Here is a 67,622-nt window from a genome sequence, read left to right on the forward strand (position 1 = left end):
CTTGCTATTCTGGGAAGGCAGGAGTGAAGAGGTGGCCTCTTGCTCTTCCTGCCTGCCCCAGAGGCCCTCAGCCAAGCCGGCCTCCCCTGAGGGCCCACCTGGACGGCTCGGCACGTGAAATGGGATTTGGTGTTCTTGGTTCTGTGACAGAGAAGGCCAAGTCCTCCTGGGCAGAAAAGAGCTGGCTGGCTGGAGTGCCTTTCTCCAGGAGAGTATCTGCCATACTCCCACGAACACCAGACAGGACCTTTTGGTATTCCAAAAAACCGGGGGCTGGGTCACTCTTTAACCTGAGATGCGACACCTTGGGGTGTATGCAAGCTGACCAACTCATTGTTCTGTGTGCAGCAGCTATGAGGAGGGCAGGCGGCCCCAGGGACCCATGCAGAGGTGCAACAGGCTGCCTCTTTTGTGGGCTCTTGCAACCTGGTCAGCCTGGACCACAGCCAGGGAATGAGGAGATGGCCTCCTGGTTTTCAACTCCTCCACCAGAAGCCAAGGGGCTTGCCAACTTTAGGTGATGGAGTGAGTTGCTGGGGTGTTAATGTGCTGGGGCAGGAAGAAATAAACTCTGCGCTTGCAGTTGGGTAGGGGTCCAGGTAGTGGGGCGTAGTGGTTTGAGTGTCAGCCCAGACCTGGGAGGCCAGTGTTCACAAAAAACCCCTCAGCCATGAGGGGTGGTTGTGAGGATAAAATGGGAAGGAAGCAAACGATGCAGGCCACCTTGAATTTCTAAAAAGTAAAAAGCTGGGGTAAAGGTAAAGGTAAAGGTAAAGGTAAAGGTAAAGGTAAAGGTAAAGGGACCCCTGACCATTAGGTCCAGTCGCAGATGACTCTGGGGTTGTGGCGCTCATCTTGCTTTATTGGCCAAGGGAGCCGGCGTACAGCTTCCGGGTCATGTGGCCATCATGATTAAGCTGCTTCTGGCGAACCAGAGCAGCGCACGGAAATGCCGTTTACCTTTCCGCTGGGAAGGTATTTACTTGCACTTTGACGTGCTTTCAAACTGCTAGGTTGGCAGGAGCAGGGACCGAGCAACGGGAGCTCACCCCGTCGCGGGGATTTGAACCGCCGACCTTCTGATCGGCAAGTCCTGGGCTCTGTGGTTTAACCCACAGCGCCACCTGCGTCCCAAAAAAGCTGGGGTATGAATGCAATAAAAACACAGCCTGTTCCTGTTTCTTTCCTGGGCAGCTCAGCTGGCAAGGAGAGCTACCCGTTGGTGGACGTGGTCTCTCACCTGAGACAAGTCCATTTCACAGAATTTCCGAGTCGGAAAGGGTCCCACGGGTCATCTGGTCCAACCCCCTGCAATGAAGGAATTTGTCCCAGCATCCTCTTTCCAGGCAGGCCAGGTGCCCCTGTGACGCTCCTAAGGCACAAAGGCATGAGCCCTCCCCATGTCTGACCCCTGCAGTTGGGACTCGGAGGGTATACTGCGCCTGCACAAAGAGGCTCCACAGCTATCGTGCCCAATAGCAGTTGCTAAAGGTCCCGTCTGCATCCACAACTTATTCTGGCTCCTGGTCCGTTTGGTTCTGGTCGGAGCTTTGGAAAGCAGTTCCTCCTTCTGGCCAGCTCAGCGTGGCGGGTAGCCCTCTGGCCCAGCCGGCTGCAGAAGCACAGCCTTCCCGCAAAGTCCCTCGCGCACCCCCCCAGCTGGTACGATGTAGACCTTTCCGTCGGCTGCCCGCTTGGGGCTGAAGTCTGTCAGCTGCCCGTTGCTGGCCTCCACCTGGGAGTAGTGCCAAAGCTGGTAGCGGCCGCTCTTGCCCTGCTTGGACAGCAAATACGTCTCTGCTGCGGGAGAGTCCAGCGAGAGGGTCGAGGCCACGGCTGGGCTGGCATGGAAGAGGCCCCGGATCTCCTCGTCCTCCTGGCAGGCGGCCAGCTGGATGCTGTCCTCCAGACCCAGCAGAGCTCCTGGGTAGAAGGAGGGGAAAGAGAGAGGTCAATGAAGGTGACCTGGGTGTGATTGCTGGACAGCCCTGGTCCTGAACTGGCAGCCTTTGGCTTGCAGGGAACCAACTTGGGTTTGTTTTGAACTCAAAGTATGGCCAAGGGGTGCCGAAATCCCAAGGGAGCAGAAAAGACTATTTATGCATGTGACCACAGCTGCTTGGATGCTATTGGCCCAGAGATGGAAAGAAGTCCGTATCAGAAAAGAATGGCAGATTAAGTTGATGGATTATGCCAAAATGGCAAAAATCACCGGAAGAATCAGAAATCAGGAAGACCAAAATTTTAATAAGGAGATTTATAATTTATCTTAAAAACCATTATAAACAGCTAAAATCGTTAGTAGGATTGGTTTAGCACTTGTAGTTTAATGTTGAATTTTGGACATAATGGAGATGTAAAGGATCTGGATTATCATAAAAGACCCACAAAGTCCAGGAGATTCTTTGGAATCTTGTTTTTATGTTGTATGTTGGATAATTGAGTGTAAAGCTTCAATCTGAAAAACCAAATAAATTAGGTAGTAATATTGTGGTTATGGTTTGATAGCTAGATGACAGCGCACAGCAGAAGGAGAGAAACAACAACTCCATGGAAAAAGGGGTGGGAAGTCAACAACAAAAAGAGAAAAGACGTATTTGTGTTTTGACTGTATACGAAAAAACTGTTGAAAATTATAAGTGCAAAAAAAGAAGCCTGTGCTTTAAGCATTTGCTTCAAAGCTAGGGCAGAATAAGTGTCCCGAGCAGGGGATGGTTTGAGAGGTTGCAGGAGAAAGTTGTTGGTGCAGATTGGGGAGTGATATGCCCTGGAACTGAGCTTTGAGCAACTGAGTGCAAGAAGCAGGGGCCTGGGAAGAGCCCAAGGCCCACAGCACCAGCCTGGGCACTGCTGCCCCCTCCTGGGCAGTGCCCTGCCTTGCCAGCAGAGCCACCTCTCTCCACTGGAGCCTCGGAGGAGAGGGAGCAGCCAGGCACCGGCCGGCTCCCTGCGAGGAGAGCTGCAGTGAACTGGGGAACATACCTGAGGCAATGGCCCAGTGAGCCTTGTAGCCGTTCCGGAGGCAGGGCTCGTGGTTGGAGTCTTCGTCGTAGCTGTGCTGGGTGTTAAGGTCCGGGTGAAGAGAGTCTTGCTCACATGGGAAGAGCAGAGGGCAAGGAGGGCCGCTTGGGGCACCTGTCTCACCTGAGAAGCCTGGAAGAGGGCCTGGCAGGAGGGCAGCCCCGGGGGCAAGGCAGACCCAGCCTTGGACCAGCTCATTTGAGCTTGTTTTCTTGCTACTACACTCTAGTGTCCAGATCAGGGGTCAGCAAACTTTTTCAGCAGGGGGCTGGTCTACTGTCCCTCAGACCTTGTGGGGGGCCGGACTATATTTTTTGGGGGGGAAATGAACGAATTCCTATGCCCCACAAATAACCCAGAGATGCATTTTAAATAAAAGCGCACATTCTACTCATGTAAAAACACCAGGCGAGCCCCACAAATAACCCAGAGGTGCATTTTACACATTCTACTCATGTAAAAACACGCCAATTCCCGGACCGTCCATGGGCTGGATTTAGAAGGTGATGGAGCTGGATCCGGCCCCCAGGCCTTAGTTTAGCTACCCATGGTCCAGATCAAGTCATGGGAAGTCACAGTTCTGCTCTCTTCTGCCTTGTCCAGATCCCACCTGGAGTCCTGTGTCCAGTTCTGGACACCAGTTTAAGGAGTTGACCGACAAGCGGGAAAGTGGGGAGAGGAGGGCAACTGAGATTATTTAAGGATCTGGAAGCCAAGCATTATGAGGGGCGCTTGAAGGAGCTGGGTATGTTTAGCCTAGAGAAGAGGAGATTGAGAGGAGATATGAGAGCCATCTTCAGATATCTCAAGGGCTGTCACATGCAGGAGGGAGCAAGCTCGTTTTCTCCTGCTCTGGAGTTAGGTCTTGAACCAATGGCTTCAAGTTACAAGAAAGGAGATTCCAACTAAACATCAGGAAGAGTTTTCTGACAGTAAGAGCTGTTTGGATGGATGGCGGCTAACAGATTGAGGTTGAATCCTGACCAGACAGAAGTACTGTTCTTGGAGGACAGGGGGCGGGCTGGTGTGGAGGACTCCCTGGTCCTGAATAGGGTAACTGTGCCCCTGAAGGACCGGGTGTGCAGCCTGGGAGTCATTCTGGACTCACAGCTGTCCATGGAGGCGCAGGTCAGTTCTGTGTCCAGGGCAGCTGTCTACCAGCTCCATCTGGTATGCAGGCTAAGACCCTACCTGCCCGCGAACTGTCTTGCTAGAGTGGTGCAGGCTCTACTTATCTCCCGCTTGGACTACTGCAATGCACTCTACGTGGGGCTACCTTTGAAGGTGACCCAGAAACTACAACTAATCCAGAACGCGGCAGCTAGACTGGCGACTGGGAGCGGCCGCTGAGACCACATAACACCGGTCTTGAAAGACCTACATTGGCTCCCAGTACGTTTCCAAGCACAGTTCAAAGTGTTGGTATTGATATTTAAAGCCCTAAACGGCCTCGGTCCTGTATACCTGAAGGAGCTTCTCCACCCCCCATCGTTCTGCCCAGACGCTGAGGTCCAACTCCGAGGGCCTTCTGGCGGTTCCCTCATTGTGAGAAGCAAAGCTACAGGGAACCAGGCAGAGGGCGTTCTTGGTAGTGGCGCCCGCCCTGTGGAACACCCTCCCATCAGATATCAAAGAGATAAACAACTACCTGACATTCAGAAGACATCTGAAGGCTCAGGGACGTTTTTAATGTGTGACATCTTAGTGTATTTTTGGTCTTTGTGGAAGCAGCCCAGAGTGGCTGGGGAAACCAAGCCAGATGGGTGGGGTACAAATAATAAACTATTATTATTTGTCTGGAACGGTCTCACTTGAAGGGGGAGGACTTTTCTTCATCAGAGGTTATTAAGCGGTGATCAGAAAGGCAAATGTCAGGGATGATTGTACTGCATTGCTGAGGGTTGGGCTAGATGACCCTGGGGGTCCCTTCCAACCCTACCAGAAGAAAGCAAACATGAGAAGCACCCATCCCAGCTCCCCATATCCCTCCCCTTTCCCACCAGGAAGGATACGGTATCAACACAGGGAAGCCTTGGCTAAGGTGACGAAGGATCCTTTGGTAGTTTTCTCCCCCCAGGCCTCCAGAGAGCAGCTCCGCCTGGCAGGGGAACACCTCCTCAGCTAGCTTGGACATATTGGCAGCTGGAGCAAGAAGACCAAAACGGCAAGGGAAGAGTTGGGGGGCTGGGGTTCTTCCAGAGCAGCATCCAGGCAGGCCCCCCCCCCCCGCCACCACCCTGCCACTCAGTCTCTGCCAGGATCATGCAGGGAGATGACACGGATCACAAGCCAAAATTTGGGCAGCGGTGTCTGCCGTTCCCCTTCTTGGCGACCCACCTGAGAACATTTCCCCCTGGGCTGTGTAGCCTCTCTCCAAAGCCACCTGAACAATTGTCTCCAGGGAAACAGCCTTGGGGGGAGAAAGCAGCGCCCCAGCCATCCACAAGGCCACCAGGCCACACCTGGAGAAGGAGGAGGAGGAGGAGAAGGAAGAAAATCAGAGAGGTTGGACCGCTGTACTAAAATCTGAGCCCTCCTTTTTTTTAAAAAAAGCCTTTTGCAATTTAAAAAAAGCTTTTTGCAATTTTGCAATATAGGGGATTATATGGCGTATTTGGCTGGCACTGTAATATGCTTCTATGTTGGGGATTCCCCATCCTCCTTCTGAGGTGGGGAAGTGCAGGCATTTGGGGCTTATTCTTGGGTTTTTTTGTGTGTGAGAAGATAAAGGAGTGTAGTTTTCTCTGCCATCTGCGGAGTTGGGTTTGGGGAATCCAGATTGGGAGGGTTTGGAATAGGTAGGTTAGTTTTGGGAGGGTGACCATTTTGATCATGGTTATTTTGCCTGGGAGGGTGAAATTCATGTTGTCCCATCTTTTTAGGTCTTTGTTTATTTGCTGTCTTGTAGTTGTGGAAGTATAACTTATTGAGGCTTCTGGCTATTTGTACCCCTAGGTATCTGAACTTGGTGTGGCAAAGTTTTATCTTGGTGACATTAGTGAATTCTTTTGGAGTGTGAGGAGGGGTGTTGAAGCACATAGCTTCTGGCTTTGCAAAATTTACCTGCAGGCCCGACACCATTGTACAGTGGTGCCTCGCAAGATGAAATTAATTCGTTCCGCGAGTCTCTTCATCTTGCGGTTTTTTCGTCTTGCGAAGCACGCCTATTAGCAGCTTAGCGGCTATTAGCGGCTTAGAAAAAGGGGGGGGGAGGGAAAAAACTCGCAAGACGTTTTCGTCTTGCGAAGCAAGCCCATAGGGAAATTTGTCTTGCGAAGCACCTCAAAAGACGGAAAACTCTTTCATCTAGCGAGTTTTTCGTCTTGCGAGGCATTCGTCTTGCGGGGCACCACTGTACTTAAGAACATATGAAGAGGCCGCTGGATCAGGCCAAGGGGGCTCCATCTAGTCCAGCAACCTCTTCTCACACTGGTCAGCCACATGCCCCTTGTGGGGAGGCCACAAGCAGGAGCTCAGAACAAGAGCAGACCCCTCTCCTCCTGCAATTTCCAGCAACTAGTATTCAGAAGAGCTGCTGCCTCCGACAGTGGAGGGCAGAGCAGAGCCAGCTTGGCTAGGAGCCATCGATAGCCATGAATTTTCCCAATTCTCTTTTAAAGCCATCCTAGTTGGGGGCCCTCACTGATTCCTGTGGGAGGCAGTTCCAAAGTTTAACTGTGTGTTGCATGAAGATATACTTCCTTTCACCTGACCTGAATCTTCCAACGCTCAACTTCATCGGAGGCCCACAAATTCCAGTGGGATGAGAGAGGGAGAAAAACCATTTCTCTATCCACTTTCTGCATGCCTGCATTTCATAAACTTCTCTCGTGTTGCCTCCTGCTGGACATTTTCCTAAACTGAAATGTTTATTGCACTTCCTTCTTGTTTTCCTAGCCTTGCCCGTGAAGGTGAGAAGGGGAAGGAGCAAAGCAGTGCTAGAACGCCCCATCCTCTTGGCATCTGTGACCCTCAGGGTCCCTTAAAGGTAAAGGTAAAGGGACCCCTGACCATTAGGTCCAGTTGTGGCCGACTCTGGGGTTGCGACGCTCATCTCGCTTTATTGACTGAGGGAGCCGGCATACAGCTTCCTGGTCATGTGGCCAGCATGACTAAGCCGCTTCTGGCGAACTAGAGCAGCGTATGGAAAGGCTGTTTACCTTCCCGCCAGAGTGGTACCTATTTATCTACTTGCACTGTGACGTGCTTTCAAACTGCTAGGTTGGCAGGAGCAGGGACCGAGCAATGGGAGCTCACCCTGTCGCAGGGTTTCGAACCGCCGACCATCTGGTCGGCAAGTCCTAGGCTCTGTGGTTTAACCCACAGGGTCCCTTACAACTCTATAATTCTACAGTTCTAAGAACTGGCTCAGTTAGCACTGCCCCCTGGGTGGACCAGGCAAGGACTTGGACGCCTGTACTAGTTTTTGACCCTGGCAGGAATGTATATTCCCCAGGGGTATCATCTCTCGTGCGGCCATTTAGAATGTGTAAACTTAGCTGCTTCAAAAATTTGAAAAGACAGGCACTGGCGTAGTTTGAATATTGGTCCTTAGATATCCTTGGGTCTGCAAGGTTTCTGAGCTAGACGTCTTGGGAAACCTGATTTTGCACCTGTATTTGGTTGCTAAACTGGAGTCATCTGGCCCTAGCCTTGCATTTAGATCACCCACCAGCAGGACCTTTGCCCCCGGGACTTGGACGCTTGCTTTCACACAAAGAAAACTGTACTTTCAGTGCAGCGATGAAATATACACAACCCTGAAACATCCCATCTAAAAGCAGAGGGCTGGAACCCAGGTTCAAGCCCCTTCTCCAGTCTGAGAAGCTACAGAGCCCTCTAATTCACAGGGCTATTATGGGGATAAAACACTGTGTTGTGCTCCTTGGAGGAGGGGTAAACTATTAACACAATTCCGGAGTGCATGAAAAGGTATGGAGTGGTTGTGCAGCATAGTTCAAACTCCCACCTTCTCAGCAGGTTGCTACTTCACCTTTTCCTTTTGCAGTAAAGAATAAATCCCATACTCACTGGGGGCCTTCTTGGATTAAGGAAGACACGGGGTGGTTGAAAAGGAGCCACTTCAAATGCATGCTGAAGCTGGAAGAGAGAGAGGGGGGAAAAATAGAAAGAGTCCCTTAAGAGCCACTTAGAGGGCCAGCCCAACATTAGCAGCACTTTCGCCCCCTGCATAATTAACAAGGCTCTTCTCCCCAAACACTTAATAGGAGCAATTTAGGGAAGCTGCCTCTTGGGGGTGGGGGGTGCTCCGTGGCTTACAGGAAATGGAAATGGCAGCAGTGCGAAACTGGAGCCCTAATGAGACAAAATGGACCACGTTAAAAGGCAAGCATCCTCTTTCCAAGCGGAGAGAACTTTTTGGAAGTAGAACATTTCAGTGGCACGTTGCAAATGAAACCATCATGGATGTAAGCCCCTAATCAAGCATTAAGAGAAATTGACTCGGGAAATGGTGCAAGGTGCCCCCCCCCCGGAATGTTTTCAGCAGCATTTGCATTGACACAGAGCTTCTCTTTTGTCCAAGCTGCTCACGCCAAATATAGATGCCGCAAGTTCAGGCTGATGGTTGCGAAGCCAATCTGCCGTTTTTAAAGCAAAATAGTCATAAAAGTCTGAGCAATGAAGCTTGTAGACATCGTAGACATCACAGCATCTCAATAGTGCCAGGGTTATTAAGTCTACTGGCAATCTTTGCCAAGTGGATTCAGTCTGAAGAAGCTTGACTAGATTATGCGTCATTCTACAATTCCATGATTCTAGAAATCACACAATCCTAAGCTTTTAAGAAAGCATATGGTGCAGTTTGCATTTCCGTATTTTAAATGAAACCAAGGAATGTAGACAGACTGCCTCTGGACCCGGAGGTCCCCAGCTCTCCAGCTGTTTTGGGACTACAATTCCCATGATCCCTGACCACTCGTCCTGTTAGCTAGGGATGACGGGAGTTGTTGTCCCAAAGCATCTGGAGGGCTGAGTTTGGGGGTGCTTGCATATGAACATAAGAAGAGCCTGGCTGCTGGATCAGGCCAGCATCCTGTTCTGACAGTGGCCAACCAGATGACTCTTTGGGGAAGCCCCCAAGCAGGGCCGGTGCACCAGCCCTGCAGTTTCAGAAGCATTGCTGCCTCTAAAGAGCCATCCGCAGACAGCCCTCTCCTCTTCCACGCATGTGTCTTATCTCACGTGAAACCACTGGCATCCAAGGCATTTTCACCAGGACCTATTGCATGGGCAGCAAGACTCTGATGATGGTGATAACGATAATGATAATAATACAGTCATACCTCGGGTTACAGACGCTTCAGGTTGCGTTTTTTTGGGTTGCGGACCACTGAAACCTGGAAGTACTGGAACAGGTTACTTCCCGGTTTCGGCAGTCGTGCATGCGCAGAAGCACTAAATCATGCTTTGTGCCTGCGCAGCAGTGCAACACAACTTTTGTGGCAATCATGCAGGGCCCCCGAACATTTGACGGTCTATTGACCCTGTGCCACCACTTGTAATTGCTTTCTTCGCTGCCACCAACCCGTTTCTCACGGGTACACACGGAGTCCAGTCAGTTGTTAACATTAACAAATAATCAAGTTTATTTTTATAGGCATGAATAAGCTTATAGTCACAGTTAATTTTTCTTGGCAGTTTCTTAATCTTAGTTCCTTAACCGTCCTTTTCGTTCCTAACAACTTCAAACTGATTATCCCAACTGACTCCACCTAACAATTCCTCTCACCACACAACTCGACCAACCCACAGACTATTCCTCCCTCCTCCTCCTTCAACCGAATCGCAACCCGCGTGTACGCAGATGCGGGTTGGGAATGTGCATCCTCCACGGATCACGTTCGAAACCCGAGCGTCCACTGTACCCACTCCTCTGACTGTGTGACTGAGAGGCAGGGACCCCCACCCACCCACGACCCCCCACAACTGTACCCCACTCCTCTGACTGTGTGGCAGCTGCCCCTCTCCTTCCTCTGAGACAAGGAGGGAGAACAGCACTCTAGGCAGCACTGCAGAGACATGAAAAGCGCCCCTCCTGACCCCCACTGAGAGGCAGGGACCCCCACCCATGACCCCCCACAACTGTACCCCACTCCTCTGACTGTGGCAGCTGCCCATCTCCTTCCTCCGAGACAAGGGGAGAGAGCAGCACTCTGGCGCCCCTCCTGACCCCCACTGAGAGGCAGGGACCCCCACCCACCCATGACCCCCCACAACTGTACCCCACTCCTCTGACTGTGTGGCAGCTGCCCCTCTCCTTCCTGAGACAAGGAGGGAGAACAGCACTCTAGGCAGCACCGCAGAGACGTGGAAAGCGCCCCTCCTGACCCCCACTGAGAGGCAGGGACCCCCACCCACCCACGACCCCCCCCAACCGTACCCCACTCCTCTGACTGTGTGGCAGCTGCCCCTCTCCTTCCTCCGAGACAAGGGGAGAGAGCAGCACTCTGGCGCCCCTCCTGACCCCCACTGAGAGGCAGGGACCCCCACTGAGAGGCAGGGACCCCCACCCACCCACGATCCCCCCAACTGTACCCCACTCCTCTGACTGTGTGGCAGCTGCCCCTCTCCTTCCTCCGAGACAAGGGGAGAGAGCAGCACTCTGGCGCCCCTCCTGACCCCCACTGAGAGGCAGGGACCCCCACCCACCCACGACCCCCCCCAACTGTACCCCACTCCTCTGACTGTGTGGCAGCTGCCCCTCTCCTTCCTCCGAGACAAGGGGAGAGAGCAGCACTCTGGCGCCCCTCCTGACCCCCACTGAGAGGCAGGGACCCCCACCCACCCACGATCCCCCCAACTGTACCCCACTCCTCTGACTGTATGGTAGATGCCCCTCTCCTTCCTCCGAGACAAGGGGAGAGAGCAGCACTCTGGCGCCCCTCCTGACCCCCACTGAGAGGCAGGGACCCCCACCCACCCACGACCCCCCCCCAACTGTACCCCACTCCTCTGACTGTGTGGCAGCTGCCCCTCTCCTTCCTCCGAGACAAGGGGAGAGAGCAGCACTCTGGCGCCCCTCCTGACCCCCACTGAGAGGCAGGGACCCCCACCCACCCACGACCCCCCCCAACTGTACCCCACTCCTCTGACTGTGTGGCAGCTGCCCCTCTCCTTCCTCCGAGACAAGGGGAGAGAGCAGCACTCTGGCGCCCCTCCTGACCCCCACTGAGAGGCAGGGACCCCCACCCAGCCACGACCCCCCCCCAACTGTACCCCACTCCTCTGACTGTGTGGCAGCTGCCCCTCTCCTTCCTCCGAGACAAGGGGAGAGAGCAGCACTCTGGCGCCCCTCCTGACCCCCACTGAGAGGCAGGGACCCCCACCCACCCACGATCCCCCCAACTGTACCCCACTCCTCTGACTGTATGGTAGATGCCCCTCTCCTTCCTCCGAGACAAGGGGAGAGAGCAGCACTCTGGCGCCCCTCCTGACCCCCACTGAGAGGCAGGGACCCCCACCCACCCACGACCCCCCCCCAACTGTACCCCACTCCTCTGACTGTGTGGCAGCTGCCCCTCTCCTTCCTCCGAGACAAGGGGAGAGAGCAGCACTCTGGCGCCCCTCCTGACCCCCACTGAGAGGCAGGGACCCCCACCCACCCACGACCCCCCCCAACTGTACCCCACTCCTCTGACTGTGTGGCAGCTGCCCCTCTCCTTCCTCCGAGACAAGGGGAGAGAGCAGCACTCTGGCGCCCCTCCTGACCCCCACTGAGAGGCAGGGACCCCCACCCAGCCACGACCCCCCCCCAACTGTACCCCACTCCTCTGACTGTGTGGCAGCTGCCCCTCTCCTTCCTCCGAGACAAGGGGAGAGAGCAGCACTCTGGCGCCCCTCCTGACCCCCACTGAGAGGCAGGGACCCCCACCCACCCACGATCCCCCCAACTGTACCCCACTCCTCTGACTGTATGGTAGATGCCCCTCTCCTTCCTCCGAGACAAGGGGAGAGAGCAGCACTCTGGCGCCCCTCCTGACCCCCACTGAGAGGCAGGGACCCCCCCACGACCCCCCCCAGGCGCTCCCCACCTGGCCCTGCGGCGCCTCAGGAGCTCCCGAACACCGTCCTGGTCCCCAGGGTCCACTTGCTCCAGCGCGGCCTTGAGGAGCTGAGCCCCACATAGCCTGGGGGGCGGCGGAGGAGGGGGCGGCGGGGGTGGGGGAGGGGGCAAGGGTGCTGCTGCAGCCGCCTGGGGGGCTCTGGACATGCTTCTGCTTAGCAGGGGCCTGGGAGGCCTTTTGCATCGGGAGGGTCCATGGGTGACCCCAAGGAAAGAGGGGTCACAGGTCAAAGGTCACGCCGGTCTCTGGAGTTGAGATCTGGGCATGAGGCAATGGGAGGGTCGCTCTGCGTGACGCTTATTCTCACCGCCGCATCTTCTCTCGCCCGGCTCGCGTGCTATTACGTCATCAACAGGCGACAACGCAGCCAGCCGCCGCCTCTCCGCCCCACAAATGCCCGCTTTTTCCTTCAACAAATCAGCGAACAAGGACTCCGGGACCGGGGTGACTGGCAGGCGGTTTGGCCCTATCGGCGGACGCTGAAGGAGCGCCCAATCAGAACTTCTGTTTGGAAATGGGCGGGGGCAGAAGCGAGACCGCCGCGTCGTTAGGGGGCGGGGAAGAGGGAGAAGACGGAGCCCCCAGGCAACCTCTGATTGGGCAGCGCGGAGCCCAAGAGAATAAACGCAGTTACGCGGTATGCTGATTGGGGAGTCCGAACTGGGAGGCGTGGCTTGGTTCCGCGCGCCGTGAAAGGAGGAGGCGTCTTTCTTTCTCCTCGTCGGCTGCCGCCTGCGCTGGGCCTGCGTCGAATCGGTGAGGCATCGGGCGTCGGGGGGGCCATCGGGGCGGGAGGCGACGCGGAGCCGGGAATGGCGGGCCGGGCCTTCCTGGCAGCAGCGCGGTTTTTGTCCCGCGGTCCATTTTTCGATGCCGGCAGCGGGCGGAGGCGCCGCAACATCCGGGCATTTCCCCCTGCTTCTCGGCCCCCGACATCCGGGCATCCGCCGTTGCTCCGCTTGCCTTAACATCCGGGGCTTTCGGCCTGTGCCTGATCCAGCAGCCAGGCTCTTCTTGGGTCAATGTGGAACCTCCAGGTCCAGCGGCAGTCTATCTGGATTGCCAGGTTCTTTGGAGCATTTGGCCCCTGGGAGAAGTGGAGGCTGGGCTACATCATCAACATTTTATTTGTATGCCGCCTTTCCACAGTTAAAACAATGCTCAAGGCGGCTTACAATATGAAAAGATTTACATAACTACAAATATAGCAAAATAGTCATAAAATTTTTTAATTATGGTGCTAGAGGAGAGTCCCATGGACATCAAGAAGATCCAACCTCTCCATTCTGAAGGAAATCAGCCCTGAGTGCTCCCTGGAAGGACAGATCCTGAAGCTGAGGCTCCAAGACTTTGGCCACCTCATGAGAAGAGAAGACTCCCTGGAAAAGACCCTGATGCTGGGAAAGATGGAGGGCGCAAGGAGAAGGGGACGACAGAGGACGAGATGGTGGGACAGTGTTCTCGAAGCTACCAGCATGAGTTTGACCAAACTGCGGGAGGCAGTGGAAGACAGGAGTGGCTGGCGTGCTCTGGTCCAGGGGGTCACGAAGAGGCGGACACGACTAAACAACAACAGTACTGTCCATGTAGCCAGGCTGTGGCTCTCCAGCAGTCATAAAATCACAGGAATGTCGAGCTGGAAGGGATCCCAAGGATCATCTAGCCCAACCCCTTGCAGTGCAGGAATCTCGGCTGGTCTTCTTCCCCGGCCTGGCTAAGAGACGCCAGCAGAGATTGAACCCACCACCTTCTGTGGATCCCAAAGTGGGCTGCGGCCAACCCCATCCACCCCGGGGTGGAATGAGACTCCCTGGGGGCGGGGGGGTTTCTCTGTTTTTTAAAAAAATTAATTTGCATACATCCAAAGATCACAGGGCAGTTCACGTCATAAAGAACCAAACAATACGAGAACACAAAATACGTAAAAACCCAAGTAGCTGAACCAAATAGTTTTAACTGGATTTTGAATACATGCGCAATGAATCATCACCGTTTTGTTTTGGATTTTATGGCGCTCTTATCTTCCTAAGAAGGCCATGCAAATCGCTGTTCTGAACAATGCTTTCCATAGGGTCAGGAAGGGCTCACAGGGGGTGAGTATGGAACCGAGGGGGTTTGGATGGGCCCCCCCCAAAAAGTCTGGGAACCACTGGCCTAATTGAAGATGCAAAAAGCCAAAAGGGACTGGTATAGGCATCCTGCACAAAGCCTGGAGGCCACCACTGAAGGGGCCCTGCCTCTTTATTCCTGCTTTTCCAGGGGGTGGACTAAATGACTCTAGGGGACCCTTCTTCACTCGCAGCCCCCACCCCAGGCAGGCCACGGCGCTCCTACTTTCGTCCCCACCCCACCTCACAACTAAATGACAACAATAAAAGTCATAAAAAGAAAATACATTAAAAGCTACATAACCAAACTGAACAATTTCCACATTAAAATAAAGACACAAAGTTAATATCGGTAATATCAGTTAATATCAGTAACAACGGCAAAAACTTCCAACGAAACTTCTCCCACATTACCCCAATCCTTGCTGGGCAGCAGCCACAAAAGCAATCCTTATGAGGCCTGTCAGGCCTTACCTTGGGACAGGTGGAGAGAGGCAGGAACAGGGCCCTCAGGCACTCAGCAGGGGAGTCCTCCCTGGGCAGCTTGGCCCCCCATGGCATGATCCACATGATGTTGTTCTTAGGCTCTTATCTCCCTCTTTCCTGTTTATTGGAGCCACGCAGGAGGGAAAAGGGCCAAATTTCCCTATAACTTCTGCCTCATCTGGGAGCCAGTGTGGTGTAGTGTTTAAGAGCGGTGGACTCGTAATCTGGTGAACCGGGTTTGCTTCCCCGCTCCTCTACATGCAGCTGCTGGGTGACCATGGGCCAGTCACACTTCTCGGAAGTCTCTCAGCCCCACTCACCTCACAGAGTGTTTGTTGTGGGGGAGGAAGAGAAAGGAGATTGTGAGCTGCTTTGAGACTCCTTCGGGTAGTGATAAAGTGGGATATCAAATCCAAATTATTATTCTTCATCTGGAATAGAAAGCTGTTTTGCCTTGCTCAGGAGGGTCTGCATTAATGCTTTCTGAGAAAGTTCCAGCTTTTGGGGGTGGGGGCAGACTTGGCAGCAGCTGTGTCTACTTTTGCAGAAGTATCTCCGTTGTTCAGAAAGGTGTCCCATTTCTTCCTGTTCTGACAAGTTTTGTTTTGCCCCTCCAGAGTCTGCTGTTGACGGTGTGGTCGCGATGGCTGTCCCCGAAACGCGGCCCAATCACACCATCTACATTAACAATCTCAACGAGAAAATCAAGAAAGATGGTGAGAGGCTGTTTATTCCTCCTTTGTTTTTGTTTTTTAAATAAATTTTTATTAAGATTTTAAAGGTTACAAAAAGAAAAAAAGACAATCAAAAAAGAAAAAGAAAAAAAACACGTCTTCGAAAAACAGAAAAAAGAAAAACATAAAAAAACAAATCAAACCTTTAAGTCACTTATTTACATTCACTTATTTCCTTGACTTCCTCACACCTCCCATTTTTGTATTTCAATTCAATTAAATATTCCAGCAAATCCTTCCAACTTATTCCTCCTTTGTTTCTTAGTGGCTCACATCTCACATACTGTCCCAATTTCCTGAATTTTGCACAAAGAAGGTTGAGGTGCTTTGGCTCCCAACTTCCCTCTGTAGTACTGGGAGTATTTTGAGTGTTGTGAGTGCCCATCACGGTATGTAAATTGGCAGGGTGCAGGTTCCAGTTGTTTGTTTTGGCCATTTTTAATTGCAATTCTGCTTGGACCTTTTGACCACTGCAGCACCTCGGGTGCAGTTGTGCTATCTTAGAAGAATTAGCTGTGGGATCCCAGAGCGAGTAATCTTCATAAAAAGGGGAGGGGTAGGGAAGGAAGGGGAATAAAAGATCAGGCTAAGTTCAAGTTGAAAGCCAGGTGGAATAGCTCTGTCTTACAGGCCCTGCGGAAGAAGGTTAAATCCTGCAGGGCCCTGGTCTCATGGGACAGAGCATTCCACCAGGTCGGAGCCATCACTGAAAAGGCCCTGGCCCTGGTGGGGAGATAATCTGACTTCCTTAGGGCCTGGGACCTCTAAACTATGGTTATTCGTGGACCTTAAGGTCCTCTGCAGGCCTACCAGGAGAGGCTGTCCTGTATGGTGTCTGCATTGTGTGTTTTCCTCCCTGGCCAACCAAGCGCTCCTCTTTCTACTCCCAGAGGATCCAGTATGCCAAATCTGACTCTGACATCATTGTCAAGATGAAGGGCATGTTTGTGGAGCGGGACCGCAAGCGAGAGAATGTACAGTGGAGCCTCGGGTCACGTTGCCTCCGGCTTACGTCACCCTTGGCTTGCAGCCTGCGCAAACCCGGAAATACCGGAACAAGTTACTTGCGGGTTTGTGCCATTTGCACATGCGCAGAAGTGCTAAATCCTGGGTGTGCAGACGCGATGCTTTGGGTTGCGTCGTTTTCGGGTTGCGGCAGGGCCTCCAGAACAGATCCCCCACCGTAACCCAAGGTTCCGCTGTAAAACAAAATAATGGAACTTATTTGCTGAATGCCCACTGCTGGTCCCATGCTGTGCAGGGTTATATAAACCAAGATCAGCACTTTGAACTTGGCAGTCAGCAGCCAAAGTTGGTGCAGCTGCAGCTGCCGCATTGAATGAGCCGCACACAGAGGTAGCTGGCCTGAGGCTGCCAAGCTGCATTCGGTTGGCCTCCTGCCGTGCGGCAAAGCCCAGGAAGGACCCCCCTCTGTGCTCCCTTCCAAGAGGCACAGGGAGGGCAATTTCTGTGCACCTGCCAGCAGAAGACTCCCCAGGGAGGCTTGCCCGGCACCAACACTGCCATCCTTCCAGCACCAAGGAAAGACCTTTATATTCTCCAGGGTGCTTAGACACGTTTCCTGGGGTCAAAGTGTAACTGTGGGTAATCTGCTTCCCCCCTCTTTAGAGCTGAAGAAATCCCTCTATGCCATTTTCTCCCAGTTTGGCCAGATCCTCGACATCCTGGTCTCCCGCAGCCTGAAAATGCGGGGACAGGCCTTTGTCATCTTCAAGGAGATCAGCAGCGCAACCAACGCCTTGCGCTCCATGCAGGGCTTCCCCTTTTACGACAAGCCCATGGTAAGTGGGGGCTGCTTCTGTGGGGTGAGGCCTCCTTCTTTGCTCCTTGGCGAAGAGGGAAAGGCCCACCTAGGTTGAGTTTTCTTGCAGTCTCCTTAGCGTTTGGAGGTCCTCATTCGTTTTGGGTTCTGGCAGGCCTGGTTATAATAATAATAATAATTTTTTATTTATACCCCACCCTTCCCGTTTCAAAAACCGGGCTCAGGGTGGCTAACAACAAATTTAAAACACTTAACAGATGCAACAAAAAACAAAAAATGCAGTATAAAACATGAATAACGATAAATTCAGAATTCAAAAATCAATTTAGGGGGGAAATCCATCCAATAAACATTAGATGATCACCAGGGCTAGCTGGCTAAATTAGTCCTACTTGGGCCAGCGTGGTGACCAGGGGAGAATTAGCTGTGGGATCCCAGAGCGGGTAATCTTCATAAAAAGGGGAGGGGGAAGGAAGGAAGGGGAATAAAAGATCAGGCTAAGTTCAAGTTGAAAGCCAGGCGGAATAGCTCTGTCTTACAGGCCTGATGGAAGGAGGTCAAATCCTGCAGGGCCCTGGTCTCATGGGACAGAGCATTCCACCAGGTCGGAGCTATCGCTGAGAAGGCTCTGGCCCTGGCGGAGGATAATCTAACTTCTTTAGGGCCCGGGACCTCTAAGCTATGATTATTCATGGACCTTAAGGTTCTCTGCAGGCCTACCAGGAGAGGCTGTCCCGTATGGTGTCTGCATTGTGCGTTTTCCTCCCTGGCCAACCAAGCGCTCCTCTTTCCACCCCCCAGAGGATCCAGTATGCCAAATCCGACTCTGACATCATCGCCAAGATGAAGGGCACGTTTGTGGAGCGGGACCGCAAGCGAGAGAAACGGAAGCCCAAAGGCCAGGAGGTGCCAGCCGCCAAGAAGCAGATCCCTGGGGGAGCGGCACCAGTGGCCCCTGCCGTCCAAGGCGCTGTGCCGGTGAGTATCCGGACCCGGGTGCCCACAAGGCGTTCTCCTTCCTTCCCATCTGCTGGGCCTGGGAGGGGGCAGTAATATTCCAACAGAATATTAAAATACAGTAACCTATTAAGCATTAAAAGCTTCCCTAAACAGGGCTGCCCAGAAATAGTACCTTGGGTTAAGAACTTTGCTTCAGGATGAGAACAGAAATCGTGCTCCGGGGCGCGGCAGCAGCAGGAGGCCCCATTAGCTAAAGTGGTCTTCAGGTTAAGAACAGTTTCAGGTTAAGAACGGATCTCCAGAACGAATTAAGTACTTAACCCGAGGTGCCAATGTAGGTTATATCTGATGGGAGGGTTTCCACAGGGCGGGCACCACCACCGAGAAGGCCCTCTGCCTGGTTCCCCGTAGCTTTGCTTCTCGCAATGTGGGAAGCGCCAGAAGGCCCTCAGCACTGGGCCTTAGTGTTCGGGCAGAACGATGGGGGTGGAGACGCTCCTTCAGGTATACTGGACCAAGCCCATTTAGGGCTTGAAAGGTCAGCACCAGCACTTTGAATCCCTTCTGCTCCCTCTGTCCTTTTAGTGGGTTGAACCGAGCAGAGAGGGGGCTCCTGGGAAGCCCAGAGCACTTGCAGTTTGTCACACGCGTGTGTTTGCTCTCTCTGCCTCTGTAGGGCATGCCGCCCATGAACCAGGCCCCTCGTATGATGCACCACATTCCAGGCCAGCCGCCCTACATGCCCCCTCCGGGAATGATGCCTCCCCCAGGCATGGCACCTGGCTCCATCCCTCCGGGGGCGATGCCACCGCAACAGATGCTGCCTGGCCAGATGGCTCCAGCCCAGCCGGTGAGTGGGGATGGGGAGAGGACTGCCCAAGGCTGGGCGGGGTAGAACCACAATGCAGAACCCACTTGGTTTGGTGGGTCTGGCACTGATCTGCCATCAGGCAAGACAGTGGGCCTGTGAAGTTGTGGGTGAGATGGGAGCAGGGTGGGGCATTGGCAAGAAAGGCCTAGCCACGCCTGGGGGTGGGGGGCAACCTGCCTCCCCTGCCCTGAGGCCTTGGGGTTTCTTGGAGTTTTCAATATGTCTGGATCTTTCTGCCTCTTTGCAGCTGTCAGAAAATCCTCCAAATCACATCTTGTTCCTCACCAACTTGCCGGAAGAGACGAACGAATTGATGCTCTCCATGCTTTTCAATCAGTAAGTACCTGGCTGTGTTTCTCGCCACTAGGAGGGGCAGATGGAAGTTTCCGGTCTGCGGTGCTCTCTGGGGAAGGCAAAGCTGGGACCACCGGGGAAGGCTTGCTCGGTGGTTGTGACAGTTGTGTTGTGGGTCTTCTTCAGTTAACCACACCAGTTGTGTTAAGACAGCTTTAGTTGGTTAAAGCAGCCGCCGCTGGGGGACCCACAAAAGCTCTGCTGCTGAGCCAGAATTCCTTCCTGCCCACCATGCCCACATATTCCCCCCCCCAAAAAAAATCCTTTTTCCAAGCCCCTGAGCAACACTTCCAGTTCCCCTCTCCATCTCCTCATTCCTTCCTCCCCCTCCATCTTTGCCCTTGGACCGGGGTCCGTCCTGGTCTTCCATTTCCATGTTGCCCCCCTTTCTCTCCACTTTCCACCCTCTGGTTCCCATGTTGGGGCAAAGCCTTCAGCTCCTCTTGCTCCCCCCCCCCCTTCTCCAGGTTCCCAGGCTTCAAGGAAGTGCGTCTGGTTCCCGGGCGCCACGACATCGCCTTTGTGGAGTTTGACAACGAGGTTCAGGCTGGAGCCGCCCGTGACGCTCTCCAGGGATTCAAGATCACGCAGAACAACGCCATGAAGATCTCCTTTGCTAAGAAGTGATGCCTCCGCTGTCCCTGGGCAACTCTCCCCCTGCCCTTTCTAGTTAGTGCCTGTGAAATGGTTTGGGGGGCGGGGCTGTTGTTCTGTTCTGTTCTGCGAGGTAAGTGGTGTGTGTGTGTGCATGAGAGTGAGAGGGAGCCCAGCAGCACAAAAGGGCAGCCAGATCTTGCTGTTCCTGAGCCAAGAGACCCAGACAAGCTGCCCCCTGGCTACTCTTGGGGACTTGGAAGAGTGTGTGTGTGTGTGTGTGTGTGTACACAGGCAGCTGGGGATAGTAGCCGACTCCTTGCAAAAGCATTGTACCCAGGGTCTGACGGCCAGACATTGCACCTGGAGCTTTTCTGTTTTGCAATAAAACAACCACCGGTTTATTTTTCACCTTGGACTTTGGCTTTTATTAACTGGAGACTCCCGGGTCGTCTTCTTTGGAGGGGGCTGCACACCGTATTTCCACACACAATCCGCCTTGCAAAGAGCGCACTGACTATTACTGGCCTGTCCTCCCAAACGGACCAAAGTTAGTCACGGAAACTTAGAGGAGATTCTTAACACGTCAGGGGCAAGTAGCTACGTGGGTGTTTTAAAACCTACTGGCGCATCCTCACCTGTATCTTTGTAGGCATAAGAACTCTTCTCCAGCAGTCAGGATGGGGCCACTGTCTTATTTATTGCAATCACAACCCACTTTTTTCTCCGTGGAGTAAAGGTGGCATATACATCATTCTCCTCCCTCCACATCTACAACAGCCCTGCGAGGGAGGGTAGTCTGAGAGCGGCGGCCCGAGGTCGTCCAGTGAATTTCCTGGCCAAGTGAGACATTTGAGCCCTTATCTTCCAGGTCGTGGTCCCACACCCTAACCCAACACACCAGCTTCCTTTTGCTCTTTCGAGTGCCAAACAAAAGCGTTGGGGGGTCTCACTCTTTAGCTCCAGGGAGCTGAGGCTGATGGACTTTTGAACTCTGCACTGGAGGTGGCCAAGAAGCTGGTGTGAGTTTCGATAGCCAGCTGTGGGCATCCTTGGGAAGGTGGGTGCACACTGGAGTAGGGGGGCTTAATCTTGGGGTTCCCTCTCTACGCCAGGCCTCTGGTTCCTCAGCAAGCATGGCCCTGCCTTGCTCTGCATCAAGGGCTCCTTATGCCCGGGGAGAGAACACGTTTTGTTTGGGGGACTTGGGACAAGTTCAGCAGAAACTCATAGTGAATAAGTTTCTTTCTGAAGTTGGGTGTGTGTGACGGACAGGGGGCCTTGCTTGGTCGACCTGAGCAGCTATGCTTTCTGTAATTTCAGTGGATAAAATAAATCTGGGGTAACTCTTGCTGCACCCTTCAGGACAGAGACTCCGTAGCCAACTGATCCCCTGCCTTGTCTTGTTAAAAGCTGTTGTGTAGTCCTCTGTCCTGGGCGGCTGAAGCCCAGCTTCCTGGCTCCCTTCCAGGCCCTGTTTTGCTCCTTTTCCTGCCCTCCCGAGAAAGGAGGGCAGCACACAAGGTACTCTGTGTGTGGACAGGGAGCCCTTTTCTTCCAGGGCTGGCCTGTTCTGCCGTCTGCTTCCTGTTTAGCCAGGCAGCAGCCCCAGATCGGATCCATTTACCCCCCCCCCCCACTTAATGTGTTTATTTGAAGCCTTACAAAGTTGTGCAGCTGGCAGAAAATTAGATTCAGAGTTCTTGGCCCGCTGTGTCAGGCTTGTGAAATCCGGGAGAAGGGGAAGGCAGTGTGAAGATCTGAGTTATGTAGGTATTCCTGCAACACTATCCCCTTCCATCTCTGGGGGCTGGAACCTTACTCCCGAGAAACTGGAGTGTTGGTGGAAGTTCCATGACATCAGGGCAGCTCAGCCAGCAGGGGAGAGGGTGGGGCTGGGAGGCTTCGGCCAACGATGCCGCCTGGGCAAATCTAGACAGGCTACAAACAGCATCTCGTCCCCGTCTGGGAGGCTGAACAGTTTCTCCACCAGAGAAGCCTTGGAGGCTGTGTGTCTGGCCAGCGTGCAGAGATGGGGGTTCCTGCTTGGGGCATCCTCTGTTCCTCCCTTTTTCTCCTCGGGGCCCTTTGGGGACTCGTGTGGGGCGGGCAGCAGATGGGCAAGCTTGCAGACAAGAAGCTGTGTGCCGACGCTGAATGCGACCGTGAGTCCCCTCGCCTCTTTCGTTGTGGAAGATTGGGGGGTGGGGAGGAAGAGGTCCTCTAGGAAGCTCAACGAGATGGGGGAAAGGGTGCCCCACAATTCGTTCCCAGCAGCCAGAAGTTTGGAACAGGAAAACCCAGGAGGGGAGAGGATTCGAATCCTGCTTGCTGTTTCTCCACAAGCATCTGGTTGGCCACTAGGGAAGCCCCTTTTGGCTTGACCCAGCAGGTATTGAAGAGCTGGGAAAAGGATAAACCATTGGGGTCCAGAATACCTTCTCTGGGAGCAGACAGTGTGTTGGGCTTCTTTATAAAAGTGCATGGGGTACAGTAATAATTTTTGCTCCTCTCCCCTAATACGAAGGCTGCCTCTTGCATAGCAGTCGTTGGGGGGCAGCAATGAGGAAAGGGGTGCTGTTGTCCTCCTGTCCTCTGTTTCCATTTTTTAAAAAAGTTAATAGATGCTTATTTAAAGATATATAAAAATTCATACATGTTAGAAGGTATCTTTTTATAAGGCACTGAAATAAGACAGATATTTAATTGGAAAAGAACAGAGGCAGAAAGGAGAAAAGGAAAGAAAGCAAAAGAAGAGGAAAATAATAAAGATAAAAAGACGTCTGGTTCTCTGTTCTGCAGCAAAATAGAGTCTTCATTAACATTCAACCACTCTATCTTCTATAAACCCAATATTTTTTAAATCTTCAAATGCAGTTGTTACAAGTTTGTTGTCTCTTTCATGCAAAAAGTATCCAGTCCTTAAGAAATGTCAGAAACTATTTTTCTCTAATGCGTCCTGCAAGTTTCTTACGAAGCAGGAAGGATGGTTTTACGATCCTTCCTCCCCCAAGGGAGCAGTGTATCAAGATTACGTAAAGACAACTTTAAATGGGACTTTGGAGGATGGGGTTAAAACCAGCTGTGTTGAAAACTTCAATTGGCCAAAAATCCTGGACAAATCACTCCATTTCTATCCCATCTTTTCCTCCAAGGAGTTCACAGTGGCTTTACAATATTTCTCCACCTCTTCTTATCCTCACAACAACCCTGGCTGAAAGTGGATTCAAACTCTTGACTCCCTAGGAAGAGTGAGGATGCTTCTCTTCCCTTGGGCCAGAGAGCTTTCCAAAGTCATGGGGGGAGAGACTTGCGACTTCTCGCTTCCTCCAGTTGCAAAGGATTCCGTCCTTCATTTTTACATTCCAACTTTAAAAAATAGCTCCTGAGCTTTGGTTTTCCTCTTCCCTCGCGGTTCTTATTTCCTTGTGTGCCGTGGTGGTTTTATTTGACACATTGTAAGCTTGTGGGGCAGAGACTGTCTTGTGATTGTGGGTAAGCTGCTGCCCTGGGAGCCTCTTTGCCTGAAGACATAGCTGTCAACTTACAGATTTGAAAATAAGGGACCGGCGGCCTCGAAAATAAGGGATCAGCAGCCAAAATAAGGGATTTTGCTATTGTAAAGAGTTACATACATTGGTAGGATTGACAGATGCTGACAATCTGGCTTGAGGCGGTTGCGGCGCCGTGGCGGCCGCTGAAGCACCACCCTTCTGCGTCCCTCCCCATCCCCTCCTCTTCCTCCTCCCTCAGGCCGCCTCCTCAGCTGCCACCACTGCTGCCACCTCCAGGCTCGCGGGCAGCGTGGGTGAGAGTCTCTCTTCTCCCCCCCCCCCCCAGGCAGGGAAGGGCCGATGGAACTCCTCGCGCCAGGACGACAGCGCCAGTGCGCGTGCTTTCGTGCGGTGGAGGACCCCGAGCCGCTGCTTCCCTCCTGAGCTGGGGGAGCATGAAACCTGGGAAATTTAAGGGACAGCAATAAGGGACAGCAGCGGGACACGGCGCTGGAATAAGGGGATTTCCCGCCAAATAAGGGATGGTTGACAGCTATGCCTGAAGAGAGGGGTACAGATGCTCCGATGTGGGCATGGCTTTGGGGGGTGGGTGGGAAGGAGAGGACAACCTTTTCCCCAGACGCATCACGTGGGCGCCATGTTCCTTTGGGATGGCAGGACCTCAGGGGGCCCCCTTTGCTTCTCTCCCCCCCCCCCATTGCAGATCCCATCTCCATCGCGGTTGCTCTCCACGACTACATCGCGCCCGATTGCCGCTTCATCCACATCCAGAGGGGCCAAGTGGTCTACGTCTTCTCCAAGCTGAAGGGCCGCGGGCGACTCTTCTGGGGAGGCAGCGTGAGTAGCTGCCAGGGGGCGCCAGTTGGCAGTCAAATCGCGGCGTGGCAGGGGGTTGGGATAGATGGCCCCCTGGGGTCCCTGAAAACTGGGAAAGCAATGAGCATGTCCAGCTCCTGGGTTCCCAAAGCCGTTGCCCTGGGTTCGGATCTTGCCCCTGCCCCTGGCTGTGTCCTTCCTGGTCCTTCTCCATGTGATGGGGCTGTGGAGAACCTGGTTGTGTTCCTGCATCTGAAACAGGGGCAATAAATAGTAGGGAATGATCTCAGAGAAGGCAGATAAATTGTAAGGTAAAGGTGTTTTAAGTATGGTATGCACCATATGGCTTGAACCTACCTTACATGTACCACATAATACCCATTCCAAACTTAGTGGCCTTTGGAACTCCCTGCCTATTGAACTTTTTGGGTCGCCTGCTAATAACATCATTTTGTTTAGACAGGCCTGTCCAGATTGTTTAGAAAGCGGCTGCAAGTTTAAATCTGCTATGAAGCCTATTGTTGGGACGCAGGTTAAACCACAGAGCCTAGGACTTGCTGATCAGAAGGTCGGCGGTTCGAATCCCCGCGACGGGGTGAGCTCCCGTTGCTCGGTCCCTGCTCCTGCCCACCTAGCAGTTCAAAAGCACGTCAAAGTGCAAGTAGATAAATAGGCACCGCTCCGGCGGGAAGGTAAACAGTGTTTCCGTGCGCTGCTCTGGTTCGCCAGAAGCGGCTTAGTCATGCTGGCCACATGACCTGGAAGTTGTACGCCGGCTCCCTCGGCTAGTAAAGCGAGATGAGCGCCACAACCCCAGAGTCGGCCACGACTGGACCTCATGGTCAGGGGTCCCTTTACCTTTACTAAACCTATTATTCTTTAATCGGTTCAGAAGCCTTAAATTATCACTAAGGAAAATCAACAACAATAATCTTATTCTTTTGTAAGCCGATTTCTGGTGTTGTTGTTTAATCAAGTGTTGTATAAATTTGATGAAAAAGCAAATACAGTGGTACCTCAGGTTAAGTACTTAATTCGTTCTGGAGGTCCGTACTTAACCTGAAACTGTTCTTAACCCGAAGCACCACTTAAGCTAATGGGGCCTCCCGCTGCTGCTGCGCCGCCAGAGCATGATTTCTGTTCTCATCCTGAAGCAAAGTTCTTAATCTGAGGTACTATTTCTGGGTTAGCAGAGTCTGTAACCTGAAGCGTATGTAACCTGAGGTACCACTTAAAACCATGGAGAGACCTGGTCTGAACAAAGACATTGGATTCTTATCTCATTATACATGGCAAAGCCATTTTTCACCTTCTCACCCCTTGCTTTTTCCTGTAAGACCTATTGCAGTCGTTAAGAGTCGTCAACAGGCTCATCACAGCTATCTGCCAATCACCCATTCCCACTACCCTTCTGAGTAATACCCCTCCCCACCTTCTCACTATATAGAAGGGTCTGGTGACTTCTGTTTCAGTGTATCTGAAGAAGTGTGCATGCACACGAAAGCTCATACCTAGAGCTAACATAGTTGGTCTAAAAGGTGCTACTGGAAGGAATTTTTTGTTTTGACTATGGCAGACCAACACGGCTACCTATCTGTAACTGAGGTACCACTGTAATTAAATCGCATGAAGGCGGCACTTCCCACAATAGCCAGCAGAGGGAGCCCCTTCTATGGGGAAAACGGACCCAGGTGTGTCCTGCCCACCCTTTTTTTTGCACAGGTGCAAGGAGACTATTATGGGGAGCAGCCGGCCCGCCTGGGCTACTTCCCCAGCTCCGTCGTCCAGGAGAACCAGTACCTGAAGCCAGGCAAGGTGGAAGTGAAGACTGATGTAAGTTTGGGGTGACTTGCGGGGTGGGAGGGGACACACTGGGGGGAGCTCCCCCTTTTCCATGAAGGACCAGGTGCGCAGCCTGGGGGACATTCTGGACTCACAGCTGTCCATGGAGGCGCAGGTCAATTCTGTGTCCAGGGCAGCTGTCTACCAGCTCCATCTGGTACGCAGGCTGAGACCCTACCTGCCCGCAGACTGTCTGGCCAGAGTGGCGCATGCTCTGGTTATCTCCCGCTTGGACTACTGCAATGCGCTCTACGTGGGGCTCCCTTTGAAGGTGACCCGGAAACTACAATTAATCCAGAATGCGGCAGCTAGACTGGTGACTGGGAATGGCCGCCGAGACCACATAACACCGGTCCTGAGAGATCTGCATTGGCTCCCACTACGTTTCCGAGCACAATTCAATTGTGCTGAGCAACATTGGTGCTGACCTTTAAAGCCCTAAATGGCCTCAAAGGTCCAGTATACCTGAAGGAGCGTCTCCACCCCCATCGTTCAGCCCAGACACTGAGGTCCAGCTCCAAGGGCCTTCTGGCGGTTTCCTCGCTGCGAGAAGTGAGGTTACAGGGAACCAGGCAGAGGGCCTTCTCGGTAGTGGCGCCCACCCTGTGGAACACCCTCCCTTCAGATGTCAAGGAAATAAGCAGCTATCTTATCTTTAAAAGGCATCTGAAGGCAGCCCTGTTTAGGGAAGTTTTTAATATTTAATGCTGTATTCTTTTTAACACTCGATTGGGAGCCACCCAGAGTGGCTGGGGAAACTCAGCCAGATGGGTGGGGTATAAATAATAATTTTATTGTTATTATTATTGTTGTTGTTGTTGTTGTTGTTGTTAAACTCAGCCAGATGGGTGGGGTATAAATAATAATTTTATTGTTATTGTTGTTGTTGTTGTTATTACATCCCTGAACCCTTTCCCTGCCTCCTCTCCTTGTCCACTGGTCCATGACATGCGAAAAGCATGTGCCATGGGGCAGGGAGAGCAGCCCCCTAACAAGTGGGGTAGGTTGGGAGATTTGCGTTTTGGGGTACCCTGCCTAGGAGGAACAACCTTCCTTTCTTTCAGAAATGGGATTTCTACTGCCAGTGACTCAAGCAGCCTGGATTCGGGTGACACCCCAGCTCTCGTTCCTGGAGACCGCGCTAGCCTTGCAGGGTAGGCTGCCCGGGAGTCTCACGCCTGCTCTGCCTAGTGCTCTCTAGAAAGATGCTGCTGTTTTATCCTACGTGGGCTTTGCAAGGAGGTGGGGGCCGCATCCTGCAGCTGCCCCCCAGTTGTAGATGAAGATGGGAGCTTCAGTTGACACAACTGACCCCTTGCGCCCCTGAAATAAAGTGCTTTCTGAGCAAAAACCGTACTAATATTTATTATTATTTATTAATTTATTAATTCGATTTTCCATAGTGATAACACAAACCACAAAGCAAAATGATACACAAAAACAGAAAGAAAGAAAAAGGGCGGGACAATAAACAGATAAACAATAACAACAAACTTAATTCTTCACAAATCCAACCTTTTAAACCTCTTGGTTGACTTCCTCAAATCCCTCCCTTCTGAGTTTCCTTGTAATTAAAATTAACAGCTTTCCAATCTTAATTAAACTAAAACAATTTCCGATTATAGTCCATCTTTTTCACTTTTCTTATCATTCTAAATCCAATTTATTTAATTATAACTTAATTTAATCCTAGGCCTATTTTTGATCTTGAGAACCGGAGAGCACAAGAAAAGCCTGCTGGGTCTGGCCATTGGTCCTTCTAGGCCAGCATCCTATTATGGGAAACCAGCAGTCAGGATTCGAACTCAGGACCTATATTCTCCCCTCTTGCCGTTTCCAGCCACGGGGGTTCAGAAGCCTGGCTGCCTCCAAAGAATAGCGATCCTGGCTAGTCGCCATCCCTAGCCCTCTCATCCTCTGTGAATTTGTCCCATCCTGTTCTAAAGCCGTCCGAGTTGGTGGCCCTTTGCTGCCTCCTGGGGGAGGGAGTTCCACAGGTTAACATAGCGGCAAGGATGGCTGCCAGCATGGAGGGCTTCTGAACCCCACTTGCTCCCGTGCTCGGATCCTAATTGCTGCTTTCCCAAAACAAAACAACAACAAAAAACCTCTGCTTACGTGAAACATATTCAATAAACACACAAGACGTAACCGGCTGTACGTTTGAAAAAATAATGTATACTATTCATTGTATTGAATTGTAGGTTTCAACAGAAGTAACTCAAAGTTCAAAGGAAAAAGTAGAAGACCCAGTAAGGTAAAGGTAAAGGGACCCCTGACCACTAGGTCCAGTCACGGACGACTCTGGGGTTGCAGCGCTCATCTCGCTTTATTGGCTGAGGGAGCTGGCGTACAGCTTCCGGGTCATGTGGCCAGCATGACTAAACCGCTTCTGGCGAACCAGAGCAGCGCATGGAAACGCCGTTTACCTTCCCGCTGGAGCGGTACCTATTTATCTACTTGCATTTGACGTGCTTTCGAACTGCTAGGTTGGCAGGAGCAGGGACCGAGCAACGGGAGCTCACCCCGTCGCGGGGATTCGAACCACCAACCTTCTGATCAGCAAGTCCTAGGCTCTGTGGTTTAACCTACAGCACCACCCACGTCCCTTCAGACGACCTAGTGGATCAGTTCATTTTCTAATCAGTTTATGCATAAGGTCCATATACAGTGGTACCTTGGGTTAAGTACTTAATTCGTTCCATAGGTCCGTTCTTAACCCAAAACTGTTCTTAACCTGAAGCACCACTTTAGCTAATGGAGCCTCCTGCTGCCACTGCGCGACCGGAGAATGGTTTCTGTTCTCATCCTGAAGCAAAGTTCTTAACCTTAGGTACTATTTCTGGGTTAGCAGAGTCTGTAACCTGAAGCATCTGTAACCTGAAGTGTCTGTAACCTGAAGTGTCTGTAACCTGAGGTACCACTGTATGTGAAAGTGTCTATTCCACCTGTCTGTTCATAGAGCCCAACAATCCACACAAAAGGTTGTTGGAGTTCCACAGTTTATGCAAAAACTGATTAGAGAATGCACTGATCCACTGGGTCTTCTACGTTTTTCGTTGAACTTTGAGTTACTTCTGTTGAAATCAACAATTCAATACAATGAATCGTATATATTATTTTTTCAAACGTAAGGCCGGTTACGTCTCGTGTGTTCATTGAACAGCTTTCCCAAAACAGGCGTCAGGTAGGCTGCGAGCCTGATCAGCCAGCTCTTCTGATGCGCTCAGGAGTCCGCCGACGGTCATTGCCCTCTGTTCATGCTCAGAGGCGCTCTTTCACCCGGAGCGCTGCATGCTCTGCAGTCACATCGGGGGACTGAGGCTGTGGGGCTGAGTCTCCGAAATGAGCTGTAATCTGCTGCCCTTGCCGAACCATCGCCTTGGGGGGGAGAGAACACAGGGCTGGGCATGGGCAGGTGCCAGCTGAGCCCTGGGAATGTAGGTCAACTCTCTTTCCCTGCTTGGCAGCAATTTGCCTCCCCTCCGCAGCCTGGCAGAGCCCCATCCCTGGCCTCCAGCCGCTGCCTTGACCCAATTCCTGGGCCTTGGCAGAAGGCTTGGGTCACACCTGCTGCCCCAACGCCCCCACGATGCCAGCACAATCGGCCAGTTTCTCAGGTGGTTGTGTCATGGCCCCATCAGGCTGGCATTGCCCCTGCCCCCTAGCTGGGATGCCCCTGCACCCCACTGCCTGTAGGGTGAGGGGGTCCAGAGGCTTCCTTCTCCCTGCCCCCCCTTGCTCCAGCCCCACAACTGCTCAGTTTTCCAAAGATCGCTATCTGCTCCACAAGCTGACGCACATGAGCAAAGTCCGTGGCGCCACGGGATTAACAGAAGCAGGAGGCTGGCGCTTGGCCTTTGAACCAGAGGGGGACCCGGGGCAGTAAGGGGGGGGGGCTGGTCATGTGCCAGAGGGACAAAAGCATTGGGGGGGGCAGGCAGACGATGCCAAGGTAGACAGCTCTCTGTTTTCTCTGTCCTGGCACCGGAACGCAGAGCAGAGAGCGGCGTGCATTTATTGAGCGGGAAAATAGCAGAAACACAGAGGAAACAATAACAAGAGAAAAGGCCGGTGATAAAATAACAATAGACTTAAAATAGATCGGTACTCGTGTCAGCTTTCTAAACCTCAGGGCAGAGGCAGAGGTCCTGAATGGGGTGACTGTGCCCCTGAAGGACCAGGTTCGCAGCCTGGGAGTCATTTTGGACTCACAGCGGTCCATGGAGGCACAGGTCAATTCTGTGTCCAGGGCAGCTGTCTGCCAGCTCCATCTGGTAGACAGGATGAGACCCTCTCTGCCCACAGACTGTCTTGCCAGAGTGGTGCATGCTCTGGTTATTTCCCGCTTGGACTACTGCAATGCGCTCTACATGGGACTAACTTTGAAGGTGACCCAGAAACTGCAACTAATCCAGAATGCGGCAGCTAGACTGGGGACTGGGAGCGGCCACCGAGACCACATAACACTGGTTCTGAAAGACCTACATTGGCTCCCAGGACGTTTCCGAGCACGATTCGAAGTGTTGGTGCTGACCTTTAAAGCCCTAAATCGCCTCAAAGGCCCAGTAGACCTGAAGGAACATCTCCACCCCCATCATTCAGCCCAGACACGGAGGTCCAGCTCCAAGGGCCTTCTGGCGGTTCCCTCATTGTGAGAAGCGAGGTTACAGGGAACCAGACAGAGGGCCTTCTCTGTAGTGGCACCTGCACTGTACAACGCCCTCCCTTCAGATGTGAAGGAAATAAGCAGCTATCTTATCTTTAAAAGACATCTGAAGGCAGCCCTGTTTAGGGAAGTTTTTAATATTTAATGCTGTATTTTTTTTTAACATTCGATTGGAAGCCACCCAGAGTGGCTGGGGAAACTCAGCCAGATGGGTGGGGTATAAATAAATTATTATTATTATTATTATTATTATTATTATTATTATTATTATTATTTTAGCAGGGGCTGGAAAAAGTGCAGTGAAAGCGTTTGTCAAGAGGCAGGGAAGGGTCATTGTGTGGCACCTGTGCCAGCTTTGCAGATTGGAGCAGTTGAGGGGCACACATGGAAGAATGGGGTCTCTGAGGGAAACCGGTTTGCACTCAACCGAGCAGAAAAACCTTATCAATGCTCAGAGGCCGACAAGACCTGCGTCGTCTTCAAAGTGGCTTGCCAACGTCTGTTGACCACTTTAGCTAGCCATCACCTGCACCAAAGACCACCTCGAATAGAGGTGCCCCCCCTTTTCGGTGCCAGGAGCACAGACATGGGTGGCGCACAATACCCATTTCACAGGAAGAAGTGGTGAGGCTCCCTCTGCAATAAAGAAACCGAGATAATACGCAGACCCACACATCAGCAGGCGGCAACTCCAACCAGCTTCCCCCTTCCCACATGCCAATCCTGTGATTCCTGCATTGCAGGGGGGGTTTGAACTAGATGACGCTGGGTGTCCCTTCCAACGCTGCAGTTCTGCGATTCTCTAACCCACTCTCATTTAAAAATAAAAGAGGAGGGTCAGGGGTTCTTGGCTGTTGCCAGCGGTCTGTGGGTCTCCCTCATCCTCCCACTGCCCTCCTGGGGGGCAGGGCTTGGGGGGGGTATTCCCAGGGAGAGGAGATAGAATAGAATCATAGAATCCTAGAGTTGGAAGAGACCCCAAGGGCCATCGAGTCCAACCCCCTGCCAAGCAGGAAACACCATCAGAGCACTCCTGACATATGGTTGTCAAGCCTCTGCTTAAAGACCTCCAAAGAAGGAGACTCCACCACACTCCTTGGCAGCAAATTCCACTGTTGAACAGTTCTTACTGTCAGGAAGTTCTTCCTAATGTTTAGGTGGAATCTTCTTTCTTGTAGTTTGGAACCATTGCTCCGTGTCCGCTTCTCTGGAGCAGCAGAAAACAACCTTTCTCCCTCCTCTATGTGACATCCTTTTATATATTTGAACATGGCTATCATATCACCCCTTAACCTCCTCTTCTCCAGGCTAAACATGCCCAGCTCCCTTAGCCGTTCCTCATAAGGCATCATTTCCAGGCCTTGGACCATTTTGGTTGGTGAGTCAGCTCAAGGCGGCTTGGGTCTCGAGTGCGGTTTCCGGCAGCCGGCAGGAGGGAGTTCACCTTTCGCTCAGAGCATTGTGCTCTCTCAGTGTCTGATTTACCTAGGCAGTTCCGGGTCGGGCCGGGAGGAGCTGTGGGAAACGGCGAGGACTAGGGAGCTGGAGCTGTTCTGAACCTGTTTGCCCTGGACTGCACAACCCAGCTGCTCCCAGTTTCTCCAGCGCGTGAAAAACACACACCCTTCGCCGTGTCCATGACCTGACTGCCTTCAGAGAAGGAACCTGGAGCCAAACGCTTTAGAGAAGCTTTTAATGTTTGATACATTACTGTATTTTAATCATAATCATAACAACAATAATTTATTTATACCTTGCCCATCTTGCTGGGTCCCCCCAGCCATTCTGGGCGGCTTCCAACAAAACACTAAAATACAATAACCTATTAAACATTAAAAGCTTCCCTAAACAGGGCTGTCTTCAGATGTCTTCTAAAAGTTTAGTAGTTATTTTTCTGTTTGACATTTGGTGGAAAGGCATTCCACAGGGTAGGTGCCACCACCGAGAAGGCCCTCTGCCTGCTTCCCTGTAACTTGCCTTCTCTCAGTGAGGGAACCACCAGAAGGCCCTTGGAGCTGGACCTCAGTGTCCGGGCAGAACAATGGGGGTGTAGACGCTCCTTCAGGAATTCTGGGCCTTTGAGGCCATTTAGGGTTTGAAAGGTCAGCACCAACACCTAGAATTGTGCTCGGAAACGTACTGGGAGCCAGTGTAGGTCTTCTTGTTGAAAGCCGCCCAGATGCGTGGGTATAAATAAAAAAATATTATTATTACTACTACTATTACTACTATTATTTCAAATGTGCCTTAGCTGGCTCCTCACAACACCCCTGAAAGGCAGGCCCCCATCTCTCCTCCTTCAACTGGCAGAGGCGAGATCCAAATCCAGAGCCTTCCTGCTGAGTGAGGCTGCCCCAGCCTGTAGAGCAGAATCATAGGATGGCAGCGTCGGATGGGATCCCCAAGGCTCATCTAGTCCAACCCCAAGCAGACGCCCTCCCACTGAGCTAGAAATGCAGGATGTCCAAAAATCTAGCTGAGGGAACAGAGGGCCCTGGTGGTAGGGGTGGGGGCTAAGCAGCCTTGAGCCCCAGCACCTTTCGGGTGGCGCTGTGGGTTAAACCACAGAGCCTAGGGCTTGCTGATCAGAAGGTTGGCGGTTTGAATACCCGCAATGGGGTGAGCTCCTGTTGCTTGGTCCCTGCTCCTGCCAACCTAGCAGTCCAAAAGCACGTCAAAGTGTAAGTAGATAAATAGGTACCGCTCTGTTGGGAAGGTAAACGGCTTTTCCATGCGCTGCTCTGGTTCGCCAGAAGCGGCTTAGTCATGCTGGCCACATGACCCGAAAGCTGTACGCCGGCTCCCTCGGCCAATAAAGCGAGATGAGTGCGGCAACCCCAGAGTCGGCCATGACTGGACCTAATTGTTAGGGGTCCCTTTACCTTTACTAAATTAGGATTCGCTGACCCCACACCTCACAATACTCCGCCGGCTGCCTGGGCCTCAGAGATGGAAGACCCCGAATGAGCTGGCTCCTATTGCCCCCGACCCCTGGACAGACAGAGTTTGGCTCATCTGGGTCCTCCGTGGGGCCAAGGTGGGCAGCTGTGATGGAGGCACCTCCTCGTTCGGTGGCCAAGGAGCAGCTGGAAGAGGAGAAGGTGGTGTTGGCACCCCTCTTTGGAGGGGGACCCCCCGGGCTGTCTGCCACCTGCCTCCCTCGACGGGGCACACGCGAGGGACAGGATGGAGGTCTTGTCTGCCTCGGCATTTGGATCAGACCCGCTTTCAGGACCCAGGTGCCAATGTCCTAGGCTGGCCGGCTGGGTCCACCCTCCTTTCTACTCTTCCTGCCGGCCAAACCGGTTTGGCAGGATCCGGGAGCGCAGGCGGTGCCAGGGCCAGGCGAGTGCCCACCCCACACGGAAGAAGGCGTCTGGGCTAAGAACAGGAGCCTGCCGGATCAGGACAGTGCCCCCCTTCCTTCATGAATTTTCTGACTCTTCCTGACTCTTCCTTCATGAATTTTCCCATTCCTCTTTCAAAGCCATCAAAGTCCCGTCCCCCCCGGCCTCTTGTGGGAGGGAGTTCCGCTGTTTAACTCTGCGCTGCGTAAAGAAGCCCGTCTTTCAATTTATCCGGAACCTTCCAATCTTACCCATAAGATTGTTAACCCGGCTTGGCCAAGGCTGGTGTGAACTCTGGGGGAAAGGGGCCACGTCCAGCCTTGCGGGGGGGGTGCCCGTTGGCGCCAGGGGGTCGTGCACAAAGTGTTTTGGACCGGAGGACCTCCTGCCCCCCGCTCCCCGCCCAGCCTCCCGCTTCCCAATTTCCAGTAACGCCTCGGGTGTGTTTCCTGTTTTCGCTGGGATGCGCCGTCCAGGGCGCGCGCGGGGGGTGTTCTTTTCCCGGCTACTGTCTGATGCGCAAAGCAGGAAGACGCCCCCTCCAAAAAGAAACACATTGTCAGGAAGGGCATGTTTTCCATTTCAGAGAGACAAAGCAGGGAATGGGGGAGGGGGGTTTGCAGGAGGGGGCAGGGAGCCTGGCTTCAGCCCACAGTGTCGCCCTTTACGCATGGCAGGGAGGGTGGGACTGGATGACCTCGGGGGTCCCCACCCCCTCGACGATCCTGTGATTTCCGGAGGAATCCCTTCCCTCGAGCCGCCTGAAGCGTCTCCATAGAATCGAGGAGTCGTGGGAAGGGGACCCCCGACGGTCATCTAGTCCTCCCCCTGTTCCATGCTGGAAGTAGGCTGGGGTGGGGGCTCGGCGCCCTCCCCGTCGAGGGCGGAGGCTGCCGCGAGGTGAGGGGGCAGGTACAGACCCCGCCCCCGCAAAGGGGCGTGTCCTCCTGGGCGGGGAGGCGTGGCCCCGACGAGGCGCTCCCCTGCCTACTTGCCTGCCTGCGCCCGGGCGCACAGCCTGGAAGGAGCGTCCGCCGCCGCTTCTCCTCCGCCCGTTCGTCCGCCCGCGCGCTTTCTGCGAGGGGACCCCGCGATGCCTCCGCAGGGCGAGTCTCTCCCGCCGGTGCCCCCGCGCCGCCCCCGCGAGCAGCGCCGCCTGCGGGGCCTCGAGTGCGTCCTGCTGGGCGACGGCGCCGTCGGGAAAACCAGCCTGGCGCTCAGCTACAGCACCAACGGCTTCCCCGCGCGATACGTCCCCACCGCCCTCGACCGCTTCTCCGGTACGCGTGCGATGCGCGGGGGTGTGGGTTGGGATGGATGACCTTTGGGGTGCCCTTCCCGCTCTGCGGGGACGAGCAAGAGCCACGACGACACTGGTTCCCGGGAAGTTTTGTGTTTTTTTTATCCGCGGAGGTTATTCTTCAGCTTCCATTGCAGGGGGTTGAGATGGATGACCTTTGGGGGTCCCTAACCAACCGTGCAGGTCTGTGATTCCACATGGGGCGTGGCTAGTGCTCCTTGCGATGCCTGCTCAACAGCCAGAGGGCACCGCCAACCTTGCAGGTTTACCTGCTCCCCAAAGAGAGGCCCTGCTGGGAGCCCGGTTTGCAGGGGCTTCTGCAAAGCCTTTTTCACGGGAGACCCCGGCAAGAGCCTCTTCCTGCTTGCCTCCTTCTGCCGGGAAAGATTTGCAGGCCTGGAGCCAACCGCATCCAAGTTTTCCTTTCCTAGTTCCTACCTGGCGAAAGACAAACGTTCATTTCAGCAGAGTAGCCTCAGTCTGAGCGAACGCTGCCGGAGGAGATCTGCGGATGACGCGGGGAATGCAAACTAAACAAATGACGTCAGAATAATAACATTAAATAAGTATATCCAGTTATAGATAGGTAGCCGTGTTGGTCTGCCATAGTCAAAACAAAATAAAAAAATTCCTTCCAGTAGCACCTTAAAGACCAACTAAGTTAGTTCTTGGTATGAGCTTTCGTGTGCATGCACACTTCTTCAGATACACTGAAACAGAAGTCACCAGACCCTTCTATATAGTGAGAAGGTGGGGAGGGGTATTACTCAGAAGGGTGGTGGGAATGGGTGATTGGCAGATAGCTGTGATGAGCCTGTTGACGACTCTTAACGACTGCAATAGGTCTTACAGGAGGAAGCAAGGGGTGAGAAGGTGAAAAATGGCATTGTCATGTATAATGAGATAAGAATCCAATGTCTTTGTTCAGACCAGGTCTCTCCATGGTTTTAAGTTTGGTAATAAGTTGCAATTCAGCAGCTTCTCTTTCCAGTCTATTTCTGAAATTCCTTTGTAATAGAACAGCTACTTTGAGATCTTGTATAGAATGTCCTGGGAGATTGAAGTGTTCTCCTACTGGTTTCTCTGTCTTGTGATTCCTGATGTCCGATTTATGTCCGTTTATCCTTTGGCGTAAGGTTTGGCCTGTTTGTCCAATATAGAGAGCTGAAGGACACTGTTGGCATTTGATGGCATACACAATGTTAGACGATGAGCAATTAAATAGTCCCGAGATGGTATGTGTGATGTTGTTGGGGCCAGTAATGGTGTTGTCCGGGTGTATGTGGCAGCAAAGTTGGCATCTGGGTTTATTGCAGGCTCTGGTGCCAGTGTCCGTGTTAGGTCTGGTAGTAGTATTATTGTGGGTTAGGAGTTGTTTAAGACTGGGTGGCTGTCTGTAGGCAATGAAAGGTCTTCCTCCCAGAGCTTGAGAAAGAGAACTGTCATTGTCCAGGAGAGGTTGTAGATCTCTGATGATGCGTTGTACTGTTTTAACTTGGGAGCTGTATGTGATGACTAGAGGTGTTCTGTTATTTTCTTTTTTGGGTCTGTCTTGCAGCAAGTTCTCTCTGGGTATCAGTCTGGCTCTGTTGATCTGTTGTCTAAGTTAGAACTAACTTAGTTGGTCTTTAAGGTGCTACTGGAAGGAATTTTTTTATTTTGTATTAAATAAGTATAAAAGTGGTTGGGGGTTGGCCTATATGTTCGCTGGGGTTCCCTCCCAAACTACGACGCAGTGAATAACGAGGTTTTGCAATGGAGCATGGGTCGGGGATTGCTGAGTTGTGCTCCCTGCACTGCAAGAGTTGGGCTAGAATTTTATTATGATTGTAGGTATTTTATTAGAATAGTTTCATTCATAAAGAGATGGGGGGGGGAGAAAAGAGTGAGTGGGAATGCAAAAGAAGAAGAAAATACTGTTGCCATCCATTAATATGCAGGTGTGTATATTCTTATTATCCGAATACACAAATATTTGCCAGTAAACTAATATATTCTGCGTAAACTCATTCCAGATAGAATTATATTTATCCAAAGAGAGTCTGCTTCTGCAGCCAAGTATTAAGGGGAATTGTCTCTCTCTTCTTCCCATTCATCAATATCAGCCTCTGCTCCGGGTTTGAGTTCCGGCGGAGTCACCAAAAAATTAAATGAATATCAGCCTCTAGGCTAGATGACCCTGGGGGGAGTCTTCAAAGGAGTCTGTCAAGAACCACAATTCTCCTTCTGTCAGGGATCCTTGAGCTGCAACCCTTGTGTTCCATGGGGTTGGGCTGGATGACCTTTGGAGACCCCTTCCGCCTCCAGTGCCAGGGAGACTGAGCAGGAAGGCGCTGGGCTCTGACTTCCACCACTGGGCGAGGGAAAACCTTGATGCCGTGTCTTGATCTGGGGCAGCTGGGTCTGTCTTCCTCCCCAAGTCTGACCCCCGTTTTTCTGTTTCGCCCCCCAGCTGTGGTGCAGGTCGACGGAGACCCTATCCGGCTGCAGCTGTGCGACACCGCAGGGCAGGTAAGGAGGCCGGACGGGATGGGTTGGAGACTGACCTGGACTTGGCACTTTGACCTGGCCCTTCCTAACCGTCCCTTTGGCCTTCTTGAGGTCTAGCAACATGTTTTTTTGAATTTATTCCCGAGGGTTGCAAGCCTGCCGCTGAACCGCTTTCCCCTCCTCAAATGAAGCAGCTGGCTTCCCCTCTCTGCAAACCTGTAAGGGCAAAGGTGTCCCAGAGGCGAGAAGCGCAGGTGGGCTTCGCGGGGCCACATTTATTTGGGGCGCCTCTCTGCGCCTCTTGAATCTGGCTTGTGGGGAAACCGAAGAGGATCAGCTCTAGTGTCCGGGGTCCTAATACAGACACGTAGATATTGATCCATTCTGGCTGTGGTTGCAATTTGCCTTTGAAATAGACATATAGCTTAATTTTTACTTCTACAAAAAATAACAAACCTTTGTCAACACAAAAAAGACAAGACAAACTAGAAGACACCCAAATGCCTTGGTTAACACATCACCAATTACATGCCTTCTTAAACAACCCAGCAGTAAAATCAGCAGCAACTAGGCCCCTGACAACCTTCGAAAACCTCCTTCTAACAACAAAGGGACACGGTAGAGGAATGGTATCCGCAGTATATAAAATACTACTACAAAATCCCACGAACTCCCTAGATGCAATCCAAAAACAATGGGAGGATGACATAGGCTATGAGATTAACCCCACTCAGTGGACCAGAATGTGGTCTAACCCCCCCCCTTTAAATCCATATCTATGAAAAGGAAATAGCTCACCTTACAGGTGCTACCTAACACCAAGAAAACTAGGGCTAATATGCCCAGGAACCTCACCAAAATGCTGGAGAGGGTGCACCTCCATAGGCACATACCTCCACATTTGGTGGGAGTGCCCCAAAATCCAACAATTCTGGACAACAGCCATCTGAGAAATAAGTAAAATAACCAAACAAGTATTAGAAACCACCCCAGAATTGGCCCAACGAAACATCTTCCAAGACAACAATGCCCACTTACACCACAAAGAACTCATAACCCACCTACTTTCAGCAGCCAGAAACACAATAACCAGACACTGGAGAGACCTGTCAGGAGTAAGCATGGACCAATGGGACCAAGTAGTATGGGAAACAGCTCTAGTAGAAAAATTAACCAATAAACTGAAACTGACACGGGGACAAACAGAAGAAGACGCCTTCACCACGGTATGGCTCCCCTTTATCACATACACAGCCCAACAAGACAATGACAAAAATCCACCAACAGCGTACAAATCAATATGGCTTAAGGTAAAGGGATCCCTGACCATTAGGTCCAGTTGTGGCCAACTCTGGGGTTGCGGCGCTCATCTCGCTTTGCTGGCCAAGGGAGCCGGCGTACAGCTTCCGGGTCATGTGGCCAACATGACTAAGCCGCTTCTGGCGAACTGATGGGGACGCGGGTGGCACTGTGGGTTAAACCACAGAGCCTAGGACTTGCCGATCAGAAGGTCAGCGGTTCGAATCCCTGCGACGGGGTGAGCTCTCGTTGCTCGATCCCTGCTCCTGCCAACCTAGCATTTCAAAAGCACAAAGTGCAAGTAGATAAATAGGTATCGCTCCGGCGGGAAGGTAAACGGCGTTTCCGTGCGCTGCTCTGGTTCGCCAGAAGCGGCTTAGTCATGCTGGCCACATGACCCGGAAGCTGTACGCCTGCTCCCTTGGCTAATAAAGCGAGATGAGCGCCGCAACCACAGAGTTGTCCGCGACTGGACCTAATGGTCAGGGGTCCCTTTACTTTTACCTATGCTGCCCTTCCTCCCTAGAAGGGGGTTGGCCTGGATGACCACCAGGGGGCCCCCTCCCACCCCTGCGGTTAGAATCAACTAGGGTCATCGTTTTCTGATTCATCGGAGCGCTTTAAACAGAGGTTGCCTGGCTGCCTGCCACGGATTCTGGAGTGGCGATTCCTGCCGCGTTGCGGGGGTTGGTCTAGATGACCCCTAGAGGGCCCCTCCCAGCTCTGCGGTTCCCTGGTTCGGTGTCCGCAGGGGCGCCAGCTTGCAGGGCACCCCTCTCTCCCTCCTCACAGCTGCCCCTCTTTGCCCCCCCCCCAGGACGAATTTGACAGCCTGCGGCGCCTCTGCTACCCGAAGGCGGACGTGGTCCTGCTCTGCTTCAGCGTCGTGTCTCCCACCTCGTTCCAGAACATCTCCGAGAAGTGGCTCCCCGAATTGCGCCGCCACTGCCCCGCCACGCCCGTTCTGCTGGTGGGCACCCAGTCGGACCTGCGCCAGGACGTCAAGGTCCTCATCGCCCTGTCCCGGCGCCGGGAGAAGCCCGTGTCTCCCTCGGCTGCCCGCACCCTCTCCGCCAAGGCCGGCTTGCTGGGCTATGTGGAGTGCTCGGCCCTCACCCAGCACAACCTAAAGGAGGTCTTCGACACAGCCATCACCGCAGGGCTGCGCGGCGCCCGTGGCCCCCCGCCCAAGCCGCAGCGACGCAGCACCGCCAGCCGCATCCGGACCCTCTCCAAGGCTTGGTGGAGGAAGCACGTCTGCCTGTCGTAGCGCCGGGCGATTCCCGCATGGCCTGACCCCTTCTAATGGGTTCGCCTGCAGACTGGACCAACCGAGGGGCGTTGGCTTTTGAGAGGGGCCAGGCTGGGCTGGCCTTCTTCGCAGGGACATCAGGCGGAATTTCGGCAGGGCCAAACAGATCTCCAAACGGATCGCAAAGACGTTTCCTCGTCTCCGAGAGGGACGTGGCCAGGCTTTCATTTAGGGACGCTCTGCTGGCATGGCTGGACAGAGCAGATGTTTCTGAACGGCTGCGTTTGGTGTCCTGGTTGCTGGTCTTCGTGGTTGGCAGCTGTGAGAACAGGAGGCTGGGCCATTGACCTGAGCTTCTCAAGCTCTTGTGGAACCTCCTGCCCCAGAGGCAGTCTATCTGAATTCTTAGGTTTTATGGGGTATTTGGCCCCTGTGTGGCTGGACTAGATGGGGTCCCCTTTGGGCCTCATCCAGCAGCTGGGCTCTTCTAATGTTCTTGCGCCCCCCCCCCACCTTGGGATTTGGGACCTTCAGCTCCCAGCCCCACTGAAAAGGGCCATATATTTGTAGACCCAAATATCTCTAGGGAATGTTTGCCTCCCCATCCCCAAAAATAAAACTTCTGCACATGGTTTAGCTGAGAGCGAGATGGAGCAGCCCCTTGCCCAGAGTGGGGGTTTACTTGCAGAAGTGTGAGATGGAGTGACATTTTTTTAACCACTTGAATCTGAAAATTTTGTAGAGTTGGAAGAGAACCCCCCCCCCCCAGGGCCACCTAGCTCCAAGCCCCTGCAATGCAGCAAGCACAGCAAACTTTGGTTCTTGGTTTCGGAAGGAGAATATTTCGGGTGGGGGGGAAAGTTTCTGGAAAGGAAAAGTTGTAGAGTGATTTTTTTTACGCCATTTGTGCCTTTCTCCTGAGACGAAACCCAGGCCTTGAAACTGCAGTGTGTGTGTGTGTGTGTGTGTGTGTGTGTACAGTGGACGCTCGGGTTGCGAACGTGATCCGTGCAGGATGTGCAAAGCGCGATTTAGTGCTTTTGCACGGCCGCCAAAACCCGGAACTAACCCGTTCCGGTACTTCCAGGTTGTGGCGGTCCGTAACCTGAAAAAACGCAACTTGAAGCGTCTTGAACCTGAGGTATGACTGTATTTGGTCTGACCCAGGCATCACGGTCAGACTAGGACCAGGGTTCAAATCCCTACTCGGCCACGAAGCTCCCCGGGTGTGACGTTGGGGGGTCAGCCACCTCCTCTCTCAGCCTGACCTACCTCACAGGGTTGCTGTTGCAGGGATTAAATGAGGATTGGGAGAACCAAGTATCCTTGGATAGAGGTGGATAGAGAGGCATGCAGCGGCGTAGCGTGGGTTGTCAGCACCCAGGGCAAGGCAAGTAATTTGCACCCCTAACCTGCCGCCGCTGCCAGCTTCTTCTTGCTGCTGCCTGGGCTGGGGTATTTACGGTAAGGTAGCCACGGCGGCGGCAGCGGGTCCGTGTCAGGTGATCTGAGGCGAGTTGGCGCTGGCGCTGCTGCCCAAATGACGCCGCTTGCCCGGAGGAGGAGGAGGGCAGAGAGGCGAGGAAAATGCAACATGGCCCAGCAGCTCCAGCAGCAGCAGCGGTGGCTGCGGGGCTGTGAGGTGGGGCTGCCTGGCGCGCCCTCCGCGGCCCTGACGTGCGGGGACCGTGGTGAGCGCTGAGAGCCGCTGCCTGCCGGACGCCTTCAGCCCGGACGCGCGCACAGCTTGTCGGTTCCGCGAGACATGGGGCTCTGCTACAGCCTGCGCCCGAGGCTCTTCGGCGACTCTGGAGGCGGCGAGCGCGCCCCCCCAGATGTTGCGCCCGGTGCGGCCGGCCCCCCCTGCACCCCCCCACGCTACGCCACTGGAGGCAAGAAAAGAATTAATAAAAAAACCCCAAGCTGCGCCCCCAATAAAATGCTGTGAGACAACCTGGTGTCTCTTTCTGAGCCCTGTTGCCCCCCCTTGCAAGGAGGCAGGTGGAAATGTGCTTTTTTGGGGGGGGGAATCCCCCCACCTGCCCAGTTTCTCGTTCTCTTTGCCTTGCAGGGAACCTGCAAAACTTTCCCTCCTTCCCCTTCATTTCTCTTTCCATGGAAAAAAAATAAAATCCTGGGAATTGGGAGCTGCTTTCTCACTTTTCCGTTTCCTGTTTCTCCTGCCCCCCCTCCACCTGTGTCCTTCCTGAAAAGCAGTTTTTTTGGGTTTTTTGCAAGCTGGAATTCTCCAGCCTCCTGGCTGCAAAGGGGAGGGGGAGGGGGGGGAAAAAGTCTGCTTTGTAGTTCTCAATGCAATCGCACCCCCCCAAAAAAAACCCCACACCCCACCCACGTACAGGAATTTGGAAAATTACAAAAGGTGACGGGTTTTCAATTTTGCTGCAACACAGAGATGAAATGCGCGCCGCTGCTTTTCTTTCTTGGGGGGTCAGAGAACAGCCTCCCCCCTTGCAACAAAAATCTCTAGGTTGCATTTGCACAGGAGCATTTCTGACTTTTTTTTGTGGGGTGGGGGAAAGCTCCCTTTGAAGTATTGTCTCTCGATTAAAAATAAGCTGTTTTCTTTCCTCTCCTGTGTGAATGCCTGCCTTGGGTCTGGTCCCCCCCCCCGGGGGTCAGAGGCGGAAGGGAGGAAAGGGACTTCGGGTTTCACCCCCCCAAAAAAGGGGGGGCAGGAAGAGAATCACGTGCTCCACCTGAAGCCCTGTTGGAGGAAAAGTTGGGGCAGAAATGCAATAAATGAACAATGAGTAAAGATGTATTTTTGTTTCTCCCTCATTCAGCATGACTTGGGCCAGAGTTGGCTGGGACCCCATGGGCCATCTAGTCTGACCCCCTTCAATGACTATATGTGATAAAGAGATGGACTTTGTGTCTATGTCCTGGGCTCCGTTTCTGTCTCTGCAATTCCCCTATAGCCCCCACTTCCTCCTCCTGCCCCAATGTTTTGTCACGGTTCCCTTTTCGATATGACCCCCTTCTGGACAGAGCGCCCCCTTTCGCCCCTCTCTCCAAATCCCAATAGACAGAGGCGATGGTTCTAACCCAGAGGTTTCCAACGTTGTGCCCTCCGGATATGCCTGGACCACAAGTCCCATCATCCTTGACCACTGGGGCTCATGGGAGCTGGAGTCCCAAAAACCTCCGGAGAGGGGGGCACTGCTGTCCCCGCCATCTCGGCTGCCCTCTGCTCCAGCTAATTCGGTGAGTAGGGAAAATGTACTCTGCACGTGCTCAGGGGCACCTGAGCTTTAAAGGCGCAGCTTCGTGTCCCTGGGCTGCACTTTGGCCTTTGTGGCAAGTCTGGGCCTGTTAATATTAACAGGACGGCAGCGGACATGTCAGCCTCGCTTGCGCCCTGTTCTCCGCTGGGGCTCCTCTGAGAAGTTGCTTTTCCTGACCCCGGAGGCAGAATCTTCGGCTGGGAGACGCTGCCTCAGGCCAGGCGATTGGGAGGAGCAGCCGGAAAAGGGGTAAGAAGGGAACAGAAAGCCGGGAGGCTGGTAGGCCTGCCTGCCTTTGTCCTCCCTCCTGGCTTAGGCGCCTTCTTTTGGTAGACACTCATGGAATCGTAGAGTTGGAAGGGGCACCCGGGGGTCATCCAGCCCAACCCCTGCAATGCAGGAATCTCAGCTGAAGAATCCTTGACCGATGGCCATCCAACCTCTGCTTAAAAACCTCCAAGGAAGGAGATTGCACCACCTTCCGAGGGAGCTGGAAGCCAGAGCTATTCCTTCCTCCTCTTTCTTTCTTTCTTTCTTTCCTTCCTTCCTTCCTTCCTTCCTTCCTTCCTTCCTTCCTTCCTTCCTCCCTCCCTCCCTCCCGCCCTCCCTCCCCCTTCCTTCCTTCTTTCCTTCCTTCCCCTTCCTTCCTTCCTTCCTTCCTCCCTCCCTCCCTTCCTCCCTCCCTCCCTCCCCTTCCTTCCTTCCTTCCTTCCTCCCCCTTCCTCCCTCCCTCCCTCCCTCCCTCCCTCCCTCCCCCTTCCTTCCTTCCTTCCTTCCTTCCTTCCTTCCTTCCTTCCTTCCTTCCTTCCTTCCTTCCTTTCCCTCCCTCCCTCCTGCTTGGCTCCTGCCTGCCTCCCTCGCCTCTTCCTGGGGGTTTTCCGGAACCTGGGCTCCAGGCCCACAACCTGGCAGCCGCCCCACCCTGCTCTGTGGGGCAGAGGGAGGCTGAGAGCCTGCAGGCCTCCTCCTCTTTGGCGAGGGCAGCCAGCGCTTCTTGGGCCCCCGCCTGCCTCTTGCCGGCCACCCCTGGCACCTTTTCTCCCCTGCCGCAACCTGCCCAGCTGCCGCCATCTGATCGGGGCATCAAAGGCGGCCTGCTGGCGCACAGCCCGGCCTGCCAGCGGGTGCTGGATGAGGCCCAGGAGTCCTTGGGACTTTGCCCTGCGGGGTGTGCCCAGCCGTTCCGCGGGAAGGGGTGAAAGGGCCAGGCCTCTTCCCCCTGAGCATGTGCAGAGTGCACATGATGACGAGGCAGGGCGAGCTGCAGGCGGGCCCGGATCTCCTTCCTCGCTTCCCCGTTATTAAGGAGGGCAACCTTGGCATTAGAGTTTAGACTCGTCAGATGGTAGAGTTGGGAGGGGACCTCCAAGGGCCATCTAGTCCAGCCCCCCCCCCCAAATGCAGCAATCGCCTTCATTTTGCCATCCTTCATCCCGTGGGTTACAAACTGCTCAGACAGTATAATGCGGCACGGACATAAAAAGTGAAGGAACAAGAGTGCCTCTGAGCGCGTGCGGAGTGCGCTTGCCTCGCCACTCAACCGCAGCCAGTTGGAGGCAAGCAGACACCTTCCCTGGGGGTGCTACCACCTGGCCAGAGCCTGCAAAGAGAGGGGGGCAGTCTAGGCGCTGATCAGCCATGTTGGGGGGGGCAACCAGCCTGGGTCCCCTGGAGCCCCCCCTTTCCTCAGCCCCACATTCTCCGGGATTTCGACTAGATTCCAATTCCTGGGTTCTGCAGAGGCTTCGGCTGCAGTACTCCTGGGTCCTCTCCCGGACTCCTGGGTCCTCTCCCTGCCCTCATTCTCCGGGGCTGGCAGGCTTCTTGCCTGGCCCCACCCTGCTGCAGGATCCAACTTGATATGGGGGGGCAGGAGGAGGAGGAGGAAGGGCCCAAGCTGCACCCTCCCTGCCCATCAGCACCCGCAGGGGGCGGCTGCCGGCTTGGCAAGGACAGGCTGTTCCTGCTGGAGTTGGCGCTCAGCTTGGCCTTGCCCGCCCCCTACCTGTGGGCCTCGCAGGGAGGGCGTGTAGGGGCTTGCATGGCGGGGGGGGGGGGCGGGGAGGGAGAGAGATGGAGGAAAGTGGGAAAACGTGGGGTGGGGGAGCAGTTGGGTTGCCTTTAAAGTGGGCATGGGAAAGGGTTTGCCAAGTTGTGCCAGCAGGGGTGCCCACGATGCACCTTGGGCTCGTCAAAAGCTAAGATCCTGGAGCCACAGACTTGCAGGCTTGGAAGGGACCCCCAGGGGACATCTAGTCTAAGCCCCCGCAAGGCACAAATGCATCCAGGAGAGATGGAGAGGTCTGCCCCATGGGTGGGTGGGTGGGGGGGCTGTGAAAAAAAAAAAAAGGCAAATTCCACGCTGGGGATCCTTGGAAAGGAATTGGGAATAAAACGGATGCGGCTCTACAAATCTCTGCCGCGACGGCATTGGCAGTCCTGTGCCTGGTTCTGGGTGCCTCGTCTCATAACGGAGATTGAAGAGCTGGAAAAGGTTTCAAAAAGGGCAGCCCATATCCATTCCAGTCCGGCTTCCGCGCTGGCCATGGGACCGAGACGGCTCTGGTCGCCCTAACAGATGATTTCTGCAGGCAGCTGGATCGAGGCGGGTCGGGGCTGCTGATTCTTCTAGACCTGTCAGCAGCCTTTGACATGGTCGATCAGGAACTCCTAGACCACCGCCTTGCCGACGTGGGGATCCAGGGCACAGTCCTTCAATGGCTGCACTCATTTCTCTCTGGTCAGGGACAGAGGGTGGCGCTTGGGGGGGAATTGTCATCGCGCCACTCCTTGGTGTGTGGAGTGCCTCAGGGTGCGATACTCTCCCCGATGCTTTTTAACATCTTTATGCGCCCCCTCGCCTAGCTTGTCCGGAGTTTTGGGCTGGGCTGCCATCAGTATGCCGATGACACCCAACTCTATCTGTTGATGGATGGCCATCCTGACTCGGCCCCAGACACACTGGCGAGATGTCTGGAAGCTGTGGCTGGATGGTTACGTGGGAGCCGGTTGAAGTTAAATCCTTCGAAGACAGAGGTCCTCTGGCTGGGACTGGACGATATGGGATTGAGGGGGCAACTCCCATCTCTTGCGGGGGTGCAATTAGTGCCAACACCGTCCGTTAAGAGTTTGGGTGTAATCTTCGATACCTCCCTCTCCATGGAGGCGCAGATTGCAGCTATTACAAAGGCAGCATTTTTTCATCTCCGCCAAGCTAAGCAGTTGGCCCCTTATCTCTCTCGCCCTGACCTAGCCACTGTGATCCACGCGACGGTCACCTCCAGACAGGATTATTGTAACTCGCTCTATGTGGGGCTGCCCTTGAGACTGACCCAGAAACTCCAGCGGGTGCAGAATGCCGTGGCGAGACTCCTTATGGGGTCTTCGCTGCGAGATCACATTCATCCGGTACTATACCAGCTGCACTGGCTCCCGGTGGAGTACAGGATCAGGTTTAAGGTGTTGGTTTTAACCTTTAAAGCCCTATACGGCCTAGGACCCTTGTACCTACGGGACCGCCTCTCCTGGTATGCCCCACAGAGGAACCTACAGGTCCTGGGCCACAGGGAGGTTAGGCTGGCCTCAACTAGAGCCAGGGCCTTCTCGGCTGTGGCTCCGATCTGGTGGAACACTCTGTCACAAGAGACCAGGGCCCTGCGGGACTTGACATCTTTCCGCAGGGCCTGCAAGACAGAGTTGTTCCACCAGGCCTTTGGTCAGGGCGCAGCCTGACTCCCTCCTCTGGCAACCTGCACAGAATTTTGCTTAATGGTTGCCATTAATTTGATTTTAATTAATTTTTATAATGAAATGTTTTAGAATGTTGGATTATTTGATTGTTTGATCACTTGATTGTTGTTAGCCGCCCTGAGCCCGGCTTCGGCTGGGGAAGGCGGGATATAAATAAAATTTATTATTATTATTATTATTATTATTATTATTATTAGTTCAAGGAAGGAAGGGAAGGAGTCACTGTGGCAGCATTTGGGATTGTAGTTTGGAGAAGAGCTAAAAGGCAAAAGGTTTCTCAGAATATGCCTGGGGGGAGGGCATTGTTGTTTAGTCGTTTAGTTGTGTCCGACTCTTCGTGACCCCCTGGACCAGAGCACGCCAGGCACTCCTGTCTTCCACTGCCTCCCACAGTTTGGTCAAACTCATGCTGGTGGCTTCAAGAACACCGTCCAGCCATCTCGTCCTCTGTCGTCCCCTTCTCCTGGTGCCCTCCATCTTTCCCAACATCAGGGTCTACTCCAGGGAGTCTTCTCTTCTCAGGAGGTGGCCAAAGTATTGGAGCCTCAGCTTCACGATCTGTCCTTCCAGTGAGCACTCAGGGCTGATTTCCTTCAGAATGGAGAGGTTGGATCTTCTTGCAGTCCATTGGGACTCTCAAGAGTCTCCTCCAGCACCATAGTTCAAAAGCATCCATTCTTTGGCGATCAGCCTTCTTTGTGGTCCAGCTCTCACTTCCATACATCACTACTGGGAAAACCATGGCTTTAACTATACGGGCCTTTGTTGGCAAGATGATGTCTCTGCTTCACCTTGCACGGGGGGGCGGGGGGGAGGGCATGGAGAAGTTTTTCTTGCAACCCAAGAATTTGTGAAGATTCAGGACAGATAAAAGTCTTTCTTCGTGCAGCACAGGGTTAATCTGTGGAACTCCCTCCCACAGGAGGCAGGTATGCGAACCAACTTGGGTGTCTTTAGATGAGGACTGGACAAATTCACAGGGGAGGAGGCAGAAGCAGCTGGGCCCTTGGACTGACGCAGCAGGCAGGCTATTCCCACGTTCTTATGGAGCCTCCAGGTCTAGAGGCATTCTACCTCCATTCCCTGCTCCTTAAGGGGACTTGGCCACTGTGGGAACAGGAGGCAGGACCAGGTGGGCCTTTGGCCCGACCCAGCAGGCCGGCTCCCTTACGCCACAAGGCCATCAGGGCCAGACCAGCTCCAAGCATGAATCAGCTGCGAATTTCACAGGGCACCAGAGCTCCAGGCTGCCCTCCCCTCCAGCTCCAAGGGCCTTTCCCTGCCTGCAGGGAGGGCGTCAGAGGAGCCAGCCATCCCAGTCTCCCTGTGGGTCCTCTCCCTCCCAGGTCGGGTGAGAGGGATTAGCTGTTCCTCCTGCCGGTGCCAGGCTTTGCATGGGTCCACCCGCTTCCTTGTGATCAAGTTGGCAAGAGCAGCCGAGCCAGTTCTTTGTCCGCCGTTCAAGGGAGGAGCCTCTGCCCATTTGCCCGTCTTTGGGAAAAGGCTCTGGATCGGGGCCAACGACTCGTTTGCGCTCCAGGGTGTGATCCTGGTCAGGTTGGAGGCCCCAGAGATGGGCAGGACCCCCCGGGAGACAGAGGGAAGGGTATGTGCTTTTGCAGGCTGGCTTCTCATGGTGGCACATGGTGGCTCAGCGCTGTGCCACCATGCCTGGCATGTTTCTGTCTGGCCATCTGCCCAGATGCATTGTGGATTGGCCGTTATGGGGAGGGGGAGCAGGATGAGTGCTGGGCCTGACCAAGGGAGAAGAGAGCAGGACTAGGACGTCCCCTGATCTGGACACTCGATTCTGCGGATGCAGCCGAGAATAGCCTTCGCTTGTTTTGCTGTTGCATCGCAATTTTTGCCAACCAGGACAGCAAAGCAGTCTTGCTGTCTTGTTAGGTTCATGAGCCCATGGGTTTCACCCATTCATCCCCAAAGGATCTGGGTGGAATTCAGACCTGCTAAAACTTTTCCCTTTATCATGTACATGAAATTTATTACGGTCAGAGACCAGCTTTTTGAGAAACACAAATGGAACTACAATCCCAACAGCAAAACAAACATTTAAAACAATACACAACAATGGATTTTAAGTTTAGAAGTGCGGAAGGCATATAAACATGTGAAAGAAGGTAAGGTAGTCTGTTTTAAATGTGTTTATATGCCTTTCACACTTCTATCACATGTGGTGGACCTGCCCCAAGGTGAAAGACTTCTGGGAAAAGATATATAATGAATTGAAAAAAATGTTGAAATATACATTCATAAAGAAACCAGAGGCCTTTCTTCTTGGAATTGCCCAAGAAAGATGTTAAATTATTTTTGTATGCCACAACTGCTGCTCGTATTTTATTAGGTAGCTAAAAAGTGGAAAACCCAAGAATTACCAACGATAGAAGAATGGCAGATGAAGATGATGGAATTTTTGGAGCTGGCCGACCTAACTGGAAGAGTCTGTGACCAGAAGGAGGAGGAGGACCAGGAAGAATGGAAAAAATTTAATGATTATTTGATTAAATATGTTAAGTTAAATTAGTTGGAAATAACTTGCAGATAACTAATTGGCTTAGGATTTTTTATAAGTTAAGTGATGAATCAATTTGTATAATTTCAAAATGAAAAGACTGAAAGATGTTAAAGCTAAAGGTAAATTTGGAAGAACCGTTAAATGGATATGCATGGAAATTCAACCAAGGAGAAGCGAGGAAGTCACTTAACAATGTTAATAAGTATAATTTTTAATAAGATTATGATTTGTGTTTGTTTGTTTGTCTTGTTTGTTTATAATTTTTTGAAAATTAATAATTTTTTTTGGAAAAAATAAAAATAAAATAAAAAATAAAATAGACTACCTTAGAGAAATGACCCAAAGTCGCCCGTGAATCCGGGTTTGGGAATTTTCTTAACAAACAAGAGTGAATTGCGGGATGGTCTGCACCTACAGATCTGTGCGCAGAATCTGGCGACAATCCGGGTCGTCTTGTGGTTTTGCTATCTGTACAGTTCCCCCCCCCACATGCCAGCGGCTTTGTGGGCATCTGGGAAAGGCCACGAGGGTGCTATTGCACCCATGGGTGCCCTGTTGGCTACCCCTGCAGGAAAAGAAGCTGGAATAATAATGCATGCAGGCCCTCTGACGAACTGGAGAACTCTGTCCCTGAATTCCTGCACTCTGTAGCAGCTCAGAGGCACTCTTAGTATGTTCTGGATAGGGCTTGATTTCCTCAAGACAGAGACGGCGTCTGAGGCAGTTAGCAAGTCCGGCTCTGCTCTTTGAGGCTCTTAATTCCAGGCCCAGGTGAGGAGGGGCTTGTGTTTGCATGGTGCTGATGGATCTCTGCTCATGCTCAGGGGTCCTTTCTTCGTTTTTCACTTTGCATTTCACCCCACTCATATTGGGCACTGAAAACGTTTCCCTGGACAGGTGCTGGTTCTTGTAGGCCAGTTCTGGAGCCGTAACCAAGAATCGCGGAATCGGGAGGGAGCCCAAGGGCCTTGCGACGCAGGAGAAGGAAGTGGGGAAGGGTGCAGCAGGCCCCAGAAGAACCCCCACGCTCTGCAAGCTCAGAGAAGTTCCTGCCCTGGTGTTACAAAAAGAGAAAAACAGTCTGTTTTTGGCTCCAGGCCTCTTCGGCTTTCGCAACAGGGGATGGAGCAACTAGTGGCTGTTTCTTCCTGGGACCTTCAGGCAGGTTCCTGACCCAATTTATTACGCAAAGGTAACTCAAGGCTACCACCTCCTGCAGGAAGTAGGCACTGCAAGTCTGCGAGTTTTCCCCATAGAATCACGAAACTGGAAGGGATCCTGCGGGTCATCTAGCCCAACCCGCTGCGATGCGCCTGGTACCGGGGTCACGTTCCTTGCGGGAAAAGTACCCCTTGACTTGGAAGTGCGCAGAGGGTGGGATGTGTTGAATCCAATCTGGAGGAAAGCCGCTTTGCGTACGCTCAGAGGCAGCCTCCTTCTCCAGATTCCTGGAGGATAAGGTCATTGAAGGCAATATGCAACCTCTGGGATAATAATAATAATAATAATAATAATAATAATAATAATAATTATACCCCGCCTTCCCTGGCCAAAACCGGGCTCAGACATCAACATCAAATATATAACATATTACCATAAAATCAAGCAATCAATTTAAGGGTTTTCCGTTTTGGAGGCGCTTCGCAAAACGTATTTCCCTGTGGGCTTGCTTCGCAAGACGAAATGTCTTGCGAGTTCCTGCGGGTTTCCCCCCCCTTTCCCCCCCTTTTCCTAAGCCCTAAGCCGCTTATCAGCTGATCCACTAAAAGCCGCTATAGCGCTAATCCGCTAAGCTGTCAATGGGCTTGCTTCGCAAGACAAAAAACCGCTATACGAAGAGCCTCACGGAACGGATTAATTTCGTCTTGCGAGGCACCACTGTACAGTGGTACGTCGGGTTAAGTACTTAATTCGTTCCAGAGGTCCGTTCTTAACCTGAAACTATTCTTAACCTGAAGCACCACATTAGCTAATGGGGCCTCCTGCTGCCACCGTGCCGCCAGAGCATGATTTCTCTTCTCATCCTGAAGCAAAGTTCTTAACCTGAGGTAATATTTCTGGGTTAGCGGAGTCTGTAACCTGAAGCGTATGTAACGCGAGGTACCACTGTAACAGGAGAGAGGCCTTCCTCCTGTCTCACGAGACAGGAAGAAAGGGAGAGAGGGAAGACAGGGAGCTGCCTTCTGCTGAGTGAAGAAACCGCGGGTCCATCCAGCTAGTATTGTCCACATGGACTGGCAGCAGCAGCAGCTCTTGAAGGTTCCCAGCCTCACCCCCCCGGGAGATGCTCCCTAAAGGGACGGAAGTTGAGAACTTCTACACGCAAGGCAGATCTTCAGCCGCAGAGCTATCGTCCTTCCTGCATGACTTAAAGAGGAACGGATGAATATTTACTGGTAAATTGAAAACAGATTTGTGTTTGTGAAGCAGACTGAGGCCGGCCGTTTCGCTCTCCTGTGGCTTCCAGCCAGGCCAGTAGCTCCGGGAAGTTGACACTGGCTTCTCACCAAGAATTTGTAACTTCTGACCCTGGAGTCCTGGGTGCCGTTCTGGGTGTCAAAGTCTAAGCAGGACCCCCCTGGGCAGCTGGAAGGAGAGCAGAGGAGAGAAATCAGGATGGTAAAAGGGTCTTCTATGAGGGACAGAGGAGGGAGCCAAGAGTTCTGGAGGTTGGAACAGATTTGCAATTCTGCAATTCTATTACTTATATTTTGCTATGTCAATAATATGAATATAGCTCAATGTGGTTTGCAGTAATAAAAATAACAGAATAGCAAACCATATATAAGCATATATTTATGAGAAAAACACAGACATCAATTAACCATTGTGGAAAATGCCAATATTCTTTTATTTGGACTTTGTTACTTGAACCAACCTGAAGCTGCACTCATTTTATTTTATAGGTTTTGTTTTCCATCCGTAACAGTTTTACACACATGTGATAGGAATTGCAATAGATCAATAAAGATCAGGCTTACTAGCTGCTTTGCTTCTCAATATTCTCTGGTTAGCCTGTTATTTTCTCCTACCAGCAGGGAACCTACGTAAGGACTCTATATGGGCTCTTGGATACCCCATAAGGGAAAAAAGGGCAGATTTTTGTTTACAACACACACACACACACACACACACACACACACACACACACACACTTCTGTTTTACAATTTAGAATATTCATTTAAACAACCTTAAAATATCAATTACTTCCCTTCTTTTCTTTCCATGGTTCATTTTGCATAACATAAATCCCCTCATATTATATATAAACCAAACCATTCATTATTCCATTATTACACCCATCAAAACTTATACACACTGTTGAATTTATCTTAATGCTGCCGGCGTTTTCAAATGTACACAATCCCCCCCATATATTCAATAAACGTTTTCCAATCTGCTTTAAACATATTTTCTTGTTTTCCACATTTTAAACTTTGTCCGTCGTCATCACGGTTCCGCCCGCTTTTATAACACATTGCAATAACACATTGCAAAATGCAACGGTGAGAATAAAAGCCATTCATTCATCCATCCGCCCAGGACTGCACTTCAGTCACCGCGGCGCCAGGGGGCGCTCTCGCTCCAGCCGCGCGCGCGCGCGGGAAAGGGGAGAGGAGGGGCGTGGCTCGGACGGAGCTCGCTTGCGCCGTCGACGCCCGCGGTTGCTGCGTGACGCTATAAAGCTCCGCCGGAGGAGGGAGACGCTCTAAGAGCGCGACAACCCGGAAGCGGCTGGGCGCCGCCATATTGCACGAAGCGCTTTCCAGGCTCCGGGCAGGAAGAAGGAGAGGAAGAAGAAGAAGAAGAAGAGGAGGAGGAGGAAGAAGGCGGCGGAGGAGGAAGAGGAGAGGAAGGAGGAGAGGAGGGGCCGCCTCCCCCTCAGCTCCCCGCCGGCCCAGCCATGTCCGAGACCTACGGTAAAGAGGCGAGGGAGAGAGGAAAGAGGGTCGGGGGGGGGGTCTTTCCTGAATAGGTGGGGGGGGGTTCAAAGGAGGGGGCTTGAGGGGGCAGCAGGACCGGGGGGGGGCTGAGGGGGGGGAGAAGTTGGGAGTGGGGGGGTGTAAGGCGGATATTGTCCCCATTGTCATTTCCCTAAATAAGTATATTTAAATCATCACTTAGATTGTGATGGGTTTTTTGGGGTGGGGGGGGGTGGGGTCTGGTGGTGAGGATGGGGTGTGTGTGGGTGTGTGGAGAAGCCCCCACTCGTGTGCTACCAAAAGGGCTTTTTATGGGGTGGGGGAGGGCGCTGCTTGCCCCCTGGGCGTGTTTTTAATGGGGAGGGGGGTGTCTTGGGTGCAGCAGGGGCGGAGGGTGGTGTGGTTTTTTTTGGGGGGGGTGTCTTGGCCTCCCTTCTGCGGAAGGGAGCTTTTTCTGTGAGGGAGGGGGTCCTTCTGAGCTTAGGGATAAGGCGAGGTGGGTGTCATTGGTTTAGTTTTGTTTCTTTTGCGATGTCTTTTGTGTTCCTGTGCTGAGAACCGCCCCGTGGTTAAAGAGAGGCAAACGCACCTAATAAATTATTATTTTTATTGCTGGAGCAGTTGTTGGGATCTCTACCAGGTATTGTGTTTTTTTAAAAATAAGATGAATGTTACACGTTTTGCATTTCCATAGTCTAAAATGCTCTGTGGGCTTTGGGCGGAGGGCGGTATATGAATTCAATAAATAATAATATTTGGGGGGGTGGGCTTATCTTGGGCATGTTGGGGGTTAAAGCAGACTGTTGGCAGTGCTTGGCTTTGGTCTTCTGGGGGAGGCTATTCAAGGGGGCAGGAGAAACAAGGTCCAAGGGCAGCCTTGCATGGCCCAGGTGCCCGCCAGATGTTGTGGGTGCCAACAGCTGTTGTGGCCTGAGCTGACGGGGGTTATAGGGTGAAGCATCAAGGAGGGTGCCAGGTTGAGGTAGGCGATGAAGGGCCATAGCTCAGTGGTACAGAACAGCTGCTTTGCATGCAGAAGGTCCTGGGTTCAATCCTGAGAGGGACTCCCTGCCTGTAGTGCTGGAGAGCCACTGCTGCCAGTCAGTGTAGACAATAGAAAGCCAGTGTGGTGTAGTGGTTAAGAGCGGTGGACTCGTAATCTGGGGAACTGGGTTCGCTTCCCCTCTCCTCCACATGCAGCTGCTGGGTGACCTTGGGCCAGTCACACTTCTTTGAAGTCTCTCAGCCCCACTCACCTCACAGAGTGTTTGTTGTGGGGCAGGAAGTGAAAGCAGAATGTTAGCTGCTTTGAGACTCCTTCGGGTAGTGATAAAGCGGGATATCAAATTCAAACTCATACTCATACTGAGCTCCATGGACCAATGAGCCTGACTCGGTTCAAGGCAGTTTCCTGTGTTTTCCTAAGGCTGGCTTAGAGATTCTTGCATCCGATTCCCTTGTCAACCTGGCAGGATAATTTTGCATTTTTCATACCTGCCACCCCAAATTGATTCCCTTTGCACCTCCCTCCCACCCTCTTCAAAGAAGGTCGCCCAGTGTCTTGCACCCAGAAGAGGGGCTGGGTCACAGCCAAGAAACAAACCTGAGCAAGACTCCCTTTACGTGGAAGAAGGAGCAAGCTTGCTCTCTGCTGCTTTATAGGATCCGAACCTATGGATTCAAGTTACAAGAAAGAAGATTGCGACTCAACATTAGGAAGAACTTCCTGAGAGTGGGAGCCGTTCAACGGAGGAATGGACACCTTTGGGAGGTGGTGGACTCGCCTTCCTTGGAGATTTTAAAGCAGAGGTTGGACCAGCATTGCAGGGGTTGGACTGGATGACCTTTGGGTGCTTCTTCTGACTCTACGATTCCCTTTCCCCCACCTATAAAAAAGCAAACGTATTTTTTTTTTTGTATTGCAGCTCAGCAGAATCGCTACCTGTCTTTGTTTTCCTGTTCTCAGAACATGACTCTGTTGTGAACAGAACTCCAAGTGACGCCGGCTGGGCGGGTCGGAGCACATTTGTCTCTCCTCGCCTCCCCTGCGCTCCTAAATTGAGGGAAGCGGGAAGAGGTGGCTGAGGGTGTAATTATGCCCTTTTCCTATTTGAAATCCTTCACCTCCCCAGTAATGACCTTCATTATGTTCCATTAAGGAGGCTTAGGTCCCTTTTCTTCCCTGCGTGTTTTCGTGTAAAATTAGCCCACAGAAGTAGCACATCCTGGAAAAAAACAACAAAACCATGTTGAGGAAAAAAGCAGTGGCAGCCCACATCACAGCCCTAATTATGATACCCTTACTACCTGCATGGCAGGTGAGCAAGATCCTCCAGCAGCATAAATGCCCCATGACAGACAATAGGGTTATCTGCCCACCTGGCTCTTCAAAGTAAATAGTTTATTTTATTTTTTGCAAAAGTGGTCAGTGCATGGCTGAAACTGGGAATGCTGCAGGAATGTATGGCCTGGCCAAGAACTGGGTATTATGTGTCAATTAAACACTAACTCATGACAGTTTCTGACCTGACTAATTCAGTGTTTGACGGCAGGAGAGTGGAACAGTCTCCCTCGGACGGTGGCTGTGGCGGATTCTCCTTCATTGGAAGTTTCTAAATGGCCACCTGTTGGGGATTCTTTAGCTGCGATTCCTGCATCTTCAAGGGAGCAGACTCTTATCTGACCAAATGTGTGCTTTTAATAATTATTTTACCTGTATAACGTATTTTATTCTGTTTTATGTATTTTGTTTTGTGATGGCTTTGGCTACACAGATAAATAATAGCTGTAATTCATAACTGTCTGTGAGGCTTCCAAAACCTTCCTTGGGAAGCCAGTGCTAAAAATACCTCTTAGTGTTGTAACCCTTAAACGAACAAATAAAACCCAGTTGAGGGCTGTACAAAACAGTCCTTTTAAATGTGTAGGAGGGGGTCCCTCCCTCCCCATTCATGGGGGGTTTCTGCCCTGGCTAATGCAGTACCTGAAGACCCAGCTGTGAAAATGCTGTTTGCTGTGTTTGCCTTTTCAGACCTGAGCCCCCTTGCCTGGTGTCTGGGTGGGAAACAGTAGGTGTGGCATCTATAAGTGTGCACAGATGTTCGTAATCGCTGCCTCTGCATGATGTGGGGCAGGGTGTTCGAATTGCGCAGGTGCCGGAATGACAAATAACTTAATTGCTGCTTGCGAAAGCTGTCCCAGAGCGCCGCTTCTTAATCCTTCAGGGACTGGTGCGCGAATGGAAATACGATGTAGTTGATAGGAGCTTCAGAAACTGGGCCCGTCTTGATATGGAACTTGGAGCAAGAATTCTGAGCCCCTTCAGATTGCAGAGCTGCAGCTGTGTCAGTACTCCCACAGCAAAAACAGGGCAGGAGTTCTTCAGTGCTTCCAAGTATGTCCTGCTTTTTTCAGCAAGAACGCCCCAAGTCACAGCTGCTGGCGTTCACGAGTGTAAGAGGACTGTGGTGCCCACGGTGCAAGAAGGGGGTTGGATGCAGAGGAGGCGTATAAAGACATTGGCTGAGGACCATTGAAAGGAAAAATGTAATTCACTCTCTGCAAGAAATGTTGAGTTCTGCCACTCTCTTCTCAGGCATGCCTGTCAGATGGAGCTGAATGTTCTTTGCAGCCCAGCTGGAGAGGACAACCTTTTCTTCTATTCTCGCTGCTGCCTCACCGCGGACAGCTGTGCAACATCAGCTCCCAAAATATTTCCCTAGTAAACAGAGGAGGAAGGCAAAAGGGGAGAGTTAATCTTGGGCTGGGGCTAGCAGCTCTTATCTTAAGCAGCGATGGTGTTGATTTTTCCTGGGAGTGACTGTGAAGTCAAGTGGTTGCAGAGTGAGACAAAATAGACTCCTGACCTCACAAATGGGGCCTGTGAATTCCTGACTGCTTTTGTGGCTACCATGCGATGGTCTGTGTATCACTGGATGTGGGATGCCTCTGCTGTTGTGTGAGAGGAGGAGGTTTGGTGTCCTGCCATTTTGTCTACCAACTACCTTGGTCTTCTTTGCTAGTGCAGGGACACCACTAGTCTCCTAAGCCTCCTGGCCAGGTCTCTCCCAACCTACATTCATTTTTGAGCCTGTTATTGCCAGGCCACTCTCACTTTCTCTTGTTCTCCTTCCAGATTTCCTCTTCAAATTCCTGGTGATCGGAAGTGCCGGAACAGGGAAGTCTTGCCTCCTCCACCAGTTCATAGAGAACAAATGTAAGTTTATTTTGTGTGTTGCCGCCTTTGCATTCCACCTTTCTAGGCGTGTGCCAGTTTGCAAGGAGTTGGAAACAAAAAGCCAGTATAACAAAAACAACTTTAAAAGCCAAATTAAAATGACAGAAACAAGAAAGCTAGCTCTCTAGATCGGGTTAGAAATGCACACTGGAATAACACATGAGAAAATAAAAAGAACCTTCTAGGTCAGGTTAATGGCTCATCTTGTCCAGCCTCCTCTTCTCACAGGGACCAACCAGATGCCTCTTTTGGGAACCAGCAGGCAGGATCCGAGCAGGACAAGAGCAGCCCTCTCCCCTCCTGCCATTTCTAGCAACCGGTAATGAGATTTTTAAAGGATATGATAGAAAGTGCCTGAATAACAGGAGATGGTGGCTGTAAATCTTCTCAGAAAAACACCACTCTGTTTTTTTTTTATTATTGCCCTGCATTTTATTGGAGCACAAGGCAGATTGATGCAAGGCCATGCACAGAGATGAAAAACGTCATGTTGACAAGGCTGTTTGTAGCTGCCGAGCACTTAAGGCTGCCTAAAAGATGTGAAGAGAGTGAGTCAGAGATGGAAGGTAAAGATCTCCGCCATTTCCTTCCTGTGTTGCAAAAGGCTGCAGAGGAGCAACCTAGAGGCCTCTTTCCTCCCATTGCCAGCCTTGTGCCCTGCACCTGAATCTGACATCTCTATTTTCCTTCACCCTGACCACTTGAGCTGCCTTTTCGGCTGTCCCCTCTGCCCCAAATCTGTTCAGCTGAAAGAGGAAAGGCATGCACTGTTCTCTCCAGGGTTTGGGGACAGGTAAAATCTGAATTGCAGTGTTTTACATGACACGCTAGAAGTTTTATGAAGTTCTTAGGTCTTCCTGTGGCTGAGCCTTCCTGCCCGTTGCTCATTCCGCCCCCCCCCTTCTCTCTGCACTTTTACAGTCAAGCAGGATTCCAACCACACAATAGGGGTGGAATTTGGATCAAAGGTTGTGAACGTTGGTGGCAAAACGGTCAAGCTCCAGATCTGGGACACGGCTGGGCAAGAGCGCTTTAGGTAAGGAGCAGGATCCTCCGTGTCCATATTTCTGGGAATTTATTTGAAATACTCACCCAAGTGTGCATCGCAGGATTTTCAGTCCCATTGCTCATGAAGCTGCATGATCACCAGTCTGCCAAAGACTGGTGGTATTACTCTCTTTGCTACACTGCTAATAGTAATAGTAATGATTTTTTTATTTATATACCACCCATCTGACTGGGTTGCTCCAGCCACTCTGGGCAGCTTCCAACAAAATATTAAAACGCAAAAAAACACCTGCCCGTTGCATTTTGGACCTGCTGAAGTTTTGTAGTCTTCAAGGGCAGCCCCATATAGAGTGCTCTGCAGTGATCCAGCCTGCAAGTTGCTGGAGCAAGGTGTCCAGGAGTCAAGCCACCTTTGTCAAAAGGGGCTGCAGCTGGCGAACCCTGAGTGCAGGATACAAAGCCCACTCGCTTTGAATAGAAGCTCAAGACCTGTATGGATGAGCAGTGGGCAGGGGGAGCCCCTATGTCTTGAGAGGGGGCTTCTGTGGGCTTCTATCGGCACAGCCCTGTGCGTTTTTCCTCAGAAGCAAGCTCCTCCTTGCCCCCCTGGAAGTCCCTACAGCATCACTGCCTAAAAAGCGTGTGTCTGCATCCTGTCGCTTTTCAGCCCCATCTGAAACCTTCAACTGCTTTCTCTCTAGGTCGGTAACGAGAAGCTATTATCGGGGTGCAGCCGGGGCGCTCCTGGTCTACGACATCACCAGGTATGTCTCTGCAGTGGCCTTCCTTCCTGACTGCCCCCCACCCTCTGCAGCCATTCAGGGAGTTCCACAGCTGAGTGGGGATTCGAACCCTGGTCTCTCCCAGCTCCTAGGTAAAGGTAAAGGGAGCCCTGACCATTAGGTCCAGTCATGACCGACTCTGGGGTTGCGGCGCTCATCTCGCTTTATTGGTTGAGGGAGCCGGCATACAGCTTCCGGGTCATGAGGCCAGCAGGACTAAGCCACTTCTGGCGAACCAGAGCAGCGCAAGGAAACACTGTTTACCTTCCCGCTGGAGCGGTGCCTATTTATCTACTTGCACTTTGAAGTGCTTTTGAACTGCTAGGTTGGTAGGAGCAGGGACCGGTAGCAACGGGAGCTCACCCCATTGCAGGGATTCGAACTGCTGACTTTCTGATTGGCAAGCCCTAGGCTCTGTGGTTTAACCCACAGCGCCACCCGTGTCCCTCTCCTAGGTCCTAGTCCTCATTTAATCCCCAGAGCAACCCTATGCATTGGTAGGAGATGCTGAGAGCAGCAGTGGCTGGCCCACGGTCTCCCCCCGTATAACAACAACAACAACAACTTTTTATTTATACCCCGCCCTTCCCAGTTCAGAAAACCTGGCTCAGGGCGGCTAACAACAAATTTAAAACACTTAATTGATGCAACAAAAAACCCCAAACATAAAATACAGTATAAAACGAGAATAAAAATAAATTCAGAATCCAAAAATCAATTTAGGGGGGAAATCCATCCAATAAACATTAGATGACCACCAGGGCTAGCTAGCTGAATTAGTCCTACTTGGGCCAGTGAGGAGGCCAGGGGAGGTGGGATCCCAGGGTGGGTAATCTGCATAAAAAGGGGAGAGGGAGGGAAGGAAGGGGAATAAAAGATCAGGCTAAGTTCAAATTGGAAGCCAGGTGGAATAGCTCTGTCTTACAGGCCCTAGTCTGATGCACTAACCACTCGGCATTCTCTTTTTCCTTCTGCCTGCCTGATGGGTGCACTCCTGTCTCTCCCCCCCCCCCAAATTTTGGTCCCGTATTGCAGCAGAGAGACGTACAATGCCTTGACCAACTGGCTGACGGACGCCCGGACTCTGGCCAGCCCCAACATAGTCATTATTCTCTGCGGCAATAAGAAGGACCTGGATGCCGACCGGGAAGTCACTTTTCTGGAAGCATCTCGTTTTGCTCAGGAGAACGGTAACATATGCAAGGGGGGGGGGGTTTGCTGGGGAAGGGCATAATCAACACACCCATGGAGGGAGAAGCCTGCCGATGCCTCTGCTCTGTCCTCCGTGGGCAGAGGCAGCCATGCTTCTGAATCCCAGTTTCTGGAAACTGCAGGAAGAGGGCTTGTGTTCGAATCCTGATTGCGGGCTTCCCATTGGAACAGTCTCTCAAAGGACCTGCTAATGGCATTTTCCAATTGTACTATTAACCTATGGTCTATGTGTGTGGTTTGGGGGCTGCACGGTCAGGGAAAAAACAATGCTGTCCAGGGTTGTAAAGACTGCAGAGAGAATAATTGGGTGCACTCTTCCCACCTTGGATCAAATCTACGCTTCCAGGTGCTGTAAGAAAGCTGCAGAGATAGCGCAGGATAGTGCACACCCCAGAAATGATGTCTTTCAGCTTCTGCCTTCTGGGAAAAGGTCCAGGGTTATAAAGACTAGGACTAGCCGCCTGAGAAACAGTTTCTACCCAAATGCGATTTTGGTTTTAAACACAGTAAAAGGAGTCTCTATGGGGGTATATTGTATTTTAAAAATGGGGTATCAAGAGTTTATAGGGAGCTAACCAGGTTGGGATAGCTGGGATAGCAGGCTTGTTGGTTTTGAATGTCTTATGTAGATTTCTTTTTTCAATTTCGTTCTGTATGGGACAATGACAATAAAGAGTATCCTATCGTATTATTACGTCAGTGCGAGAAAAGGATGCCGGACTAGATGAGCCCTTGGCCCGATACAGCAGCCAGGCTCTTGTTCGGTTCTTATGGAACCTCCAGGTCCAGAGGTAGTCTATCTGGATTCTTTAGGGATATTTGGCCACCGTGAGAGCAGGGTGCCGGACCAGGTGAGCCATTAGCCTGATCCAGCGGACTCTTCTCTTGCTCTTAGCTCCTTCCCTTCCTCCCCTTCCCCTCCTCACCTTCCCCTCCTCACCTGCAGTTGGCTGTTGCAGCTGCTTGATCAGGGCGTACCTTGCTGAGGTGCTGCTGCTGTGCTTCCTTCCTGTGCCGCCTTTGTGGTGGCACCACCAAGGACGGCTGAGCTGTGCCTGGCAAGGGGCTGCTGAAGTGCCGCCGCAGGGTGGCTTTGGGCTTGCAGAAGGCAGCTCAGCCTAGATTCCTGCGCCCTCTCAGCTTGTTAATGAGTAACGGCATTTTGTGACTCCTTCTGCAGTGGCTAACTCTTGAGACATGGAGGCAGAGGGTGGGGGAAGACTTGAGTCCGGGAGACCTGGAGTTTTTAATGCAGTTTTTTTTTTAAAAAGCCCTGTTTTTTTGCTCTCATTCTCCCTGGGAAATGCCCCCCTCCCCTCGGATTTGGGAGGAGGAGGGGCTGCTTCCTCACACCCTCTTTGCTTCATCTTCCAAGGCTGGGCCAAATTTATAATCTTTATCCTGTGTCTGTTTTTCTTTAACCTGGCAGAGTTAATGTTTCTCGAGACCAGCGCCTTGACCGGGGAGAATGTGGAGGAAGCTTTCTTGAAATGTGCAAGGACCATACTGAACAAAATTGAATCAGGTACCTGGGCTGATTTCCTTTCCCTGCCCGACTCCAAATGAAAATGAACGTTGGGTGAAAATGGCCGTGACTTCCAAGGGGTTCATTTTCTCTCTCTCTCCCTTCGGTTATTTTTAAAATTATTATTAGTGTGTATTTTATTTATAACATAGAATCATAGAATCATAGAGCTGGAAGAGACCACAAGGGCCATCGAGTCCAACCCCCTGCCAAGCAGGAAACACCATCAGAGCACTCCTGACATATGGTTGTCAAGCCTCTGCTTAAAGACCTCCAAAGAAGGAGACTCCACCACACTCCTTGGCAGCAAATTCCACTCTCGAACAGCTCTCACTGTCAGGAAGTTCCTCCTAATGTTTAGGTGGAATCTTTTTTCTTGTATTTTGGAACCATTGCTCCGTGTCCGCTTCTCTGGAGCAGCAGAAAACAACCTTTCTCCCTCCTCTATGTGACATAACAAAGTACGATAGCCAATGTCACATAAAAGAAAAATAGAAAGTGTTACGCAAAAATTCTAGGGTGAGAGCCTACTCAACAGGCCTGCTCATCGAGGGGCAAGTACCCCGCAGGTCTTACGTGGTTTGCAAAAGAAGGAAGTTCCAGCCGAGTAATTTGAAGCAAAACAGCAGTCAGTAGACCACCATCTTTATTGTTGTGCAGCAGGTTCCCACACAGAGTAAGAACCCCGAACATAGGTTACAAGCTCTTTTAAGACCTTTCCAGAATCAGCATTGATACATCACTGATATATCATCAACATGTCGCAAAGAGGGAGGGGGATACTGAGGTTACCCAAGTTCATCAACTTGCTCCGCTTATCAGTTTTAGTCCCAGGCACCGTAAGGGGCGCGGGTGGCGCTGTGGTCTAAACCACAGAGCCTAGGGCTTGCCAAGCAGAAGGTCGGCGGTTCGAATCCCCGCGACGGGGTGAGCTCCCGTTGCTCGGTCCCTGCTCCTGCCAACCTAGCAGTTCGAAAGCACGTCAAAGTACAAGTAGATAAATAGGTACTGCTCTGGCGGGAAGGTAAAGGGTGTTTCCGTGCGCTGCTCTGGTTCGCCAGAAGCGGCTTAGTCATGGAGGCCACATGACCTGGAAGCTGTACGCCTGCTCCCTCGGCCAGTAAAGCGAGATGAGCGCCGCAACCCCAGAGTCTGCCACGACTGGACCTAATGGTCAGGGGTCCCTTTACCTTTAAGTTTTACTCTTAAGTACCCGCCACCCAGAGAACAATAAAACTATGCATACCCTTGCCCTTCACCCTTCCCGAGGATGGATTTTGGGAACACCTGGCCTCAGCAAACCCATGTATGGTGCCTGTGTCAATGGTCATTATCCTGGCCTTAGTTAGAGGCTGTGGTGGGGACTTGGGGTTTTGAGGAAGTCGTTTAACTGCGCCCCCCCCCCCCCCATTCCTTGCTTTAACAGAAAGGCATCTCTATCGAGAGCTAAACATATAGGACAGAATTCCTCTACCAAAATTGAACACAATAAATTAATATTGCAAGGTTCTAAGAAACACAAATTCTTCAGTGCATCATGAAAAGGCTCCATTTCTTAATTAAGAAATCATCTTTTTTCCTGCCCTCTCTGCTTCTCACCATCTGTGTGAGCTTCACAGTGCATGCTGTGTCCCAGATTTTAGTTCCCCTGTTCTCTCATGGCTGGTGTTGACATATCCTCCCCAATTCTGTCAAATAATAATTCTGACAGACCTTGGGTTAATTCCCTGTCCTCTTCCTGCACAGTTCCTTTAATATACTGAAATAGGAAAATTCAAGCATCCATGTAGAGCATAGCCAGTTATTGCTTCCATTTCCACTGCTACATCTTCCCAGAATTTCCTGATTTTGGGGACGCATCCAGAATGTACGTTGTAGCTCAGAATTTGCCACTTCACACCTCCGGCAAGGCTTTACTGTTTCATATATCCAGTTAAGACATTTAGGCACCATGTTAGGCTCCAAATTTTAGGGTTGTCCTAGCTGTTTGTTTGCAGACCTGCATGCCAAATTCAATTCCAGCTATCTGACGGAATGTCCAAAATCCCTTTCCCTGCTACGTTGGCACTAATTTCTTGCAAGATCTGCCATAGATGCAAAAGAATTTCACTGGGGTTCACCTTGGATGGAACATCAAGGGCGGCGTTAGAGCGCCACTGTAGCTTGTATTCATAAGGGGGCCCCTGGAGATGGGGCTGGGGGCCTGATGCTTCCAGGCTGCCTTTCAGGGTCCCCACAAGTGCATAGTTGGGGATTCCTTCGAGAGGAGGGGCAGGAGGACTGCTCGGTCGCTCTTTACAGGTCTTCTCCTGCAGCTGCAGGGAGAGTTGGGTGCCAGAAGGTGCAGAGAAGGCTGGCCTCTCTCTGCCTGTGCTGCCGAAGAAGAGGAGGAGGAGTTTGGATTTGATATCCCGCCTTTCACTCCCTTTAAGGAGTCTCAAAGCGGCTAACCTTCTCCTTTCCCTTCCTCCCCCACAACAAACACCCTGTGAGGTGAGTGGGGCCGAGAGACCTCAGAGAAGTGTGACTAGCCCAAGGTCACCCAGCAGCTGCATGTGGAGGAGCGGGGAAGCGAACCCGGTTCCCCAGATTACGAGTCCGCCGCTCTTAACCACCACACCATGCTGGCTCTCTGGCTGAGTGTGCAGGAATCCTGCCCAACACAGACATGGAAAGTGCTTCTTCCTTGAGGCACAGAGAGCCGAGAACCGGTGATGCCGTAGGAGGAGTTTTATCAGGACCGAACTCTGTCAGACTGGAAGCTCCGCTGCAGGGCTTCCAGGCTGCTTAGAATCAGAGAATGGGAGCATTGGAAGGGACCCCAGGGGTCATCTAGTCCAGCCCCCTGGATTGCAGGAATCGCCTCTTTACTAAAGCAGACTTTGTTGGCACGCAACCAAGGAAATGGGGGCAATTGGCAGGCCCCCCAGCTGACACCAGCCCACTGGCCGGTGTGCCGGGCAAACTCCAGTCCTCTGTGCAGCATGAATCTGTGACTTGACCTTCAGAAGTGTCAAGAGAGGCTGTGTGGGCATACAGTGGTGCCCCGCAAGACGAACACCTCGCAAGACGAAAAACCCGCTAGACGAAAGGGTTTTCCGTTTTTGGAGGCACTTCGCTAAACGAATTTCTCTATGGGGTTGCTTCGCAAGACGAAAAAATCTTGCGAGTTCCCGCGTTTCCCCCCTGCTTTTTTCCACCCTTTCCCTAAGCGCTAAGCCGCTTATCAGCTGTTCCGCTGATAAGCCGCTTCTCAGCTGATCGCTAAAAGCCGCTAGACCGCTAATAGCGCTAATCCGCTAAGCTGTCAATGGGCTTGCTTCGCAAGACGAAAAAACCGCTAGACGAAGAGAATCACGGAACGGATTAATTTCGTCTTGCGAGGCACCACTGTATTTACAAGCAGTTTATTCAGCGTACATCGGGGAAAAAGGAAACATGTCTGCTCTCCTTCGTGTCCAAAGCAAAACGGCTAAAGCAAAAGCTATACACAAATGGAAGTTCCCAGCAAGCTGTGCTGGAGTGTAAACAGGCATGTGACACACAACAATCGTGCCTGTTCCTTAAGGTGGAACGGAATATCCCAACAGACTTTTGGGGTTTTTTTGAGCTTCAGGAGTGGCCCTGCAGAGCCCAGGGCTTGGATTCTGTTTGCCAGCCACGGCACAGACTGGGCATGCCTGGCTTTCCTTTCTCCCGTCTTTGCCGGGCAGCCAGGGCCTTTGGTGGGCAGCCTTTCAGTTCGGAGAGAAGCCCGTCCTTCAGCTTCCTGCCTGCTCTGGAAGTGCAAAAAAGCATTGTCTGGGGAAGGCTGGGGAGAAGCGCTTGGGAATCAGGAATGGTCTGGCTGCGGAAGGGCAGTCGCTACAACCTGCCCCCGAATTGCCCCGGTGACTCTTGCCTTTTTCTCCCCTCCCCACCAGGTGAACTTGACCCGGAGAGGATGGGCTCCGGCATCCAGTACGGGGACGCCTCCCTGCGACAGCTGCGGCAGCCGCGAGGGACCCAAACACAGACCCGGCAGCAATGCAACTGTTAGAGCCGGCGCCAGAGCATGCCTGGAAACTGCCTTGCAAGGTCAGCTGGGGGGGGGCGGCTGTGGAGGAAGCTCCACTGCAGAGGCTCCTGTCCAGGGTGGGGGGGGGGGAAGGCTCTGGAGCTGAGCGCAAGGGTGGCAGAATTGGGCCTGGACCCTTAAGGTCGGGGTAGGATATGGGGAGCCCCTCCCGCCGATGTCCCTGCTTCTCCGCAATTGTTCATGGCCTGGGGAAGGCAGACAGAAAAGTCTTTCTCCCTGCCACTCATGGACATCGGATGAAAGCGAATGCGGGAAGGTTCAGGACCGATAAAAGTTGTCATTCACGCGGTTCATCGCTGAACTGTGGAACTCGCTCCCACAGGAGGAAATAAAGGTCAGCTTACCTCGATGGCTTAAAAAGAGGAGGCAAGTTCCTGTAGGAGGAGAGGGCAATTGATGGCTCTGCTGTTCCTCCATAGTTGGAGGTAGCTATGCTTCTGAATGCCAGGAGATGGAAACCGCAAGAGAAGGGAGAGGCCGCTTGTGCTCGGATCCTGCTTGCGGGATTGGGGGCATCTGGTTAGCCTCTCTGAGAACTGGATGCCGGACTAGATGGGCCACTGGCCTGATCTTGCATTCTGACTCTTGTTTGGTCCTTGTGGAACCTCCAGGCCCAGAGGCAGTCTATCGCCATTCCTAGGCTCTTGGGGGTCTTTGGCCACAGTGAGAGCAGGACGCTAGACTACGTGGCGCCCCTTTGGCCTGATCCAGCGGGGCTCTTCTCGTGTCCCTATATAATAATAATAATAATAATAATAATAATAATAATAATAATAATAATTTATTATTTATGCCCTGCCT

The 67,622-nt window shown here is 52.3% G+C and overlaps 5 protein-coding genes and 2 long non-coding RNA genes across 7 annotated transcripts in view; 6 read left to right on the top strand and 1 right to left on the bottom strand.

The window, feature by feature from the left end:
- Window positions 1–1,077: 1,077 nt before the first annotated feature.
- Window positions 1,078–12,341, bottom strand: ACTMAP (actin maturation protease). Its single transcript, XM_081869468.1, has 6 exons — window positions 12,075–12,341; window positions 8,053–8,121; window positions 5,359–5,483; window positions 5,034–5,163; window positions 2,983–3,053; window positions 1,078–1,923 (listed from the first exon to the last, which is right to left on the bottom strand). The coding sequence occupies exons 1-6, from the start codon at window positions 12,251–12,253 to the stop codon at window positions 1,580–1,582; spliced, it is 918 nt and encodes a 305-aa protein (XP_081725594.1). The 5' UTR covers window positions 12,254–12,341; the 3' UTR covers window positions 1,078–1,579.
- A 406-nt stretch (window positions 12,342–12,747) lies between these two features.
- On the top strand, window positions 12,748–20,408 carry SNRPA (small nuclear ribonucleoprotein polypeptide A). Its single transcript, XM_081869522.1, has 7 exons — window positions 12,748–12,863; window positions 15,319–15,417; window positions 17,065–17,237; window positions 18,020–18,196; window positions 18,855–19,028; window positions 19,297–19,385; window positions 19,871–20,408. Exons 2-7 carry the CDS (start codon window positions 15,345–15,347, stop codon window positions 20,028–20,030), a joined length of 846 nt encoding a protein of 281 aa, XP_081725648.1. The 5' UTR covers window positions 12,748–12,863; window positions 15,319–15,344; the 3' UTR covers window positions 20,031–20,408.
- A 933-nt stretch (window positions 20,409–21,341) lies between these two features.
- On the top strand, window positions 21,342–27,526 carry MIA (MIA SH3 domain containing). Its single transcript, XM_081869861.1, has 4 exons — window positions 21,342–22,162; window positions 24,216–24,349; window positions 26,051–26,161; window positions 27,235–27,526. Exons 1-4 carry the CDS (start codon window positions 22,030–22,032, stop codon window positions 27,256–27,258), a joined length of 402 nt encoding a protein of 133 aa, XP_081725987.1. The 5' UTR covers window positions 21,342–22,029; the 3' UTR covers window positions 27,259–27,526.
- A 7,668-nt stretch (window positions 27,527–35,194) lies between these two features.
- On the top strand, window positions 35,195–41,111 carry LOC309347374 (rho-related GTP-binding protein RhoU-like). Its single transcript, XM_081871910.1, has 3 exons — window positions 35,195–35,466; window positions 37,939–37,997; window positions 40,093–41,111. Exons 1-3 carry the CDS (start codon window positions 35,280–35,282, stop codon window positions 40,543–40,545), a joined length of 699 nt encoding a protein of 232 aa, XP_081728036.1. The 5' UTR covers window positions 35,195–35,279; the 3' UTR covers window positions 40,546–41,111.
- A 463-nt stretch (window positions 41,112–41,574) lies between these two features.
- On the top strand, window positions 41,575–43,303 carry LOC309346609. The gene is made up of 2 exons (XR_014158707.1): window positions 41,575–41,863; window positions 42,420–43,303. It is a non-coding gene; the product is annotated as an uncharacterized lncRNA (long non-coding RNA).
- Window positions 43,304–43,738: 435 nt separating this feature from the next.
- On the top strand, window positions 43,739–50,390 carry LOC309347570. The gene is made up of 2 exons (XR_014158983.1): window positions 43,739–44,021; window positions 49,885–50,390. It is a non-coding gene; the product is annotated as an uncharacterized lncRNA (long non-coding RNA).
- Window positions 50,391–53,806: 3,416 nt separating this feature from the next.
- The window catches only part of RAB4B (RAB4B, member RAS oncogene family), a 16,546-nt gene continuing 2,730 nt past the window's right edge, over window positions 53,807–67,622 (top strand). The window contains exons 1-7 of the mRNA XM_081869734.1: window positions 53,807–53,976; window positions 58,115–58,195; window positions 59,138–59,252; window positions 59,926–59,988; window positions 61,042–61,196; window positions 62,648–62,743; window positions 66,667–66,820. Coding sequence (XP_081725860.1) covers window positions 53,961–53,976; window positions 58,115–58,195; window positions 59,138–59,252; window positions 59,926–59,988; window positions 61,042–61,196; window positions 62,648–62,743; window positions 66,667–66,782 — 642 coding nt within the window. The 5' untranslated portion in view covers window positions 53,807–53,960 and the 3' untranslated portion in view covers window positions 66,783–66,820. The remainder of the gene's footprint in view (window positions 53,977–58,114; window positions 58,196–59,137; window positions 59,253–59,925; window positions 59,989–61,041; window positions 61,197–62,647; window positions 62,744–66,666; window positions 66,821–67,622) is intronic.

Source organism: Podarcis erhardii (assembly GCF_964252035.2).
Source record: "Podarcis erhardii genome assembly, chromosome: 7".
Classification (NCBI taxonomy): Eukaryota; Metazoa; Chordata; class Lepidosauria; order Squamata; family Lacertidae; genus Podarcis; species Podarcis erhardii.

What these genes read in the sequence shown, in the direction of transcription:
- LOC309347374 (XM_081871910.1), top strand. Translation starts at nt 35,280, where the DNA reads ATGCCTCCGCAGGGCGAGTCTCTCCCGCCGGTGCCCCCGCGCCGCCCC. An exon ending in CGCCCTCGACCGCTTCTCCG is followed by an intron (nt 35,467 to 37,938) that starts GTACGCGTGCGA and finishes TTCGCCCCCCAG; the next exon opens with CTGTGGTGCAGGTCGACGGA. An exon ending in TGTGCGACACCGCAGGGCAG is followed by an intron (nt 37,998 to 40,092) that starts GTAAGGAGGCCG and finishes CCCCCCCCCCAG; the next exon opens with GACGAATTTGACAGCCTGCG.
- SNRPA (XM_081869522.1), top strand. Translation starts at nt 15,345, where the DNA reads ATGGCTGTCCCCGAAACGCGGCCCAATCACACCATCTACATTAACAAT. An exon ending in CCTTTTACGACAAGCCCATG is followed by an intron (nt 17,238 to 18,019) that starts GTAAGTGGGGGC and finishes TCCACCCCCCAG; the next exon opens with AGGATCCAGTATGCCAAATC. An exon ending in AGATGGCTCCAGCCCAGCCG is followed by an intron (nt 19,029 to 19,296) that starts GTGAGTGGGGAT and finishes GCCTCTTTGCAG; the next exon opens with CTGTCAGAAAATCCTCCAAA.
- MIA (XM_081869861.1), top strand. Translation starts at nt 22,030, where the DNA reads ATGGGGGTTCCTGCTTGGGGCATCCTCTGTTCCTCCCTTTTTCTCCTC. An exon ending in GACTCTTCTGGGGAGGCAGC is followed by an intron (nt 24,350 to 26,050) that starts GTGAGTAGCTGC and finishes TTTTTTGCACAG; the next exon opens with GTGCAAGGAGACTATTATGG. An exon ending in AGGTGGAAGTGAAGACTGAT is followed by an intron (nt 26,162 to 27,234) that starts GTAAGTTTGGGG and finishes CCTTTCTTTCAG; the next exon opens with AAATGGGATTTCTACTGCCA.
- ACTMAP (XM_081869468.1), bottom strand. Translation starts at nt 12,253, where the DNA reads ATGTCCAGAGCCCCCCAGGCGGCTGCAGCAGCACCCTTGCCCCCTCCC. An exon ending in TTAATCCAAGAAGGCCCCCA is followed by an intron (nt 5,484 to 8,052) that starts GTGAGTATGGGA and finishes CTCCTTCTCCAG; the next exon opens with GTGTGGCCTGGTGGCCTTGT. An exon ending in GGCTTCCCTGTGTTGATACC is followed by an intron (nt 3,054 to 5,033) that starts GTATCCTTCCTG and finishes CACCCAGCACAG; the next exon opens with CTACGACGAAGACTCCAACC.